Here is a 70,434-nt window from a genome sequence, read left to right as displayed (position 1 = left end):
GAGAATTTACATCCAAAAGTGGGAGGGAGGGAGGGAGGGAGAGAGGGAGGAAGGGAGGGAGGGAGGGAGAGAAGGAGAGAGGGAGGGAGGGAGGGAGGGAGAGAAGGAGAGAGGGAGGGAGGGAGAGAAGGAGAGAGGGAGGGAGGGAGGGAGGGAGGGAGGAGGGAAGGAAGGAGGGAGGGAGAGAGAGAGAGAGAGAGAGAGGAGAGAGAGAGAGAGAGAGAGAGAGAGAGAGAGAGAGAGAGAGAGAGAGAGAGAGAATACTGTGGGCTTTTGAAACCTCAAAGCCCATCACCCAGTGACATATTTCCTGCAACAAAACCACATCTTCTACTCATTCCCAAACAATTCCACCAACTGAGGACCAAGCATGAAAATCTATGAGGTCTTTCTTATTCAAACTACTACATATAGCATGGTGCTGTGAAGATGGTGAACGGTAATTAATCAGACCATGATCTTATGAATGTATCAATGCTGTCTTGGATGGGGAGGGGTCATGTGCTCTTTGGATGCGGCTCTTATTTTACACACACAGGAAAGTGTGAACCCCAAAGAGGTGATTGTGGTCCTCAACCTGGACCTGTGTGTGTCCACAGCCCAGCAGCTTCTGAATAGTAGAGTAGTGGAGAGCCACAGGTCTCTTGGAGCAGGGGGAACTGAATACAATGTCCACTCATGGAGCAGAAGAGGAGTCACAATGAGATGAGACTTGTTGGGGCAACCATGAAGTCATGAGAGCCTTATCTCTAGAAAAACACCCCCAACGTAGGCATTCAGTCAGAGTCCATACTGTGGAGGAAACAGAAGGATTGTCAGAAAGATGGCTCAGTTGAGTGCTGGCCTGACATGCACAAAGCCTGGATTCCCTCCCTGGTGTCACATTAAGTAGAACACAACTGTATTCCCAGCACTTGAGGTGGAGGCCAGAGGATCAGAGGTTCAAGGTTGTCCTCAGATTCATAATGAGTTTAAGGTCATCCAGGCATACATCCTCCAGAAAAAGAGGAGGAGGAGAGTGTAGGAGTTAGAGAAGCCAGAGAAAGGTGCTGCAGAATATTTGATCACACTGTGTGAAAATGTGTCAGTATGTTATCTTACCTGCCTAAGCCACCTGATTGGTTTGATAAAGAGCTGAATGGCCAATAGCTATGCAGGAATGATAGGCAGGACTTCTGGGAAGAGAGAGGAACTCTGGGAAGAAGAGAGGTGGGAATTCGCCAGCCAGACATGGAATGAGTTGGACATATAGAATGGAGGAGAGGTAAAGAACCACATGGCAGAACCTAGATGAATAAAAACACATTAAGTTATAAGAGCTAGTTGGGAACAAGCCTAAGATAAGGCCAAGCATTCATAATTAATAAGTCTTCATGTCATTATTAGGGGGCTGGGTGTCCAAAGAAAGTCCAACAAGAAAGTCTAGCTATAGGAGGATGCTTACAGAGATGGCACACTGAAGCTTCTATGCTATAGTCCTCTAGGTCTTAGTTGGAAAGCATAGATGTTCAACCTCAGTGACCCAGTTCCAGAAGACTTCTCTGAGAGCTGAGTTCAAAGCTACCAATCTTGAGGCATCCTGTAGCCTGCTACAAAACCCATGGCCCACTTCTCTGCACCAATTGCTGAAGCCCTTATCTAGGTGAGGGCAAAGTCTGGGAGACTCATGTGAGGTGTTCACACCTCAAGTCTGAGTAAGGCTAAGCAGTGAGGGAGGTCTCTGATGCTTGCAGGAACTTTCCAGGCCTCAGCTCCCTCCAAAGCTAACAAGCTGAGAGATTGTCACCCAGAACACGGGGACTGGCTTGTTAAGCAGTGAGAAAAAGAAAAAACAGTCTCTGCCCTGATGTACCCTTTAGGTCTCAGCCTATCAGGTTGACATCACCTCTCAGCCACCTTGAGATGATGTGTGCACCCAACCCAGGACTATCCTCCCTTTTACAGATACGTGTGTGTCTCCTCCCTAAAGGGGTAGCCCACACAGTGTGCCTTCATGAAGTTCAGAGTTTCTTCAGAACACTCAGACAGCTGTCACATGCTGGGTGTTCAGAAGATGGGAGAAGCCCTGAAACCAGACATAGTCATCAGTGTCTCCTCCAGGACCCCACGTGGGTAAGACACTGTCATGACACCGACATGGGTGAGGACAGTGGCCCATTGGCAGTTCTCATACCCACTTTGTAAAGAGTTGTTTCTCAGACTGGCCCTGGTGGTCCTCATCATTCTTTATGCCCTGGCAATGCTTAAGCATGCATGGGCAGCCCGTTGATGGCGGTTCTCCAGTTGTTCCTATCCTGGGCAGTCCTAGACGCTTGTGTTATTATCATACCCAAGGTTCCAGAGTCTTCTTTATGCTGTCTATCCAGTGTTTTTGGGGGGGCCTTCCTCTTTGCCTTATCCCTTGCACTCCTCCAAGCAGTGCTATCTTCGGGTATCTGCCGTCATTCATTCTCGTAACATGGTCGAAGTATCTCAAGCGCTGTTGCTGTATCCTGAAGTTTACTTCCTTCTGTAGCTGGAGATGTTTCTTAATGTCATCATTGCACAACCTAGAATCCTCCTGAGACATGCCATCTCAAACACACTCAGCCGCTGTTCTGAGGAGCATTTCATTTTTCAGGTTTCGGAGTTGTAAAGAAGGCAGCTCAAGACAAGTATTTCATACACTTGTGATTTTGTTGTTGTTATATCTCAGTATTCCATGCTGTGCCTGGAATGCAGCCCTAGCTTTCCCTATCTGCCTCTTGATGTCTGAGATAGTTTCCTCCTTTGAACTGAGGTTTCCCCCTAGATAGACAAAGCTGACTGTTGGCTTGAGGTTCTGATTCTTTATTGCAATGTTAACATCCTTGTGTGCCCTTCCCATGGGTTGTATCTCAGTCTTCTCCATGTTTATTTTCACACCATGGTTTTCACTGGCTTCCACCGCTTTATTTACCATGGCCTGCAGCTCATTTGGACATTCAGCAAGTAGTGAGGTATCATCGGTGAAACACAATACACAAAGAAGAAGGACAAGCTGACTGCTCAGATTACAGGGGCAGTAGTTTGTTGTGCCACAGCAGCGAGATCTCCTCCTCCATCATCCTGCAAAGGATCAAGTGCAGAACAGAGGAAATCCCAGTGTGGATTCAGAGCTAACAACAGCACAATTGATCAGATTTTCACTTTGAAGCACCTGGCAGAAAAATACGAAGAATTTGGAAAAGACTTATATGTCTGTTACATTGACTTCAGGAAGGCATTCAATAGCATTTGGAGGAAAGGACTTTGGGAAACAATGAGGTTCTACAGGTACCCAGAGAAAATCATAAAAATACTAGAAAATGCCTATAAAGATACCTTTGCATCAGTCAAAGTCTGTGGAGAGCTAAGTGATCAGTTTAAGACAATCGTAGGAGTGTTGCAGGGATGCGTCCTCTTACCACTACTCCTTAATATATTCCTGGAATTCATGATAGCAACAGCCCCCGAGAATGAGGAGACAGGCATGCAGACAGGTGGTGTGCCAGTCAATAATAACTGGGTGTACCTGGCCTTTCTCAAAACCATCACTACAAGCAGCATCAGTTACAAACAGCTCAAGAGGCCATGGTGCTAACACACAATGCTTATTAATAACTGCAGAGCCAGGACCATCTGTCCAGCAGAACGTGATTCGGATGCAGGTAACTACAGCTATGTCTAGCTGGGTCCTTTTAGTGACATGTCACTTTGTTGGCCAAAGACTTCAAGGTTTAAAGGAAACATCTGGGTTCTCTGATCCCATTAGTGCTTTATAAACATTTATTAATCAGAGGGACACCAGCCAGCCTATCCAAGGAAGTAACTGCCAGCAAGAGCCTTCTGGAAGTTGGCAATCTACTGCCAAGGCCTTCCTAGGGACACTGTGAGGAATTCACCTTCCCATGCACCTCTTGAATCATCTGGCATCCTCCCTCAGGAAGTGGCAATGACAGGCAAAGGTGAGAGCAGTCACAAACACAAAAAACTTATTCAATTCCACCAGGGTATCTCGGTTGGTGTCTAGTTCCTTAAATAATTTGTTCTGACTTTCTGAATCGTCTCCAGTCTAGAGGGGAGAGGGGCCAGAGTCAGCAACAGGAATGCAATGGGCTTCAGGCAGCCCCAGCCCCAGTGTCAGAAGGGAGGGGAAAGGCACCTATGAGTGGGTCTCATGCCAGTCCAGCTGTGGAGCCAACCACGCCTTGGCCACACAGGTATAGAGGCTGTGGGATGCTGGGCAGTGTGACAGGACATCTCCCAAGTCCTCACACCTAGCTTTTATTTTAGTGCTGGCGACCACAACTCAGATCCTCGTGCCTGGATGACTGAGGTGGGGCAATAGTGCAAACACAAGCAAACACATGCAAACTCACAATGAATAAACAAAATTAGCCAAGACAACCTGTCAGCAGACAAAAGCACAGTAACTAATGATGCGCGCTCCTAGCCAATCACAACATGCCAGCAGCAACCGCCAGTTTCAAAAGGACCAACCAAAAAACGTTCCTGAGGCAGCTTAATTTCCCTAACCCCATAAAAACCCCTCACCATTTTACAATAAAGAGCTTCTGCTTTGGAATCTCTTGGAGCCTGTGTCATTGCCTCCACATCTCCTCACCCCCTGTCTCCTGGGAAATGGGGAATCACAGAGCAAGCAGCAGCAACAAGCCTGCCACAACTACAGATGGCAAGCTCTTCACCTACTGGTCTCCCCAGCCCCTCCTGGGCTTTCCGCTGGACTATCTGCTTTACAAGAGCCTGCAGGCCTCACAACGATAAGGCAAGGGTTCTGTCTCACTTGTGTTAGTCACCAAGACTAACAGACCCAGAGGCCCCAAGGGATCTGTGCAGAGGCCCTGTTCTCTGTTCCAGCACCCTGCTCGGGTCCCAGGTCTTTGTGGAGAGGACAACACTGGTACAGTCTCTGAAAGCATGCTCACGTGACAGTTAGGGCAAAACACCATCCTCACTGAGAGATGAGCAGAGGCAGATCTGAGCAGCAGCATGGTGGGGCAGCGGCTAGTAACTCAGCTGAGGACTGGAACGTTTTATGTTCCTGTGGCCGTTTTAGAAAGTGTGAGTCCAGCCGGGCGGTGGTGGCGCACGCCTTTAATCCCAGCACTGGGGAGGCAGAGGCAGGCGGATCTCTGTGAGTTCGAGACCAGCCTGGTCTACAAGAGCTAGTTCCAGGACAGGCTCTAAAGCTGCAGAGAAACTCTGTCTCGAAAAACAAAACAAAAAAAAAAAAAAAAAGAAAGTGTGAGTCCAAACCAGGCGGTGGTGGCGCACGCCTTTAATACCAGCACTTGGGAGGCAGAGGCAGGCAGATCTCTGTGAGTTTGAGGCCAGTGTGGTCTACAAGAGCTAGTTTTCAGGACAGGCTCCAAAGCTACAGAGAAACCTTGTCTCGAAAAACTGAAAGAAAAAAAAAAGGAAGGAAAAGAAAAAAAGAAAAGAAAAGGAAGTGTGAGTCCAGACTACCCACTAAGCTGCAGCTGTGTGCCTGAAAGTAGGTGTTAATTATAGCGGGTCAGAATGGCTAAGTAAGGGGAGGCTGCAAATTCAACAGTCAAACATACTGGGACACACCCACCCACCTAGACACCCCACACACATCAGAATACCTGCACATGGTGGCTCAGTTCATAAAGCGCTTGCTGCAGGATCTGGGTTTGAGCCCCAGAACCCACATAAAAAAGTTGAAAAGGGTGGTATGTGCTTGTAATCCCAGCACCAGGGAGGTGGAGACCGATGAATCCTTGGGGATTGTGTGCTAGCCAGTCTGACGTAATTGGTGAGTTCCAGGTCAATGGCCTTGTCTAAAAAAGAAAGAAAGGAAGGGAGGGAGGGAGGTAAGGAGAGAGAGAGAGGTGAGAGAGAGGTGAAGAGGGGGAGAGAGGGGGAGGGGAGAGAGAGAGAGAGGGAGAAGAAAAATGAGGAAGGGAGTCCAGAGGAGCCAACCATCAGACTAAGGAGTGCTGCCCTTAGCCTCAGGCAGAGAAACTTCTTCAGCCTGCAGTGGCAAAGGTCAATGCAGAGGCAGTAACTGGCCCAAGCGCTGAGGGCCAGTGACTGTTGGGCGCTCAGCTCTAATGGGAATCTAAACCACTCCCCTCTAGAAAGTCAGCGCGCTGGATGATGGGAAAGGGTGCTGTTAAAAACATGGTTATTACACTTATGAACTTGCAGGGGCTGTGGTCACCTATCTAAGACCTGCACAAGATGGGGCCATCAGCATTCCACCATGGAGAGGAGAGGGGCTCATGAGGCCCTATCTGAGGAGCTCCTGGCGGTTAACAGTCCTGGGGGTGGGGAGGCTAGATCTTCAGCTCTGTAGCCACTGGTTAGTTGCCTATGTCCAGTAAATAACCTCCCTACGAATGTGCAAGTAATCTTAATTAATTAAGCTCATGGGGTCACACACACACACACTGAAAAGTCATGGAAGCAGGAATTGTTGGAGAGGGGCTCAGCAGGAGGGAGAAAGGAATAATGGAGGATAATGTGGGCATGAAAATGACCAAAATACATATATATGAAATTGTCAAAAAATAACAATATTGAACATAAAAAAAAAACTTAAGGTAAAAAACCGCTGAGGAAGTATGTCTGCGATTGACCTCTGACCTCCACAAGCATGTACACCTATGTATACATATGCACACACGTGCTGTATACCACACAAACAGATAGGTAGAGACAGACAGACAGACAGACACACACACACAAACACACACAGTCTCTAATAATTCTTCATACTTTGATAATCCCCAGAATATCCCATGCCCCATGCACACACAAGTCAATGATGTGGCGGCTGCCCTCAACTCCCAATTTAGAGAATTTGCACTATTATGGTAACCCACAAGCAATAATAACTTTCATATTAATCAGAATTTTGTTCACAGCAATGCTAGTTTGGGGAAAGGAAAAGGAAAAAAGTTTGTATCCAAGATGGCTCATTTCTTCTCTCCACACTTCTTTATTTTTTCTGTCACTTACAAACACATTTCTAATAAAAACAAAACAGATGGTTGTTATTGTAAAAATATGTCATTGGACAGACACACAATGTTCCGGGATACTGAGTGTCTCTGAGTGACACTTGGGGCTGAACATTCTGAGTTTCGTCTTCAGCTGCCAGCATCCCTGTGGACCCTTAGACAGCAGGAGGACAGAGCGGTGGGGAATAAGGGAGTGAGGACAGAAAAAGGGGAATAGGGAAGTCAAAGAGAATATGGGAGACTGGAGGGAGGGAGAATGTTTAGATTCACCATGGGCCGCCCAGAGCAGGAGCAGGCTGGCTCCTGGCCTCTTGGGAGGCTCTTGCCTGAGCACTGAACTCAAGGAAGGCTTCTGCCTAGGGGTAGTTGGAGCAGCCAGGAACAGACCTTACTAGTCTTTATTAATCTTGGGCCCTGGAATGGGAGGAAGACCATTCTAGAAGACTGAAGTCCTGGAGGGATTATCCTGGGTCGCTCTCTCTGTCGTAGCCTGGAGTCCTACCTTCCTGTCCTTACAGGGAAAGACTCTGGTCACAGATGCCTTGGGCTGTACTGTATGTTCCTAGGCTCCCTCTGAGCATGCCCACTGGACTCAGGTGCTCCAGTGCCTCCTCTGTGGGGTCATAGGGCCATCCCTTGACTGTGCGTACATCTTTCAGGGTCTGCTGCCTCTCCTTCTGGCACTATGGGTCACAACTGATGGTTATGATCCTTGTTCTTTCTGCTTCCCAGATTGCCTGCAAAGCCTTACCTTCAAGGAGACCTGGGAGCTCCTCCCCATCAGCATCTTCAGCTCCCCCCTTCCTCAGCCTCCAGTTACTGTCATTGCTGTTTCCAGCTCCGTCTTGATGCTGGAGTGGGTCAGCCTTGCCCTCAGGGCTGGTGCAGCCAAAGACAAACACTCTTGGCCGGGATTCCATGGACCCCTTATAAGGCCAGCCTCACACCGACAGAGGGTGGGATGCTTAACAGCTCTGTTCCTCCCCATTTGGTCAACCAGATCCTATGGAAGGAATGGTTGTGACCCTTTCTGCAGCCTGCCCTGGAGTCATCACTGAATCATAACAGGGCTGCCCACTATGTCAGGAGGTCAACCGGAGAAGTGTCTGAGAAGGAACAGTGGCTGGGTGAAGAACACCCAGTTCTTATGATTCGGATGAACAGTTTACCTTCAACCCCATTTACCCAGCAGCCCCTGCCCTGCTTGATGTTGCAGTGACTCTCAGAAGCACATTGGCATGGGAAAGCTGGCTCGGAGGGCTCACTGGACAGGGGTGTGGGTTGTGGAGATTTTCAGTGCCAGAGAAGGGGGTCGAGCCCCCATAAGGGCCATTTTTCTTGGAGCCTTGGGTAATTGGGGCAGAGCTGGAAGCAGTAAAGATGAAGGGCCAGCGTCTGGTCACTCAGCTACCTTGACAGGCTGGAGGAATTCTCTGCAGTGAGATAAGAAGGAATGTGGCCTCTGTGCAGAGGAAAGCCCCGCATCAGCCCTCCAGCCTCATTGGCTCTTAGGTGGAGTAAAGGTCACTAAATTTGACAGTCTTGCAGCTGGACAGCACATTGAGGCCCTGCCCCCAGCTCTGTGACAGATGGCGCTCATCCAGTACAAGGTACAAAGATAACTGTTGCCTAGGTTACTCCTGCTTCTGCTTCCTGCTGACTCTTCACTCAGCAACAAGCATCTACCATGACTGGGATGGAGAGGGGTCAGCGGCTCAACCTTTGGATCAGATCATGGTCAGTTCTGCATGTAGACACATTGGTCATTGAGAAATGCTTTGTCCAGAACTGTAACAGGAGACTAACTTGCCCTCGACACCTCTTCCCCACTTCAATGTTAAAGAACTCTGCTGAAAAAGCCAGGCCAGGAGAGAAATGAAAATAGGAAGCACTGAGATCCTGCTAGTTCTCCACTCGTTCCAGACAGGACGTAAACACCTCACACGTCCAATAGCCTACTTCTCTGTCTCTCATTCCCGTCCTGTATCTATGACCCACAACCACGCTGGAGCCAAGATGTTGGTTTGGGAGCACCCAAAGAAAGAGGCCTTTCTTTCTCCCCAGCTCACAGAGAGAGATCTCAAATGCTGGCTTCTCCATAAGACCAGCTTTCAGATCGGGGTGTGATGAGCTCATCATAGCCTAGATTGCTCTCTCAGATCCCCGGGAGCCAACATTTAAAGCCTACCTCTGCGGTATCCATTATCTCACCGTTCCTGCCACGTCCACTCTAGGTTGCCTCCATGCATGCCCAGGTGGTGGGAATATTGACTAGGTGGAGACTCCTACCCTCCTAGTGCAGGTGTGTCTTTACACACACCACTACCACCACCACCACCGCCACCACCACTATCACCACCACTACCACTGCCACCACCTCCGCCACCACCGCCACAACCACCACTGCCACCACCACTGCCACAACCACCACTGCCACCACCACCACCACCACCACCACCACTGGGCTAGATTGCCTGTGTGTTTTCTTTTCCACTCCTTCAAGTAAGGGGGAGCTTCAGGAATGCATTTCCCAAGGCTGCAAAGCTGGTACAGAGCCCATAAAACATCTGCTATCCAGTTCCTTACAGGAATTTTTTTTTCCTTAACTGATAGCAGTTTTCCCACCAGCCTGGAGAAACAGGCAGGGACTGGCAGGCCATGTTATTGATACAACGAGGTGTATCACAAGCTAGAGTTATCTAAGAAGCGGGAACCCCAATTGAAAAAAATATGCCTCAATAAGATTGGCCTGTTGGCAAGCCTGTGGGTCATCTTCTTTATTAGTGATTGATTATGGGAGGGTCCAACCCACTGTAGATGGTGCTGCCCTTAGGCAGGTGGTTCTGTTTTAGGCAGGCTAATCAAGACACAGGGAGCAGAGCGAGCCAGTGAGCATTGTTCTGCTTCAGTTCCGGTCCTGACTTCCCTCAGTGACCGACTGTGGCCTGAGGGTTGTGAACTGAAACAGGCGCTTTTCTCCTTAAATTGCTTTTGATCATGGTGTTTTATCACAGCAATAGAAACCCTGACTAAAACACAGGGAGAATCCCGAAGGTCAGGTCCTCGCTCACTGTGGCACAGCCCACAGATGCAGAAGCCAGGGCTGTAATTTAATCTGCCCTTTACTTCCTCCCACCTATGCCAGGGCCAGAGGCAGACTGTGGAAAGAGAAGCCTGGGGCTGCTGCCCTCCCTCAGCCTGGCTGACAGCCAGCATGCATTCAGCGCTCAGCTCTTTGAGATGTCGGGAGGTGGGCTGGCAGCATCCCAAGAGAGAACACAATCCCTGCCCATGGACCACTGTCTGGGTAAAGAGAGAAGAGAGAGGAGTGGTTACTTCTGTATCCATTCCAGCACACAGAGTGCTGAGGGAGACGGACAACACTGCCCATCTTGAGAGACCACTGCCCCCACGATCTGAGCATTGGGTTGGAGAAGGGGTGCTGTCACCACCAAGGCTGCATTTGGGCAGGAAAAAGCAAGATGTGACAGACTCAGTCCAAGAAGCAAAGCAGTGAGCTGCCCCAACAGTGAGATCTTCCTTACATTGTCAACTGTGTCCGCCAGCGTGGAGCTGGGGCTGACAGTGAGCTATCAACTGTCCACAGAGAGCTGTGTGGGGCCAGGTAGGCAGGCAGCCAGCCTACTTGGGATCCTGCCTCAGTTTTTTTTAGCACACTTGCCTAGCCATACTCTAGAGAAAGGGTACATAGTACATGATTCACAAGCCCACTATTGACCAACAAAGAACCAGGGTACACAGATTGCACCAGAGGGGCTAGAAAGAGGCCGTAGTGGTTAAGAATGTTCATTGTGATGATGAGAACCAGAGTTGAGATCCATCTCACAAGCTGAGCATCCTGCACATGACTGTAACCCCAGCTCTGGGAACAGGAGAATCTCTGGGGCTTGCTGAACTCTAGTCTGGCCCAGAAAAATCTGAGTCCCAGGTTCATGGAGACACACTGGCTCAAATAGATGAAGAGTCCGACACCCCACACCTTCTTCTGCTGTCTGTGTGTGCTCACAGCTGCATCACCACACACATGTTGATATAGTCAGACATGGAAATAAACACATATGAATAAATAAATAGTTTTTAAAAAGACGACACCAGGGAAAGGAAGACTGACGGGCAGGGGAATGTTTGTGGGACAGGCTTGGTCCAAAAGAAGAAGGCTGAGCTGTGGGAAAAGGCTGTGTCTGGGGATCCCAAGTAGGGCTGGGAACACCTTGGCCCTCAGAGCTCAGGACTCTTGTTAAAAGAAAGTGGGGAGTGGTGAGGGACTCATGGGCTTTGTTAGAATGTTCTGGAGGGATATGCAGAACTGAGGATTCCTGCAGCTGTACTCTGGCTGCAGCTTCAGAGAAAGTAAGGAAGCCTCAGGTCTACTGATCCAAGGAAAACTAGCTAAGCCACTTAGAACTTCATGGAATTCAGATGGAGGCCTGGGCCTGGCATGGACTGGGTATGGTTTGAATCTGTATAATTTCTCATAAGCTTATTTTTCATAATTAAAATTTTAAGTTTATTTTATGTATATGGGTATTTTGATTACCATATGTGTGCCTGGTGCCTGCAGAGGCCAGAAGATCCCCTGGAGTTACAGAGAGTTGTAAATCCCCATGTGGGTGCTGGGAATCAGACCCTGGTCCTCTGGAGGAGCAGCCCATGTCCTCAGCCGCTTAGCCTCCTCTCCAGCCCCAACAGACTGATGCTTTGGATGTTTGCTCCCAGTTTGCTCCTCAGTGGGTGGTGCTGTTTTATGAGGCTGTGGACCTTTAAGAGGTGAGACCTACCTGGTAGAGATGAGTCACTAGTGAGGGGCCTTGAAGGTTGAAGCCTGGCCCCACTGTCTCCTGCTCTGCTCCAGAACACAGGTGGCTTCAGCACACACTCTGCCTCCACAAACCCTGCCACAATGAACTAAGGACCTATGGATTGGTGAATCCAAATACATAGCTATTTTAAGTTTTGCCAAAAATAAAATTTGTAAAAAATAAATAAATTCTTAAGATGGTCAGTGGTGGTACATGTCTTTAATGTCAGTATTTGGGAGGCAGAGGAAGGGGGCACCCTGACTTCATGTAGACAGCCAAGGCTACACAGAGAAACCCTGTCTCTAAAATAAATGCTTCCTCATGTTATTTCTGCCATGTTTTGTGGCCACACAGAGAGAGGCAAAAGCAGAAAATTGGTGCCAAGAATGGCGTCATTGCCTGACCATTTGACTCTGAGGAAATGTGGAAGCGCTCAAAACTGCAGAAACCTTAGGAGGCCGCCAGAAAGGTCAGTGGGCCTTTTTGGTGGCAGTGTGGAAGAACAGAATGCTAATAGAGATTCAGAGACTGAAGGCCACATTCACGAGGATTTCTGTGGAAAAAAGGACTCTGTTTGGAAGTGGACTAGAGACCTTCCAGCATGGAATCATCTATATTTAGTCTGTGTCTTAGCATTTTGAGTGAGCCTGAACTCAAAAGTAACAGGGTATTTGATTTGAAAGGGGACATTTCTAAACAGCTCAGCATCCAAGCTGATGGTTGGTGACAATTTTCACCCAGGTTTACAGGGAGAGATGAGAGCAAGAGAGTAGAGGAAGATAAAAAGCATTCCGTAGAAAGATTTAAGGGGGGGAAAAAAGCACACAGTATTGGTCACTTCCCAGAAACCTGGATATGGACCTGGCCAGAGCCCATCCACCTGGCCAGTATTTAATTAAAGCTTGCTTCAAATTTGGCTTTAAAAAAAAGCAGGGAAGGGGGGGGAAATGGTAGGAGGGGAGGAGGTGGAAATTTTTAATTAAAAAAAAGCAGACAGTGTAGCCAACAAAGGTGTGCAAAGGAGAGGAAAGCTACTGAGAAGGGTTCTTAACTGTGACGAGATCAACAGCCCCAGAAAGAAACCGCTGGAGGAATTTGCACGGGAGCCTCAGAAAAGGCAGCCTTGCCCCTGATGACACGAAGTCCACCACACGCTCCCCTCCCCACAAACACGGCCACCACCACGCTTCTCAGTTACTTTTCTGTTGCCATGAGAAACCAACACAGCCAAAGTAACTTATAAAAGAAAGCATTTAATCTGGGGTTCACGGTTCCAAAGGGTTAGAGTCCGTGACCCTCATGGCAAGGTACACGGCAGCAGGCAGGCAAGCAGGCAGGCAGGCAGGCAGGCACAGTACTGAAGCCATAGCTGAGAGCACACATCTGAGCCACAACCATGAGAAGAGAGAGAAGGCTTACTGGGGATGGCGTGGGCCCACCCCCAGCGACATGCCTCCTTTAAGGCCGTGTTCTTCCTCCTTTACGTTGCATCCATCCATACTGTGGTCACAGGGAAGCAGAGGCATGTCCCAGGCCTGCTTACCTCTGACCGCTCATAGCAATGACCCCTCGGCATCACTCCCCCCACCCCTACAAACACAAATGCTGCTGAGTTCTTGGTCATCTAGGTCTGCTTCTCACTCTGATGCCTGGAGGTTTTCAGATCATCTTTTACTTCAGAGGGTTGAGACCTTGTGCATCCAGAAAGGCAGAGTGGCAGCCCCTAAACTCAAGAACCAGAAACTACACTTAAATCTGTCCAGGCCTTGGCTGTGCTTTAGCTTCTAAGGGTGCTTCTTTAGAGACTGGGCGGAGCCAGCTGCATCCCTCAACAGGGCAAGACTTCCTTGGCCCTTGGTACTCATTTTATAAACTAAAAATTATCTTTCTATTAAATGTGCAGATAAATCCATCAAGAGCATGCCAATACATCCCTGGGCTCCAGGGACGCTCTTGTACCTCCAGGTGTACTTCAGGGTACATGGAGTCAAGCGGAGGAGCAGAGGTCCACAAGGCGACATTCAGATTCCTGCCAAGTCGTGGGGAGACTTTTGCCACCACCACCTGTCCTTGCTCTCCCTCCACACACCTTCTTTATCACTCATTGTGACTAATTTATTTGTCTAACTCATTGTCCAGCTTCTGGGGCCATCTGGACTTTGGTCTGTCCTTCACCATCCCCTCTGCCGGGCAATTTGATAGGAGCTCTGTTCCTGCTCTAGCCTAGAGCTGGGGTCAGCTGGACCGAAAGCTTCCCCCCCCCCCGCTGCCTCGCCCTCAGTGCCTCTCCAAACACCCCCAAACACTGAAAAGGAACAGGGTCTCCACAGCCTTGCTCTTTGGAAGTCAGTCCCAGAGTGATCAATTACCAACAAGACGGCTTTTCATTTTCTAAAGTGGCCCCGTGTGAGGGATGGGAGGGCCACCCTAAACATGTGCTCCAGCCTCCTAGGTGCCTGGAGCCTCAGCAACACCTCCCCCGTGCAGTCTGTGACCTCCTATGTGCATCACAGCTGTCCCTGTTCCCTCCTAGAGTGTCCCCACCTGCTGTCTAGGTCACTCAGCTTCCAGAGACTGCCCCCTATGACCTTAATATTCCAAGCTGACCCAGGTCTCATTCTACCTCAGGTTGGTCCACCTTCCCGGAACACGTTCTACCCTGGCATGTTCTCTACACATCTACCTTCGCTCAAATGTCACTGCATTGGACATGTTACCTGACCATTCTACACAAACCGCAGCCCCTGCCCCTTCCCTTCCTCCCTCAGGGCCCCTCATGCTCTTTCCTCAGAACTTCCTGTACTGGCTGGCACAATCTTTTCCTGCTTCCTTAACCCAGGAGATGTCTGTTTTGAGACTGGGCTATCTCAGGTAGCCCAGGTTGGCCTTGAAGTTGCTATATTAGTGGAGGACAACCCTGAACTCCTCTTGTTCCCACCTCCCAAGTGATGGAGTTACAGGTGTACACCTCCACACCCATTTCATGTGTCTAGGGATCAAACCCAAGGCTTCATGCTCAAGAGGTGCAGCGCTGACAGTGACCAAGCACCACCCAAGTGTCCATCCAGCTATTCCAGCATCTAGTCCATGACAAAGTGTCTATATCCATGGATCTGCACCGTGACCATGGGCTTACAGACCTTCGCACCATGATCAAGGGCTCATAGACCCATCAACCCACTGGGTCACCTCGGAGAACTCTCTGGAAAAGCTTTCTCGCTCTTGAAATTCTCTGGTCACAGTATGATTGGTGGCGAATGATCTTTGGATGCCGAAAGCTTTCAGGAGGGCTGTCCCACTCTGAGGTCTGTGTTTCCCCTCCACACTCCTGCAATCAAAGCTCTGTCCTATTTTAGGCCTGTAACCACTTCCTAAACCAACAAAGATCACGGACAAGGAGACCTTTGGTTTTTGGAGAAAAAATATGTACCTCACTTTCCTGACAATGGCTTTGATTATTTGTATTGGGATTCTAAAAGCTGCTTGCCATTCGCTCCTGAAGGAAAAACATCATCACAACTTCCATCCTCAGTCCTGGTAAAGCTTGTCCTGAAAACCTAGTCTGGAAAAATGCCTCCTGACCGACCATGCCCACCGAGCCAAGCTCCACCCTTCCTTTCCCAGTCCTCCAGGGCCCGAGGCAGCCGTGTGTTCTATCCGGGAAGGTTAGCTTCAGCTTTGCACCTATGATGTGGGTCTCTCACAGTTCTTGTCCACTCAAAGGGAAGAATTCAGTCGAAAGACACAGGTCATTTATATAGCAAAACAAGCCAAGCAGGGTAGCAGCTCAGCGGGTTCTGCATTTTTATTTTTTCTTTGTGTTTTTTGAGACAGGGTTTCCCTGTATAACCATCCTAGCTGTCCTGGAGCTATGGAACTTACAAGGATTCGCCTGCCTCTGCCTCCCAAGTGCTGGGATTAAAGGCGTGTGCCACCACTGCCTGGTCTGCATTTTGAATTTTAAAGAAGGTTTTATGAATGTTTTTTAGGTGGGTGGCATATTGATAAAGTAAGGTGATCTTTCTGTCCCTCCCAAACAATAGTGCACTGTATTTTCCCTTTAGGGTATTTTTCCCCCCATGATCCTCTAGAAAAGCTCACAAAGGGGTAAAAACCACACAACAAACAATATTACAATGAAGCTGAGTTCATCTGGGGTTGCAGTGCCTGCGTTGCTGTCTGTGTGAGAATATACCCCCAAAGCCTTGACTTCTGATTCAGAGGGACAAACAGGTCTGTGCCCTCAAGGATGATTAAGCACAAAGGGACATTCTGACCATTGGGAGGCACAGTGACCATTGACACAGCTTCAGTTTCTTGCTTATCTCATCTCTAACTCCCTGGAGACAATTCCGGTCCTGGACTGAGCTCCTGGCTGACAGTTAAAACCTTTTGCCCTAGGGTTAAGACATTCTGTTACTTTTTAAACAGAGGCCTCCTGTGAAAGCTGGAGCTGAGGTTTTACAATAGATTGCCTGGCTGTTCAAACAGGACCAGGCTGGAGCTGTATTTTCCAACTCCTTTCTCCCAGTCCCAGCCCTCCAACCATTTCTATATAATTCCTACACCTCTCCATGGCAGGTGACTCACCAGGTAGGTCACATGTGTGCACTACGTAACACGCTAAGAAAAATTTTATTTGTGGAAAACAGCAAAGCAGAACAAAATCCTGCCCTCTGCCTTTGAGCTGATGCAGTCTCCCAACTCCCACCCCACCCTTCTCCATGCCCAGGAATCTCCTGGACCCTCTCAGTCTTCTCTGAAGTAGCTGCATCTCCATCTGTAACAAGGTCCTTCCCCTCACCTGCAGAAATCTGCCCTCAAATTCCAGCAGGCAGCATTGAAAAGCCACATCAGAGGCCAGTGAGACCGTAGCTGGTGAAGGTACCTGCAGCCAAGCCAAGCCTGCTTGCAGATCTGGGAAAAAAAATCCTTGGAAGCCAGCTGGTGAAAAGCAAGAACTGACTCCTGAATGTTGACCTCTGACCTCTCCACAGATGCCGTGGTACTCTCACACCCCTACACAAAATAAATAAATGCAAAATGAAAAAAAAAAACAATAAAGATCAAAACACAAAGTTGGATTTTCAGAATTCAAAACCACAATGAAAGGGGGGCTGGGGAAGTGGCTCAGTTGACAAAGTGCTTCTCGTACAAGCGGGAGGCCCCAAGTTCGGATCCCCAGGGTCAGGTCCAAAGAAAACTCCAAAGGGCAGTCCAAACATCTAGAAATGAGCTCAACCTGGACTATAGGATTTCTGGAGATTGGTTAAAAGCCAGCATTGCTCAGGAACTCGTGAAACTGGTTCCCATCTGCCAAAAGGAATCATTTCTTTTACCTCTGGCAGAAGGGGCCGTAGGACCACCTGCGGCGCCTCTGAGTGTGTCAAAGTGCGTGCTCCCTCCACTTCTCCAGTATCACAAGCACCTGTCAGGCATTTCAAAGTCCATGCCTAGCAGCTAGTCCTTTCCACCTCCTCTTCTACCATAATCCCCTCCCCACCCCTGCAGCTCAGGGGCTTCCCTCCCCGCAGCTGCTCATTCTCCTATGCGCTGTCTCTCTCTCTGCTCTGCCACACACCCCCCCTCTCCCCCGCTTCTCTCACTATGCTCTCTCTATTCTCTGTCCCTTGCTATTCTCCCTTCTCTCACAGAGAGCCCTGGCCAGGTCCAGTCTGCTGGCTCTGGTCAGTCTACTTCTTTCTCCCTCTGCTCTGGACTCTGCCAGCCACCTCTGGCTGTTCTCTCCCTCGTATATACAGTAAGCCTTCTCCTCCCCATATCTAGGAGCAGTCATGCCCTTCCTTTTTTATTTCTTTTTTCTTTCAGTAAGGGGGATGACAACTGAGCATTTGAGAATGCTCTATGCTAACCTCTGGCCTCCACAGGCGCACACTCTCACAGGTGCAACCTTAGCAGGCCCCCAGCCCCAACACAGATGACTTCCTGATGGAAGTGCCACTCAGTCTATAAAATTCAGCACACAGACAGAACCACCTGCCAAACATGAAAACAAAGACCTAATCAAAGTCCACAGTTATGGAAAAGTCTAAATGTAGTAACCTTGCTTTTGGCTTCTGTCATTCTGCTTCTAGCTAACTGTTCTTTTTTTTGTTGTTTTGTTTTGTTTGTTTGTTTGTTTGTTTGTTTCGAGACAGGGTTTCTCTGTAGTTTCTAGAGCCTGTCCTGGAACTAGCTCTTGTAGACCAGGCTGGCCTCGAACTCAGAGATCCACCTGCCTCTGCCTCCCGAGTGCTGGGATTAAAGGCGTGCGCCACCGCCGCCTGGCTCTAGCTAACTGTTCTTGTTAACTGAAGTGTGTCAACCTAGGACATAAGTTTTTTTTTTTAATATAAAGATTTATTTATTTATTTATTACGTACACAGTGTTCAGCCTCCATGTATGCCTGCAGGCCAGAAGAGGGCATCGGATCTCATTACAGATGGTTGTGAGCCACCATGTGGTTGCTGGGAATTGAACTCAGGACCTCCAGAAGAACGGTCAATGCTCTTAACCTCTGAGCCATCTCTCCAGCCCATAGGACATAGTTTTTATGCTTATCCAAACAAATAAAACAAAACCCTGAGAAAGGCCCAGGGCTGCCCTGGGATTCTGAGTGCTCAGTGTGGTCACAGGCTGGCTAATCAAGACTTTCTATTGGCTTAAACCCAAGCTCAAGCAGTCTTCTCTGGTGAATACCCCACAACATAAGCACATGTACATACCCAAAAGAAACAAACAAACAAAAACAAAGCAAAAGCCAAACCCCAAAAGAAAACCACAAAACAAGACCACAAAGCAGCCTGTGTTCAGGACCACATTGTTTGTGTAAGGGCCCTTAGTCAAATGGCTGGTGGTACAAGCCTGTATTAGGATAGGAGCTGTTTGGGAGGCTAAAGCAAGTGGAATATAAGTTCAAGGCCAGCATGGGAAATTTCAGCAATACCCTGTCTTCAAAATTAAAAACACAAGAAAGGCTGAGCATTCAGCTGAGCAGCAGGGCACTTACAGAGCTGGACATAAGCGCATGCACTCGTAATGTCATCATCAGAGCTGCCTTTCCCAAGCCTAATGCACTGACGGTCTCAGATTAAAGTCATGCATCTAGGAGGTTTCTGGAAACCGAGTGTTTATTGTGGATCGTGAAATGGAGAAAGACAGAAAGAATGGCCGCTGCCTCTGTCTAAATAACCAGAGTCTGCCTGTGGGCAACTTGGAATCCTGTACAAGTCCAGAACAAATCCTGTTCATTATGTTTCCTTCTCTCCTTCCTCCCTCCCCTTTTAGCCCAGGCTGTCTTTGTATAGTCTGTAGCTGGAGATTAAACCCAGAGGACATGCTAGCCAGGTTTACTGAGTGACAGCCCAGCCTGATGGCCATCGTTATAAAACCTCACCTGCTGGACTCCTCACTTTGGTGTCCCTGACCCTTCCTTTGGTGCTCAGCAAGTCCCCCTCAACCCGTGGTCCCTCACACTCTCGTGCTCCATGGATACGTACACACCCCCACTCAACCACAACCCCACAGCTATCTCCTCACAGTCCTGCCCCTGTGGGTCCTGAATGTTGAGTGTATGTTATCAGGTGTGGGAGCAGGGGCCTCTACCTGCTGAGCTGTCTTATTGGCCCTTATTTACTTTTATATGTATATGGTGTCTCGTGTGTGTGTGTGTGTGTGTGTGTGTGTGTGTGTGACAGATGTCATCAATTTTCTTAAAAGATTTATTTAGTCCGGTGGTGGCACATGCTTTTAATCCCAGCACTCAGGAGGCAGAGGCAGAGGCAGGTGGATCTCTGTGAGTTCAAAGCCAGCCTGGTCTACAGAGCTAGTTCCAGGACAGGCTCCAAAGCTACAGAGAAACCCTATCTCAAAAAACAAACAAAAAAATATTTTATGTGTATAAATGTTTTGCCTTCATGTATGCATGTGTACCACATGTGTGTCTGCAGAAGTCAGGAGAGGGTGCTGGATTCCCTAGAACTAGAGCTACAGGTGGTTGTGAACTTCTGGATTCTGGGATCTGAACCCCAGTCCTCTGCAAGATCAGTACATGCTCTTAACCACTGAGCCATTGTGCGAGCCCCTCAATTTTTTTTTTGTAAGACAAGATCTCTTATCCCAGTCTTTACCTTCCCAGTGCTGGGATTTCAAGTGTGCACTTGTTGGGAATAATATCTGCAGGCTCATTTTTAAAAGAGCCAGGAGTCAGCTAGATAGTGGTGGCGCACACCTTTAATCCCAGCACTTGGGAGGCAGAGGCAGATGAATCTCTTGAGTTCCAGGTCAGCCTGGTCTATAAAGTGAGTTCCAGGATAACCAGGAAGGTTACACAGAGAAATTCATCTTGAAAAAACAAAAACAAACAAAAAATGCTAGGAAACATCTTTGGTCCAGCTCCAGATGAACAGAAAACACTAGACCCTTGCTAATGCCTGCTGCTCTAACTATCCCCCACTTCCTAAGGCCTGGGGCATAACTATCCCCCTATTTCCTGATGCCTGGTGCTCTAACTATCCTCCACTTCCTAATGCCTGCTGCTCTAACTACCAGCACCATGCCTGCTGATTTAATTATCCTCCCACCCCTGCTGATGCCTGTTGGTCTAACTGTCCCTCACCCAATGCCTACTGTCTAACCCCTCCCCCGACTCTACTAAGCTCCCCCTCCCTGCTAAACTATAAGTTTAGAGTAGAAAATTATGGTCAAGATTACCTGCATGGTCATGTGTGTGCTAAGCTTTAAAAATGAACAGGATGTAAAATGTCGAGAGGAAGGAACCCTGTGAACAAAACTTCTGGGAAGAAGCTGCATCTGGCTGTGAAGGAAAACTGTCTGCAGAGAGCAGCTCTCTGATTATAATTTCCACCATGGAGAGACCGGAATGCTCCAGGCCCAGAGGCTAATGACCTTATCTTGGAGGGAGTTCCAGTAGCTGGAGCAGTCATTCCTTGCCCACCTGTGTCAAAGCCAAAATCTTGTGACAATAGATAAAAACCCCTTTAGAAATGATTAACTTACCGGCAACTAGCATCTACCAAACCAAAAGCTAAGGATGCCACCAGATAGCATCTTGAGACAATAGAGCAGCTTTCCTTGTCTGGATGCAGCTGCCTCTCTGATGGAGCCACCAGTGTATTGTAAACTTGCTTTGATTTACGGTTTCCTCTGCTCTGTAAAATTATAAAAACTTTAGGGAACTGCTTCCATGTTGCAACATGGAATTAGAAGTAACCTAAATGTGTGTTTCCTGGCCATGGTCATTCAAGATGGTTCCAGAACAAGCTATCTCTTATTCCCTTTGAGGTGAGTGCTCTGGTTTTTGTTTCAACAAGCCATACAAGATTCTTGTTGAAAAATGAACCAAAAAGTGATAGAAGGAAAATAAGACCCAGGTGATCTGTAAGATTGTTCCTTCCCAATTATCAAAAAAGAGAGGAAGGGTCATGCATTAGAATTTTATTATTATTTTATGTGTATGGAGGTTTATGTAGTCTGGATACCACGTGTGTACCTGGTAACCATAGAGGCCAGAGAAGGCATAGGATCAGCAGGAATTGAAGTCACAGAGAACCGTGAGTCACGATGTGGGTGCAGGGAACTAAACCTGGAGAACTGGACCCAGGTCCTCGGGAAGACCACCCAGTGCTCTTAACCTCTGAGCCATCTCTCTAGTTCACGTTGGCATTTATAAGGTTCGTTCTCCGCTCACCCAGACTACCTGCTATCCTAGCCTGACTGGGACTTTGCAAGTCATGAAATAAACTGCCCTACTACTCCGAGTGTCCAGTGCTCTTATTATGAAATGAACATGCTCTTAATATGAAGTAGGGACAGTGGTCCAGTGTAGGGCTAGCCACAAATGCCTGTCTCAGTCTCCCGAGTGCCAGGATTACCAGCGTGTGCTACCACACCTTGTCCATAAAAAAGGATAACGGCTTAATTGATAAGCACATTACTGTAAATTCTTCTGGACAAATGTGTACAATCTACACTCGCCCATCCATGCCCAGAACACTCATCTTCCCCAAACTGGAACTGTTCCCATTCAACACTAACTACTCAGCATGGCTCCTGGCTCTGGAACACTCCATTCCCCTCACTGTCTCTGTGAACTGACTGCTCCTGCTTCTGAGAAACCTGAGGTGAAACTCACGTCGTCCACATGGCACTGTGGACTTGTAAACTGTAGTCGTGAGTGCGCGGACAGACGCTAGCTCTCTCTGGCTTCAGAACCTTTGAGTCATCCAGGAATGGAGCCAGCATCCACTCTCTTCACATCCCAGCTCTTCTCTGGCCACCACAGACTCACTGCCTGTCTCTAAGGTGACCAGGCACTGTCACAGAGTATCACAGCTTGGGCGCTTTAAACAACTGGCCTATTCCAGTCTTCTCACGGCAAGTCAATAGCAGGCTGGTTTCTCCTGATGCCTCCCTTCTTAGAGAGTCGCGAGTTTTTCCCCATGTTCATCCTCTCAGAAGGTGCCATTCCTACGGGATTAGGGGCCTACTTTCACCTTCTTCAACCTCAATTTCATCTTTAGAGCATATTTTAATGTTTAGTCAGTGTTTCCATGTATGAATTGGGGAGAGAAACACGGTACAGGCCACCACTTTAGAGAAGGAACCAAGGGGCCCGGGGGTTGAGCTTTGTGGCAGAGCGCTTGGCTAGCATGGACCAGGCCCTGGCTTGGTCGCAGCACCCACTCAGCGTGGCCTTCTGCTTTAACCCTGTTCACTGTTCTGTGAAGGTTCATTGGGTTGTGTGAGTGTGAGCTCCTTCATTCCTTTCCGTAGCTGGGTGCTGTCTTGTTCAGAGACGTGTGGATCCGCTCACCCGCTGACAGCCATCTGGGCCGTTTCCACCCTAGGCTTGTTATGAAAACTGTTGCTATAAACACGTATGTGTACGGTCTTAGTCTTGAAGAAAGCAACATCAAGCTTTCCTTTTATGCGTTTTCCTTTCTGTTTGAAGACACCATTTCCTGCCCTGAGACGACAAAAATGTTCCTTTATATTTGCAAAAGTATTTACTGCTTCCCTCTCCCTAGCCATCTGGAAGTGGCTTCAGTGTGTCTGAGGCAGGAATGTAGCTGCAGCTTCCCCTGGGTATGTGGCCAGCTCTCCTGGCTCTGCACCCTGGACTTTTACCCACACCTCTGGTCGGTGGGGTCCCTCTGCACAGTCACCTCCACGACTGCCCTTTAGACTCCCACTCTGCTCTGCTGGCCCCATCACTGGGTCAACACGACACTGGCCGTTACTACAAATTGCCATACCCAGGAAACCCCCTCTGAGGCCACAAGAAGACAGAGACTGATGAGGAAGGCAGACAGGACTGATGGGTCAACAGAAGGAAGCCAAGGCCTGTCCGAGCTGGGGTGGGGCAAGGGACAGGAGACTTCTCTGCATCCTGCAGCATAAGGAGGCAGCCCTGCCCACACTCGATTTTAGCCCTTCCTCCAGAACTGAGAACTTGTGCTGTTTCAGGCAAGTAAGTTTGTGGCAGCTTGTTATTGTATTTCGAGGAGACAAATGCCATTAATTTATCGGTTCCTATTATTCTTTGTAACTCTCTCCCCTTTGTTTCTGGTTAGAAGTGCTTCACATTTTAATGTGCTGATTTGACCTCTTGAACCCAGAAACTATTGTTAATATTGGTAACTCAGATTATTTGTATCTACAGTATTTTAGATATCCTGTTGCAGGCATGCCATAGGGCTGGCTGTGGTTGTTTTAATGGTTTGGTTTTTTTTTTTTTGATTAATTTATTTTATGTCTATGGATACTTCGCTTGTGTGTATGTTTGTGTACCATGTGTGCCTCCTGAGGGAGAATATCAGAGGAGAGCACTGGATTCCCTGGAGCTGGAGTTACAGGCGGATGTGAACCCGGGTCCTCTGCAAGAACAACAACCGTTCCTAATGGCTGAGCCATCTCTCCAGCCCCGGCTGTGGTAGTTTTCAACTTGTGTCCATGGGTCTCTGCCATTCCTTTCCCTGCCTCTGCTGGAGTGTTGGCTGTACTTGTCTCTAACAAACAGAGCACAGAGAAGGGACGTGTCCCCTGGAGCGCCAGCGTCTCTGGGTCTTACAAATCATGCCCTGGGGAAGGTGTTGCACAGTGAGCTCTCTGAGCAGAGGGCTGTGTGCTGAGATAAAACACAGCAGCAGGCCAACCACACTCTTCCACTCGGACAGCTCGAAAGAGGAAGCCCATGGTATCCGCAGTCCACAGTCATCACCAAAGGCTCCGCAGAAAGAGGTGACCCCAAGTGGGTTCATGGCTCCCGGTTCTGCTCTGCTACTGTCTAGTTCTCATATAAACCCCTCTGGAAACTGCTTCCATGAAGTTCTGCTATTTCTGAAGCTTGCTTCCTGCTGGTGCATGGGCCGTGCCTCAGAACTGCCTTCAGGGTACAACAACCCCAGGCTTCAGTGGCCTGGCTTGCAGACGCCTCCTGTCTGCTCTGTGTGACCCCAGCTGACTGCCTGCTCCACCCTTCACTATCCCTCCAGTCAATGGTGTCCACATGGAAGGAAGGTGACAATGTAGCCTGCACTTTGGGGAGGAAGTCCCTGGCAAATCTCTCCATGTCCCCAGACGGCTTCTAGTTTCCTATCATTTACCTGCAAGAGTTTGGGAGGAAGAGTCCTGTGCCCCTGAAATGTGAGGCCTGAGCCAGTGTGCTATCTTCTTGGGTGGTTTTGCAGAAGCAACTGCAGAAAGCTTGGTTGAGTGACAATTTTGGCTGCTACATCTTTGGTTCTTCCATAGTGGTCGCCACCTGACGAGCTAAGTTCAGAACTACATTTACTATAGCCGTCACCACTGCAGAGCTGAGCTCAGCCTAGGATGCTATTCTTACATCAAGCCGCTGCTGACACTCCGCACTCTTTCCAATGGGGCTGAGTGAGCCATGGCTAGCACAGGCTGACTTGGAGAAGTCCTGCCTTCCACCTCACCTCACTTTGCTGGTTGGTTCCAAAAGCATAGTGCCATTTGGTCCCAAGGTCCCAGGCTGATGGAAGGACCACACTACCTCCATATCCTTCCAGCAAACATCAGACAGGAGTTCGGCTGAAGTACACCCATTCCTTGCCCTCCCTCCCATCCACATGGTGTTACCTTGGAGCACATGTTGGCCCTTTTCTGCCTTTCACCCCAGCTACAACATTCCTAATGCCACTGCAGACATTGGCACCTGATTTATGACCACCCCTCACTCTCAGTCCCGAAGTCACTCTGGGTGAATAACATGTTCACGTGGCTACCTGTTCAAAACCTGGCCTCTGTATAGCCAGGAACTTCTACCCTCCTCTGGGCTACTCATCCCCAGTGACCTGGGGCTGGTGACTGCCACAATCCTGCCCACCTTTCCCGCCCAATTCATGTCAACAGCTACTTTCTCCGCTCATTTCCTTATGCATCTGTTTGTACTCCACAGTCCAGTGTTGCAGTTATGTCCCTGTCCCTACCCCTAACTTCTGTTTTGTTTGTCTTCATAACTCCTTCTGGCTAAAGGTAGCCCCGATGAATCCAGCAGAGTCACTGTCTGTCTGCACAGGCCATGATTGGGTGCTGCTAGGGCCCATCACCAGCCTGGGCCGTCTGTCGCTGTTAGAGAAAACTACTTTGAAGAGACAAAGAATTAGTTTGACAAGAGGAAGGAACAGTAGCCAACAAGACACTATGGGGGTCTTGGTAAAGCCACACCTAGCTGGAGAGGAGGCTGAAGCAAGCCCTGCATGGTTTTCACACAGCTACAGTAGGAATGGGATGACAAACCCTATTGATCTTTAGATGGCGGAATCCACACTGCTCCAGATTTATCTGCTCTCTAGATAGGGAGGCCAGGCTCTCAGCTTGAATCTGGACTTTGTGTTGCCTTGGAGTCCTTAAGAAGGTAGCGCAAAGGGAACCAGTGGGAAGTTATGTACCTAGCAAGGCCTCCAGGCAGGGCAGGACTGTGCTCCCAGATGAAAGCACTGTCTCTGACATGATGAACCAGCAGGAGAGGAAGCATTCACACTGGTTACCTTAGTGAAGGTTACGCCACCATCGCATACAGTCCCATTTCAGGGCCATAGCAATTGCCCTCATTTGTGTTATGTGTTGACCATAGAGTGTCAAGAAAACAAGCTGACTACCAACCACCGCCTCAAATGCTGCTGTCTCCATGCCAGACTCTGGCTGGACTGACAGGTGTCACCTTCCCTCATAGCTCACAGGTAGAACCATTCACATGGCCCCACCTAAACAGAGTCCAGAAAGTGCAACCCTACTGTGTGCCCAGATTCCATGTGTGAGCAGCACTAATGACCACAGCACCCCACCCCAGGGAAGTGTAGCTCTGGCAGAACCTGAACAGACCAGTGCCTGCCCAAGACCCCGGACGCAGGGAGCAGAACAAATGAGTAGGTGCCTTCTGTTCCCCTGCTCTGCTGCTCCTGAACCCCCATCTTCAGCAGGATTCAGAGTTCTTCATGGAAGCCTCTCCTGGAAGCAGACATCTGTTAATGTGTCCCTCATTCCAGTGCTGTACCACGGGCTGCAATGTCCACCATTAAACCTGCTTTCTTCCAAGTCCTCTCTACTTGGAGTGCACAGAAGCCCAAGAGCTGCTCACATAAGCTCTTTTCTCATCAGTCTGTGTCACACGCTCCATCACCCTGGGTCTTTTCTGATCTCAGAGTAGGTGACACCACATTCTGCAAAGCAAGTTTGTTGATACACCCATAACACCTTATTATGGAACACACTGGTCTCAGCATCTGCACCCTGGCCAAGAACCCCAGTAAGCCTTTCTGCACAGCCCTTCATGATGGAGCCAGATCAATTCAGTGCTGCACAGCTACAAAGAATGCCTTATGGAACCACTCCCTCCTTGCTGTGCTCACAAAGTCAACATTCGATTGATTCTCCAGCTGCTAGCAAACCAGGATGGAAGGCGTGAAATGTAGCAAATGAGGCTTGGGAGTCAGTTGCAATTGACTAGAATAATATGAAAAAGAAACTAAGGAGTACTGGAAAGAATCTGGAAACTCTTCAAACTTAGATGTAAAAACCACCAGTACAATGACTACTGTTTGGTCCTTATAGCCGGAGGGAGGAAGCTGGGGATGCGGCTGGAGGCCCTGGGCTCCAAATCTGGTGTAACAAGAAAGGCTTCCGAGCCAGTGTTAGATGGGGATGAAGGAGGGTATTAAGGTTCACGGTGCACCACCATTTTTTTTAAAATGGTGCACACCTACAATCCCAGCACTGCTGGAGGTTAAGGTAGAATCCAGAGTGAGGCAAGCCTAGGCTATACAATGAAAGCATATCTAAAAACAAAACCTGGAAGGAGTCATGTTAAATATATGTACTGTTGGCAGGGCTAGATGATTAAATGGCTGTTAAATGCTTAGGAGAGTAAGGAGAGCACTTCTGCCTTGAATTGTGTAACCGCAACACGTTTGGTTTTCATGTGTATGTTTGTATGCATGCATGTGCACCATGAATGTGCCAATGTCTTGGAAGTTCAGTAGTGTCAAATCTCCTAAAGCCAGGGTTTCAGACAGTTGTGAGCTGCCATGTGGGTGCTGGGGACTGAACTTGGGTCCTCTACAAGAGCAGCAAGTGCCCTTAACTATTGAATCATCTCTTGCTTTAAAACTTAAAAAAAAAATCTATAAGGATGCACATATGACACAGTGGGTATGTGGAGGTCAGAGGACCCCTGGTAGGAGTCAGTTTCTGCCTCCTACCATGTGGGTCCCTGTGACCAAACTCTGTTGGCTGCAGGCTTGCCTTTACCCTTTGAGCCATCTCCAACACTGACTATCCATTTTAAAAATCAGCAACCCAATGCAATATGCTATCCTGGGACAGTAAAGGGGTTTGTGGAAAAGAAAATGTGACATCTGTAGTCATATGCCAATCACAGCTTGTTTTGATAGTTGCCTCCTGAGTCATATTCCTACTGGACCCTTCTCACCAGTACTGGAACTCATACTTCAGTGCCGGCCCAGCTTCCACCTTCCTGACCCTGGAAGTGGTCCTCAGCCTCCAAGGCCAAGTTTATCCACCCAGCCATGGTCTGAGGCAATTGTATCTGTTAAGAGCTTGCAAACTAAACTGGGCAGTGGCACACACCTTTAATCCCAGCACTCGGGAGGCAGAGGCAGGCAGATAGATCTCTATGAGTTCGAGGTCAGCCTGGTCTACAAGAGCTAGTTCCAGGACAGGCTCCAAAAGCTACAGAGAAACCCTGTCTCAAAAAATCATAATAAATAAAAAGAGCTTGCAAGCTGGTACCCCAGGATGCAGTACTAAGGGAACTATGCAGGTTGAGTTCTTCAGAGATTAACACCCCTGGAAGGAACACATCATGCAGTCAGAAATTGGGCTGGACTACAGTTCATTCAGCAGTCGCACGAAATTTCTAAGATGTTTGGGATGTCCTTACAAGGCAGGGCCTGAGTCACCCAGAGGGTGATAGGCAAGGCCATTGCTTGGTAGGGGCACTTCCCATAGAGGGTCAATCCCAGGAGCTGGCAACCCAGCCCTTCTTTTCTGAAGGGAGCTGCTGTCATCTAGATGTGCTACAGTATGTCGATTCTTAGTCTCCAGGACAGTGGAGGACAGAAGGCAGACACGGAGACTGTGGACTTGAGAAAGGTTCCTTCCTATAGGAACCAACCATCTCTTGTGCTCACTCAGGTCCCAGAGAAGCCAGAGCAGAAACTCCCCTCTGTCTGCTTACCCAGAGCTCCCAAAGCTGTAAGATTCATGTTCATCACAACTAAGCACAGAACACTGAAGAAAGACTTCACTTAAATGTTTCTTAATAAATTTCTGGGTTTATATCTTTTCAAGCAAACGAATACTTTTATTAACATGTAAGATTTTTTCAAACATGGTAGGGGTTTTGACCTCAAATGCTTCTCAGGTCTGCTACTCAATACACTTATAGCTTGACTACATATGAACCTTGAAGACGCCTCTTCCTCGAAGTTTAGGGTCCACTGCAGACAGTTCCAAGATTTCCTTCTCAGCCCACAACAGGCACTGCAAATGTCTTTCATTTTATGCCCAGATCTCCTCAAATATATGGGGATAAAATATCAACTTGTACAGACTGTCAAGACTTCGTGTCCCATTCTGGGTTCCATTTCATTTAGAAATGAGTTAGGCTGTCCAAACAAACTCACCAAACAGGTTACAATAGATAGTGGAGCACATAAAATTTAAATTTTGCACAAAATACATCTCTCCTCCTTTGGTCTCACACAGAAATTAAAGCCCCCCTGATAGAAACAATACTATCCTATGACCCTTCTCCCAGGTCATCAGTCCTAGCCATATCGGGCCCATCCGCAGTCCCAGTCTGGTCCCTTCTTCTGCCATCGCTGCATGGACTGGTCTTCTAGAACGCTGCTCCTTCAGAACTTCCAGAGCCAGTGAGCTCCAACCCGAGTCACAAGTGTCACAGGGACCCAAAGTTCCAGGGAGCTATCAGGTCACCCAAGAAGGAGCAAAGCACCTCAAAATGCATAAACAACCAAAGCCCAGGAACGAACGTCATCCAACTGCCACAAGGGCTTACAATCTAGGCCCCAATTCCCGTATGTGAGCGCACTTTCCAAATCAAAGTTATTTCCGAACCCAAACAACAAAAAAAGAACCGCTGAATAATCAAAACTCATATCGAGGTCGTCAACCGCAGACCGTAGCAGAAACGTAGTGTCAGTGAGAACAGAGTCAAGACAGAGGGGGGGAAAGAAAGAAGAAAAGAAAAAAAAAAAAAAAGGGAAAACAAAAGGCTCTCTGGTTTCAGCTTCTCCAGGGTGTCATGTCAGCCAATCGCCATCACTCGACCAGAATCCATTGGCTGGAGACCTAAAGCACGGGCGGGAGAGATTCATCATCAAGATGTTAATCCCGCTGGACAGCACGGCAAACACCGGGCCTCTCCTGGAGGCTGCCCCGAGCCTCCCAGCACAGTCTGGAATCTTCCACGGCCTCCCCACTGACAATCTGCTGGAGCCCTTCCCCAGAGGGGCCTAGTTCACTCCCGAGGCGACCAGCCAGCCTCCTCCCACAGTCGCCCACGCCCCGCCGGGATCCCTCCCTTACCGCGGCCCGCTCACGACGACTCGCTCTTCTCTATCCGCCGCACCAGCTGCACCAGCATCTCGGCCATCTTCGCCATCTCCTGCGCCTTCTCCTCGGCCTTCTCCGCCCGGGGGCCGCGGGGCTCGGCGCCGCCCGCCTGGAGGTGGTTGAGCGCGCTCTCCTCCGAGGCCTCCACCTGCGTCTTGATCTGGATCAGCATATTGTCCATCTCCCACAGCTTGCCCCGGTTGCGCACGGGCGCGCGCCCGCGCTCGCGCGTCAGCGACGCGATGTCCTCGCGCATCTCGTGGATGACGGGCAGCAGAAACTGCTCGAAGTCCTCCTCCGGCTCCAGCACCTCCACCTCCTCGGGCTCCGCCAGCTCCACCGCATCCAGGGGCCGCATCTCCGCCGCTGTGCTCGTCTGCGGGACACTCAGTGACCGAGCTCCGGCCGAGTCCTCAAAACTTCGGCCGCTGTTCAACTTTCCGCCGCGGAGAGGCCACGGAGACGAGCGACCGCCGAGCTGACGAGCGGCGAACAAAATGGAGTCCCAACCGTCAACCAGAGCTCTGCGCCTTGCGACCCCTTTCACGACACTGCCGCGCCCCTCTTTACGGTCGCGCTGCGGGCGCGCGCACGTCCGTGAAGGGGCGGGGCGAGCGCTTTCGCGGCCGCGCGCAAACATCTGCTACCCATCCCTCCAAGGTCCTTGGAGCGGTTCTGAAAGTTGCCAAGATCACATTTTACTGTATCTTATTCTCATTTTATTTATTTATTTATTTTTTTGAGACAGGATCTCACGCTGTAGTCAAAGCTGACCTGGAACTCAATTATGTGGCTTAAAATGGTCTTGAATTTTTCAGCAGTCCTCTTGCCTCAACTTCCCAGGTGAAAGTAATTTGGAAAACCAAAAGAGAGCCGGGTGCGGTGACTCTCACCTTTAATCCCAGCACCTGGGAGGTGGAGGGAAGTGGATCTCTGGGTTCGAGGTCAGCCTGGTCTACATAGTGAGGTCCAATATAGTTATATAATTACATAGTGAGACCCTGTCTCAAAACGAAACACATCAAAAAAACCAACCAAACAACCAACAACAAAACCAGAACAGGACAAAAACCAAACAAACCAGCTTTTCTAAACTGTACCAAGGGCAGCCATCTTGCTCATAGTCCCACCTCTTCTGCCAGGCACTCATGCTGGATGTGCCTTACCAGATCTCCTTCTGTCTGATGGGTCCTGAGACCCCAACCGACCAAGTTCAGTTGGTGTTTATTTGGTGTGAATGGGACAGAACTTGGCTCACATAGTTTGCTTTAGCAGTCACTCAGGATTGAACTTTAAGAAACAGATTTTTTTTTTTTTTTTGGTTTTTCGAGACAGGGTTTCTCTGCAGCTTTAGAGTCTGTCCTGGAGCTAGCTCTTGTAGACCAGGCTGGTCTCGAACTCACAGAGATCCACCTGCTTCTGCCTCCCGAGTGCTGGGATTAAAGGCGTGCGCCACCACCACCTGGCAAGAAACAGAATTCTTAATCTACTGATCAGACAGCACCCTCTCAAGAATCTAAACTGTGTATTTGGATGGCTTTCCAGCCAGGAGTCATGACACTACTTTGTAAATACTAATTGTAGGCATATATAAAGTGCATGTTTTGGGTAACACATGTCTTTTATGTATTTGTTTATTCCTTTATTTGTTTACTTTGGCTTTGGTTTTTCAAGACAGGGTTTCTCTGTGAATAGTCTTGGCCATCCTGGAACTTGCTCTGTAGACCAGGCTAACCTCCAACTCACAGAGATCCTCCCGCCTCAGCCTCCTGAGTGCTGGGATTAAAGGTGTGCACCACCACTCCCTGGTTTAAAGTGCATGTTTTTAATTAGTTTCTTAGATACTTTACATTCAGTGTCTTTTAATACAAATAATCCAGCCTTTAGGGTTTTTTTTGACATCAGAGGAAGTGATGCCATTAAAAAAGTAAGAGTAAAACCAGGTGGTGGTGGTGGTGGCGCACGCCTTTAATCCCAGCACTCGGGAGGCAGAGGCGGCGGATCTCTGTGAGTTCAAGGCCAGCCTGGTCTACGAGAACCCTGTCTCAAAAAAAAAGAAAAGTAAGAGTAAATGCTCAAAGGACAATGAATAGTGTTGCACGCGACACTAGGATAGTTAGATTGCAGAACCCTGACATGGGGAAAGGCTGTCAAACATGGACCTGGGAAGTCCTGTGTGTGTGTGTGTGTGTGTACACAATCTCTATTGCCAAGACAGCTTCTACTGTATAACCCAACAAATGAGTTGAACCCATATATCCACATAAAACCTGGTGCACAGATTACACACACTAGTGATTATGAGTTACCAATGTCATCAGTGTCACATTAAGGAAAGTACTAGAAGCCCTTCCTCTTGGAGTTGTTTAACTAGGAGAGTCCATATTGAACTGTCTACTTCCTGTTCCCTGTGTATTCTGTTCTCTGTCTCTCTGTTGCATGAGTCTGAATCCGTGCCTGCCTGAAGGCTGTCTTGTGACTCTGTTTGTCCCTGTGTCTGTTGTGTGAGCCGTCTCTTCTCTCTGTGAGTGGTATGTCTGTTCCTACAAAGGATTTCCCTCTATCTTTACTGACTGGCATTGAAAGCACCATGTGGGTAAGGAATGGGACACTTACTGAAGTCTTTAACAGAGCTGTACAAGAGATTAAGTCACTGGTTCCAACTGACCCAGCAAACAAGCATCATTCTTTACAAACCAATAACCATAAATGTTTGCTTTCAACCTTTACAGTAGATTTTAGGAAGTTACTTTCAATTTTTGTATTTGCTGCTTTATCTGGGTCAAGGGCATGGAAGAGTGCATAATTTAAGATTATAAATACACATTTTTATGTTGTAAAAGTTGATTACATAGGAAATCCAAGGCAAGTAAGGTTGGTTGTTACACTGTTCTCTCTCTCTCTCTCTCTCTCTCTCTCTCTCTCTCTCTCTCTCTCTCTCTCTCTCACACACACACACACACACACACACACACCACACAAAAGGGTTAGGACCAAATGACTCTCGCTGCAGGACACAAGGCATACCTGTGCAGTATTCATGCTGTGGAGCTCTGGGGCCACTTTGTTTTCTGTTTGTAGTTTTCTTCTTTGAGTTATTTGTTCTTTACATTTAGAGTAGGATGAGGAGGAGGTGCTGTTGCTCTTGAGGGCTTGTGGAAGGATGAGGGCAACTTTCTTCCCACATGTGGGTCTGAGGGATCAAACTCAGGTTTTAAGCTTGGTAGCAAATACCCTTACCGGTTGAGCCATCCTTCTGTCCCTCTGCCCCAACCCCACCGGTGTGTGTGCATGTGCACACGTGCATGTACAGTCTGTCTTTTTTGCTGTTGCTGTTTACATGAGCGAGCTGGTCTATAAACTTCAAGTAATTCTTCTGTCTCCACCCCCCATCTGGTCAGGGAGCACAGGAATTACACAAGTGCTACTGTGCTTGGCTTTATCGGGTTTAGGGATTCAAACACAGGTCTTTGGGCCTGCAGGGCAAATGCTTTACCTACTAAGTCATTTCCCAGCTCTGTTCTTTTTTCTGTTATAGTTCCTTAAGTAAAATTGATTTTAGCACTTTTCTTCATTTCTAATATAGCATTTAAGACCCTAAATTCCAATGTGTGACTTGAGATGCTTCACACAACTTTGAGTATATTTTATTATTGTAAGAGTATGTTTATTCCTGTTATGAATTTTTTATTATTGCAAGAGTATGTTTATTCCTGTTATGAATTATTTCTGTTTTTGATTTTCTTTTTGAGATAAGGCCCGATTTACATAGTGAGTTCCAGGACAGTCAGGATGAAATAGTGAGACCCTGTGTCGCAATAAAATAAAGAAATTGAAGGTACGGTTTTGCAATCAGCTTGATTGGGGCCACCTCAGGGCATGTTAGCTGCTGCTGGGAAATAAACAGGGGTGCAGGATTCTCAGCTGACCAACAGTGGTAAGCAACCTGCTGATGTGGAGCCTCGTCCCCCAGGCTGGAGACTGAAAAACAGTTTGTCTTAGAAGTGGCAAGAAAGGTCATGTGGGGAAGAATGGCAACTCTAAGTCCTGTGGTTCGGGTCCTGGCCTGCAGGGCCAGAGGTGGCAATTTCTGTCTCCTCTTGATGCCCTCAAGAGTGATCCTGAATGCACTGTGCTTAGAAACCTGGAACACAGAGCTGCCTTAAATGACTTCTAGAGTCAGCATGGTCCTGGACACCTGGGAGCGAGCTGTGACTGTGGTCCTCGCACTGCTGCTGGCCCTGAGAGCAGGCGCTCCAAGGACGACACGCTTCTCTGTCAAGGCTGGAAGGAGTTTGTGCCTTGTACTAAATGTGACCTGTCTTAGTTAGGGTTTCTATTGCTGTGAAGAGACACCATGACCATGGCAACTCTTATAAAGGAAAACATTTAATTGGGGTGGCTAGCTTACATTTCAGAGGTTAAGTCCATTATCATTATAGCGGGACATGGCAGCATGCGGACAGACATGGTGCTGGAGAAGGAGCTTAGAGTTCTACATCTTGATCCACAGGCATCAGGAAGTGAACTGTGTCACTCAGCATAGCTTTAGCATAGGAGAGCTCAAAGCCTACCCCCACAGTGACACACTTCCTCCAACAAAGCCAGATCTCCTAAAAGAACCACTCCCTTTGAGGGCCATTTTCTTTCAAACCACCACATGACCCTTTTCAAATTCTACTGACATCCTAACCATTAGTAGGAGATGGGTCCCTTCAGAGGAACTAAGGGCTAGATTTGGTCTTGAGTGTGGGACCCCCATGATAAGATTAATGTCCTTAATTGGGCAGTGATGCCTTTAGTCCCAGCACTCAGGAGACCGAGGTAGGCAATCTCTGAGTTCGAGGCTAGCCTGGTTTGCAGAGTAAGTTCCTGGACAGCCAGCATCCCAAGAGCTCAGTCCTGCCCTCTGATATGTATCATGTGAAGACATACTGTGAAGGCAGCCATCTGCAAAACAGGAGGGCAGCCCCCAACAGGTATCTGTTGACACCTTGGTCTTGAACTCAAAGCCTCTAGAAGCACAAGAAATAAGTGCCTAGCCTGCGGTAGTTTATTATGGTTGCTCCTGTTGACTGAGACAGCTGATGTCTGCCTCTAAGCATGATGGAAACTCACAGGCTCTACCCCTTTTCTCTCTGCAGTCTTCACACCAAATTATTGGGACCAGAACCAAACAAAGGAACCCAAGCAGCAATTCAAACACGCAGAGAATTATTACTAGAAAAACTGAGCAGAACAGATCTTTCAGACTTATAAGGGAGAAGCCAGGCATGGTGGTGCACATGTGTAATCTCAATGCTGAGGCGGAGCCAGGACTGCGAGCCTCAGAAATGCAGGTGTGTGTGGTCAGTGTGCACATGGGAAGTGAAGGCCTCACTGGAAGCCAGAACAGGGGTGAGGTTGGGACACAGTGTCCTGGAAATGTGTTATTAGCCACAAGGGTCACCTTGCAAGGACTTGTAGACTTCCTCCATTAGAAGAAATTACTCCTCCAAGAAGGAATATTTTATGAAAATGACCTCTTTTCTTCCTGCTACCTTCTTTATTCTTTCTTTCTGGTGTTGGGGAGGGAAGTTAAGACCTGGCACATACTACTCGAGTCTACCACCTCAGAGATACACGCCTGTCCTGGGAAGTGAAATGGAACGGCATCTGGTGTCTTAGTTAGGGTTTTTCTTCTTCTTCTTCTTCTTCTTCTTCTTCTTCTTCTTCTTCTTCTTCTTCTTCTTCTTCTTCTTTTCTTCTTCTTCTTCATTTTTTTGTCTATTTAGATTCATATCCTTTTTTAAAAAATATTTTTTGTGGTTTATTTAACCTTTTATTTTATGTGCATTGGTGTGAAGGTGAGCTGCCATGTGGGTGCTGGGAATTGAACCAGGTCCTCTGGAAGAGCAGTCAGTACTCTTAGCCACTGAGCCATCTCTCCAGCCCCTAGTTAGGGTTTCTATTGCTGTGAAGAGACACCATGACCACCACAACTCTTATAAGGAAAAATATTTAATTGGGGCTAGCTTAGAGTTTTAGAGTTTTAGTTCATTATCAATGGGGTGCAACATGGGGACATGTAGGCAGACATGATGCTGGAGAAGTTGAGAGTTCTACATCTTGATTCATAGGCAACAAGATGTGAATTGTGTACCGCATTGGGCGTACCTTGAGCATATGAGACACCAAAGTCTGCCCCCACAGTGACACACTTCCTCCATCACGGCCATCCATTCCAACAAGGCCACACCTCCTAATAGTGCCATTTCCTATGGGCCAAGAATCCACACACATATGTCTATGGGGGCCATACCTATTCAAATCACCACACCTGGAGTCTCATACAGTGGCAGAAGACCCGAGAGGAGAGGGTTATAGCACTCACTCTACTGGGTGTGGAGGTACTTTATTACATGAACTCTCCTGGCTGCTGTACTCGGTGATGACAGTGGCGGGTGCTTTTTGAAGCACTCAGTCTTTTGAGACATGAAGTGTCAGGTCTTTCTTAAGCAGATAACACATTTTGTAGATGTTACTTTGTTGAAGTTCCAGTGAAATGGTATTTGGTGGGAGGATGGTTAAACCCCATCTTATGAGACACACACACTGTGATCTGCACACCAGTTTTGGAAGGAGTATGTAGAGTGCTGGCTTGGGGTTTTCAGTGAGGCAAGAGCAGGAGTGGCTGAGCTGTGTTCCTGTGTCACTGACTGGTCCCTTACTGTTCCCTGTACATACTACATATAAGGGCCAGTCAGGTCTTAGTCCATAGAATCTCACGTCCCAGATGTTAGAGACTGCCATGGTCACCAGCGCATCCAGGGAGCACTTTGTTCATTTCCACAAGGGTCACTTTGCAAAATCATCAGTGGACGTAAGTTAAGACCCCATAAATAGCCAGGCAGCAGTGGTGCACACTTTAATCCCAGCACTCGGGAGGCAGAGACAGGCGGATCTCAATGAATTCGAGGTCAGCCTGGTCTACAAAGTGAGTGCTAGGACAGGCAGGGTGGTTATACTGAGAAATTCTGTCTCGGGGGGAAAAAAAAGGAGCCAGGCGATGGTGGCGCATGTCTTTAATCTCAGCACTTGGGAGGCAGAGGGAGGAGGATCTCTGTGAGTTCGAGGCCAACCTTGTCTACAAGAGCTAGTTCCAGGACAGGCTCCAAAAGCTACAGAGAAACCCTGTCTCGAAAAACAAAACAAAATAAAAAAGAAAAATCAAAAAAAGAAAAAGAAAAAATAATAAGATCCCATAAACATCACAGGTGTGAGCATGTCCCTGGGCTGGCAGGAGAGAGAGGGAATGACTCTAGCCGCCAGCCCACGTCTAGAAGTCTCTTGCAGTCTGCAGCCTTTGCTATCTGTGCACACAACAGGAAACCTGTCTTTCCTAGCATCAGGGTGCACAACAGAGCAGCAGGGGATACAGCAAGCTTGGTGACTTTGTGATCCCAAGACAGTTGCTCTTTGAGACCAGAGTTGTTAATGCTGGTCCTTTGGGGTATTGATTGTTCCCTGGGTAACAGGGGCAACATGAGGAACAGTGCTGGCCACAAAGGCACTGTGCCCAACTGCCCAGTCCCAGCTGTGTACTGAAGGGTAAACAGACCCTAATACCTGAATGAATGTACCTGATCCCTGGACATCCTTCTAGTCCTCAGGAAGGAGAGACCTCTGCTGAGAGCGGAGCTCATGGGGACCGTGATGGGAATGAAGGGAAACAGTGGAGGGGTGGGCAGGGTTCCTTGCCAGCTCTCTGCATGCACACCCTTCTAGAGCATAACCATGCATGGATACAGTGCCTATGTTCACTGTATCAGTTGGCACTACTTTGAAGCACTCGGACTTTATGGGGGTTCCAAGGTGACATGTGAGGGGGAGCTGGGGGCTAGCTGATATTCAAGTATCTGTTTCTGCTTAAGAGGAAAGAAGAACATGGAGCCTGGAACGGCAACAGCAGACAGCGTGTCAGGATTTGTTTAGTAGGTGGCAGAAGGTAGAACAGAGTACCCAGGAAAGACAGAACTGGATTGACTGTTCTGGAGGGGTGGACGGTGCTAGGGATCAGCATTGCTGAGCAACTCAAATCCAGTCTCATGAACCATTCTTGGCTGCACTATAGAGATGCATGAGACAATTTGGTGCAATATACTTTCTAATACTAATAACATGTGTGTGTGTGTGTGTGTGTGTGTGTGTGTGTGTATGTGTGTGTGTGTTTTGAGGAAGGGTCTCAAGAATTCCAGCCTGGAACTTGCTAGGTAACTCAGGATGACTTGTGCTCTTGATCCTCCTGCCTCCATCTCTCAAGTACTAGGATTACAAGTGTGGACAGCCACACCTAGTTTTTGCAGTACTGGGGATTGAACTCAGGGTCTGTGGATCCTATGCAAATACTCTACCAACTGTCATCCCCAGCCCCACCCTCCTTTTTAAAGACAAGAGTTTCACTATGTAGCTCAGGCCAGCCTGGGACTCACAGTCCTCTGTCAACCTCTCCGGTGCTAAGATTACAGGTGTGTGTGTACCCCTTCAGAGGCATTGCTAACAGTATGAACATGATACTGGTCACTCTGAATAACATCACTCCCTGTACCCTGTGTCTAAGAAGAGCATGAGGCTAATCCCACTCCTCCAGTACAACATCTGGAACTTTTGCTGCACGCAAGCTCCAAGGCCAGATTTTTTTTTTCTATAAAATAGTTTGAGTTAGTGAAGTGTATTCTTGGTCGTTAAAGTATTCACATAATGGGGTTTTGGATCAGCAGAGGTCTGGGAAGAGTGACAGGCACATACTGTGACATTGCCACGTTCGGACACAGGGCCTGAAGATCTGCTGGGAGCTGTGTGGTCGGCTCAGCTGTGCGGTCGGCTCAGCTGTGCGGTCGGCTCAGCTGTGCGGTCGGCTCATCCTGCTCTTGCTGTCTTTCAGTTTCCACAATTCGTTCACCTTAACTTTTCAAAAATAAAGGCTCTTTTCAAAAACTGAGGGAGAGAGAAAGGGGTAGGGAAGGAGGTAGGGAGGGGCAGAAGGAGGGAGAGAGGGAGGGAGGAGTCACTCATGTGAGAAGGGAGGGAAGGGCTGACTTGAACATGGGAAGGAAGAGCCCAGACCTTAATGTTTTATTAAAAAAATACAAGAGACCCCTGCCCCCCCACAGCTGCTTTCTGCCACACAGCTGTCAGGTGACCAGTTTTCTCTTCCCTCTGAGGTTCATCTGGGGCAGGGGCAGGTTCCATGGTCCTGGCCAGCTGTGTTGGTTACTGCTGGAAGTAAATGAAGAAGGTCCGGATTTCCTTGGGGTACACAGTGATGATGGTGTCTCCTGGTGACTCGCATAGGGAGGTGGGGTGGCCTGGGGAGGACAAGGAAGAGTCTGTCTGTTTGGCTCGTCCTCCTGGACTCCCCTTGTACCACAGCAGCTTTCTACAGTCTGCTATGGCTCCCTCGTGGCAATGGCTCTTGGCTCACCCCTCCTCCTAGGATTCCTATTAAAGTGGGTTTTACCATTTAGCTTTTCCTGGGGCTGCACTGAAGGGCAGTTTACTGCCCACCAGTCTGCTTTCCCTGTGGGGCTGCACTGAACATCTAAGGGCCGAGTGGGACCTTCTGAAAAATCTACCCTTACCTTACTGTTCTAGTCAAGGCTCCAGCCTTGGCAGGGAGCCTCTTTATGGGCATGCTCCCTCCCTGCATGACTGACATACCCCCAACTCTCCTACACAGACACAGACACAGACACACACACACACACACACACACACACACACGAACATATATATACACACACACACACGAACATATATACACGCACACACATGCACATACACGCACACACATTCACACGCACACACCCTGTGTGTAGCCTGGCAGGAGGGGACTGAGACAAAGCTATTGTTAACCTAATCTGAAAAGTAGCAAAGGCTATAGATTCAGAGAGGAAAGTAGCCACACAAGGCCACCCAGCACGTGGCAGGTCTGTGTGGTTCCCCAGCCCGGCAGGGGTCCCAAACCTCTTAGGTGGCCAGTCTTTGTCCTCCAGTGCCAGCGCTGCAGCATCTGCTTGTCCCAGGTCCCTGTGAGTGAGCGTTCCTCCACAGCTACTACGGACCCTAGTCCTTGAAGGGCTACCTGTAGGGTAGAATCAAAAGGAGGGGTGGAGACTGTTGATGTCCCAGATGATGAAGCTCATTTAACCCAAACAGAGGGGTGGCCACCAACAGTGACTCAGTGCCTTGTACAACTGCCTCATGCCAACCTGTTCACAGTTTAAGGAAACTAAGACTGGTGGTGTGTGCCTCCCTAGAAGGTCTGCCAGATGAACAAGCCCATGTGGGCACAGACACCTAGGTGGGCAGGTGCCTGGAAGCCTGCAGAGATAGCAGGCACTGTGCCCACACCATTGCCCCCAAGCTTCTGTGCACTCTTCAGAGCCAAGAACTGGTACCTCCCCAGCTTTGCAGGTAGGGAAACTGAGCCGCAAAAGATTGGAGGAGCTTGATCGACGTGTGCACATGGACACAGACCTTCAATTCTCTAATGCTAAGTTTCCTTTGCCAGAAAGTTCAGGGAGAACTGGTTGGTTTTCTGACGACACAAATGATTTCCACGTTATTTGAAAGGTTCTGCAATGGAGTGAGGAAGTGGCTGTGGGGGGTGGGGTGGGCAAAGTGCCTGTTCTGTCTGTAACTCTAGTGATGGGGATGAGGGCAGAGAGACAAGAGGTTCCCTAGAGCTCAGTGGATAGTTCAGCTACCCAGTGAGCTCCAGGATCAGTGGGAGACCCTGTCTAAAAAAATAAGATAGAGCGGTCAGGCGGTGGTGGCGCACACCTTTAATTCCAGCTCTTGGGAGACAGAGACAAGTGGGTTTCTGTGAGTTCAAGGCCAGCCTGGTCTACAGAGTGAGTTCCAGGACAGGCTCTAAAGCTACGGAGGAACCCTCTCTCAAAAGATAATAATAAAATAAGGAAGCGAAATGAAAGGATGGTTCCCTAACATTGAGCTCTGCTCCCTTATGCACAGAGCCACACATGTATGCCACATGTCCTACCCCTCAAAAGGTACAAAATTAAACATGGAAGAACCAGATGTGGCCTGTGGTGTTAACTGGGAAATCTCATCCTCCTTGAAGGAAAAGCATCTGTTGGGAGTCCAGCCTCATCTCTGAACATGCCCAGTAGTCCTCTGGCACAGGTGTAGCTTCCCCCAGAGTACACGGTTCTTGGAGGCCTGACTGGTCTGGGGTGGGGTAGCCATAGAGGTTTACCTTGAGATCCACTGTCGCAGGCTGAGACAGCGTTGGGTCCTCCCCTGCTTCATACAGGTGGTGCAGGCGAAGCAGCACACGCTGCAGGTTGACCTGGGGCTTCTTTTGGTGGCCTGTGGGGATGGATGGCAGTGAGGACCCCCAATCAAGCAAGCTCAAAGCTACAGTCTTGATCTGGCACTTCACAGTCTAGACTCCATTCCATATCTCAGCCTCCCTGCAGGGACAGCAGCTGCCGCTCGGACCAGCGGTCATTTGCCCATGGTCACCTGGCTCATGGGCAGCAGAGGCAGGATCCAAATGGGGCTGTGCCAGCCCTGGACCTCTAGCATATTCAGGGGCTGAAGCAAGCATCCTCATTCCTATAGTGGCCATCTTTGGGCCTGTCCACAAGTCCTCCAGTTCCTCACTGCCCTCTCTGGGGTGTGACCACGTGGCTCAAACAAAGTGAGCACAAGAGATGTGTTGCTTCCTAGTGGGTGTTACCCCTGATGCTTGCTTCCCTTCTCATTGTCACCACCACTCAGAAACTGGGGACCTGGCACCCTGAAGGGGCATCTTCTGAGTGAATCAATGAAACTCCTGATAATCAGTCAGGCTGTCTCAGTTCTGAGGGTAAGTGGAAGCAGAGGTACTTAGGGGCTGCAGGAGGACTGTCTGGAAGAAGTGCATGATGGTTGATCTTGATTGACAGCTTGACTGGATTAAGAGACACCTAGGAAATTGGCATAGCACATACTCGGTATCCTCTGAGCAAGAGGATCAACCTAGGTGGGAAGACCTACCTTGAATGTCACCATCTTCCCATTGAGGCCCATGTGGGATACAAGAGGAAAGGAAAAACGTGGGGAATACAGATCTCTCTCTCTCTCTCTCTCTCTCTCTCTCTCTCTCTCTCTCTCTCTCTCCCTCCCTCCCTCCCTCCCCCCCACATGCACTGGGCTGGTGCTCTACCACATGTTGCCTGCTGTGAGGGGCTGAAGTCTCCACAGCTGTGTGCTAGATCAGCTCTGTCTGCCTGAGTGGATCTTCTCAGGTGTTCTGTCATGAGATGAAAAGGTTGACTAACACAGACACCAGCATGAAGCAGCCCTGAGGGCTGGGCAGCACGCGGACCACTGTCTGGGGGCTACATGGCATCTATCTGCTGAGTGCTAGAGGCCAGAGTCCCAGACAGCTGATTGACTCCACCCCTCTGCAGGCCTTGGTCTCTATGTGCCGGACGAGGGGACAGGGGACCTGGCAGACTAGGGGAGGAATCACCCTGGTGGGCTGCCTCACCTCTCCGAAGGTTCTTCAGTTGCTGGGCATGGTTCCTGCTATAGTTCCAGCCAGGAATGCTGAGGATTTGCAAGTGCAGGTTGTGGGGTAATGCCACAGCCTGGCGGTTCTTGGGTCCTGCAAAGCAGACAGTGAGGAAGGGCTTCATAACCAACTCCCTTAGACACTCAGCTTTCCACGTGGGAGCCTCTGCCCCTTCCAGTCCTGTACCACCCGACCTTGTGCAACCCACAGCACAAGGAGCCTGACAATCTGGTCTCAGCCCCCTGTTCTACCCTTGCTCCACCCCCACAGGCATGTCCTACCCCCAGGCTGCTCTCTCCACATCCAGCTGCTGAGTTTACACAGCTTAAGACATGGAGGGACGTTAACTTGCCATCTGGCCACTTCAGACTCCAGAGGAGACTAAGCCCTAGAGAGGGACACATTTGCTCATACCCACACACAAGCCTACACAAGCCTGCTTTCTATTCTGAATCTAGAGTGCTCCCTTGCCCCTGTCTTCACCACCTACTGGTCCCTCACAGAGGCCCTCTGACCCGCTCCTTCCACACTGACTTTCAACAGGTGCTGACACCTTCTCATCATACCCAAGTCACAAGGACTGGCCTAGGCCTGGGTCACCTGACTCAGATGGAACCAATAGGATCAGTCCGGTCTAGAAAGCCAAAGTCTCAGCTCCCTTTGCATGCTGTGAGGTTTGGAGCTTTTGTTTCCCATGTGCTAAAAGCTTTGTGCCCAGACTGTGGACTACTGGGGTGGTAGAATGTTTGAAGGTGAGGCCTCTGGGAGGAAGTTAGGTCACTGGGACTCCAGGCCCTTCCTCTCCCTCTTTGCTTTAAAGCTGTCAGAGATGAACAGGTTTGTGCCCTGTATTCCCCACCACGACATACTGTGCAGCCAAAAAGCAACAGAGACAAGTGACCACAGAGTGAAGCCCATGAACCCGAGAGCTAAAAGAAAACCTCCTTGCTCTTAACTTGGTTATCTCAGGTATTCTTTGACAGAGACAGGCATCTGATTTACATGGTGGGAGACAGCTGTTCTCTGGGAGAAGCCAAGGAGTTGTCTAGCCCTGTCCTGGAGGTGAAGGTGAAGGTGAAGAGAAAAGGGGGGAGGAGGAGGAGGAGGCAGACAGCTCAGGTGAGAGGAGGGAGGGCCTGTGGGTCATGAGCTCAAGTACAGCTTTGCAGTAAATTCTCCTGTGGCCCTCAGGGATTGAGAGAGAGAGAGAGAGAGAGAGAGAGAGAGAGAGAGAGAGAGAGAGATCTCTCAGACACACTGAATCTTCACCTGCATCAAAGATCCTAGCCACCAGGGGGAGCCCATCCCTCACATGGCCATCTTCAGGGTGCAGTGTGAGGACAGAGAGTGGGAGAGTGGATGGGAACCCTGCCAGGAACACCTGCTCTCTGGATATCTACAACAGTTCTGCCCTCTTCCTCAGCTCCTCCTCCCTCGAGTTCCTTCCCCTTCCTTCCCTTTTCTTTCTCTCTTTTTATTTTTTTGAATATTTAAATATTTCTTTTTTTTTCTTTTCTTTTTCTTTCTTTTTGAGTCAGGGTTTCTTTGTGTAGCCCTGGCTGTCCTAGAACTCACTTTGTAGACCAGACTGGCCTTAAACTCGGAGATCTGCCTGGCTCTGCATCCCAAGTGCTGGGATTAATGGTGTGTGCCACCATCACCTGGCTTTCTCTCTTTGTGAGAGAAGGTCTTACAGTTTAGACCAAGATGGTCTTGAACACCAGCAATTCTGCCTTAGTTTTCCAAGATTTAAGAGAACAAGCATGGGTTGCCATGCCTGGCTTTAGCGTTTCCTTAATGAATTCCCTAGGCTCTGTGACTCTGTTTCTGCATCTGACTGACTCCTGGTAAGCCTGTGTGTGTGTGATAAAGTGTGTGTGTGTGTGTGTGTGTGTGTGTGTGTGTGTGTGAGAGAGAGAGAGAGAGAGAGAGAGAGAGAGAGAGAGAGAGAGAGAGAGAGAAAGAATCATGCTCTCTCAAACATAAGGCCCTTGGTAGCATGCTGCAAACAAATGTTCTCTGAGTAAGTGCTCCACAGCCATTCTCAGTCAGCCCAAGAACTCCCACAGGACAGATACTGAACCTTACACACTACAAAGAGGAGACATTTCTTGCATGAGTGACAGCCGCCTGCCTTCTTCCCGATGCCTGGAAGGATCAGGATTCTGCCTGAAAAACCAAGCACTCTCATACAAACCTCTGTGAGCAAGTAGGAAGAAAGCACACAGAGCCACCTCCTCTCTGGGCCTTTGAGTCTGCAGAAGCTGTGCCGCAGAGCCCTTTAAAAATGCAGTACCTCAGGGCCTGCTATCTTAGTATAGACACAGAGCCATGGGGCTGTCCCAGAAGCCCTAGAGGAGGCACAGCACAAAGGCTGCATTTGGATCATGGCTAGGTGGGTTCTGTTGGGTGTCCATCCTGTGGCCCAGGACAGCTATGGATGCAGCCATCATAAGATCATACACTTACTCAAGACACGGAGTTCGCTTAGTGATTTTGCTGTTGTTCACTTTGGAAGCTGACTGCAGTTCACAAGTGTGTACCACAGACGACAGCCACTTTGCAACAGCACACAAAATAAATACATGCACTCTCACAAGTCGTGGGCCATGGGCGGTATACTCCTGGATTTAATGGACGCGCCCATGACAATTCTTTGTCTAATGTTGCCAGGAGAAGCCAAAAGACTAGATAGCCTCTGCCTAGAGGCACTGTCCCATACTGGCAGCCCACCCTGATTCAGTCGGTCTTTAAATGGCATGCTTCCAACACTTAAAAACAGGGTGACGCTAAGAAAGAAAAAGGCAGCAGGGAAGGAGCTGCAGAAGGACTGAGGGAGGAGAGAAGGTGGAACAGGTGTGAGTCTCAGCTCTGCACGGACTAGCAGAGTGAGCTTAAGGGAGCCACTGTCAACACTCAGACGCTGAGGGCCCTTCCGAAGCTACCCAGCAACCTTAGAGGCCACCACCCCGGGTGGGCACATCCTAGGTAGCAGAAATGCTCACTGTGAATGAGGGCCTCTTCATCAGTTAGTTCTCTGAACAGCACGACAGGCCTGTGCTGCAGTGCCACCCCACTCCGCGGGCGCAGGGCAGTAGCGATGGGTTTAGACCCCAGCAGAAGCCAGAGCTCCGAGTGCACAACGGAGGTGTCATTCAGCGTGAGGTTGTAGTTCAGGTCCCAGGCCAGGTTGTTCCACAGCCGCCGATGGAGCATTACCTGCAGAAATCATCTGAGGTCCTTCCGTACCCCTGGCCACGCTGTTGGGCCCATGGGAGGGCAAGCAGGCCTCTCTTACCTCCACCTGACCGCTCTCTTGACTGGAGACACCATGTGCTCGCTCTGCCAGCAGCACCAGCCTGCTCTTGTCATCTTCGATGAAGGCTGACTGTACCATAGGGTAGTAATTCTGCAGACGCAAGTGCCACCCAGTGGCAGCTTCAGTACAGGGTCAGGCAGACACCAACTGTTCCCTAGACACAGTGGCACAGCATCCAGTCTGCTGCTTCCTAGCCATGTAGCCTGACTGATGGGACTCTAGGCCTCTGCTCAACACACAGGACATCAAGAACGACCCCTGACAAAGCCAAGAGGAAACAGGGAAACAGACAGGTCTCAGAACCGGCACTGTCAAGGTGTAGAGCCCACAGGGCAGGATGCTGGCCAGGGCCTTTGAAACAGCTTTCCCAAGAAGCCTCTATTGCTATGAATAAGTGCTTAACAGGACCAGGAAAAACACACTGGGGTGCAGCATGGAGCTGCTGCAGGCATACCCGGGCGATAGGGTTGCTCTTGAAAGCCTTGTAGGGCCTCTGCTGCATCTGGTAGCCATTGTTGTCAGAGTAGAGGATTTGCTGGCTGTTTAGGTCACTGCTGGTCCTCAGGATGGCCTCACGGTTCAGCTCCAGGGGGCCCACGTGGTACTGCTGTTCTATCCGTTGGCAGAGCAGTTCCCCAGAGGGGCTCGGACGCACATGGGCCAGACGAGAGTGGATTGCATAGATGTAATCCTGGTCTGTTATATTCCTAGGGACGGGGCACAGAAGAGAGTGCTGTAGGGACTGGCTGAGGCTCCTTCCTTCATACAGGAAGCCAGATGCCAGGAGGCAGCTATATGCAGGTGGACACTGGCATTACTGGACACAGTAACCCATAGGGAGGACTATGGACCCTGTGGAGATTTGTGCAAGCCCTGGATCATTCGTGGAGTAACAAAAGCCCCTCTCCCATGCTTTGACTCAGGTAGCAACAAAATGACTGCTCAGACATACCCAAGAAACACAGGCAGAAGAGAGCAGTTCTCTCATCTAGTTATCACTGATTAGCCACGGGCCAGAGTCATGTCCAAGAGCAAGGACAGGCAGATATCAGCTGTCCCCTAGGCACTGTGACCCACCCACTCCTGAACCTTGCCGGGGCTGTGGGCCCACCCAGGGGAAGCACCTGTAGAAGTACTGCCTTATGTCTGTTGCCAGCTGGCCCACCACCATCTCCATCCCCACTGCTTCCCAGGCAGGCTTAGCAGAATCATTTGGCGCAAACAGGTAATTGTCTGAAATGGGGCCCTGCTTCACATCTCCGTTGGCATGGTACTCCAGGAACTCTTGGCTCATGAGCACTGTGTGGTTGCTCTGTCTGCAGGGGTGAGGGGAGAACGGTTGGTGTTATCCTCAACAAGATCATTCATCTGCAGCAGGACTGTGGCTGGGGATCAGAAGTGAAGAAAATGCCCTGGAAGAGCCCGAGGAAGTTACCAGATGCTTCAGGGAAAATCTCTGGTCCTACACATAGCCAAGGACTGTCAGGTGAAGTCACAAGAGGGAGGTGACATGCAGGCTGCCATCAGGGAGCACTATTCCCAGGCTGCTATTCAGTCTGCTATTGGTGTAGGAGCCACACTAGCGCAAGAGTGGAGTTTTGTCATTGCCGACCCGAGCCATCCCCGTGTCACAGGCAAGAGATACTTCACGCCTTAAAGTCCCTTGATCCCCAGAGGTGTGGGTGAATGGGTGAACGAACATGGGTGGGTAGAATCCTAGTTATAAGTATACACAGATGCATGGTTAGTGGCTGGCTGGCTCAGCGGACAGAGACAAAAGAGGGGCAGTGAGTGGGAATAAAGGGTTTAAAGGCCCTTTGTGTTTAAACAGCAAAACTATTTTGGGAACAGCAACTCAGTTTCTATAGTTGAGAAGTGGACCCCATGAGCACCACTTAACACAAGAGCAGGAAGGTGAGCACACTTCAGAGGCAGTGTTGGCCTCAACTTACCTCTCCTGAATACTATGTAACATGTTGGTTTCCTGGTCGAACAGCAAAGTATAGCAGTCGTTGGTCACAGGCACCAGGAACCTGCCTCCCTGGCTAGTCTGGTTCCTCAGCTTGAGACTATATTTGAGGGTGCTGGCCATGGGGGCGGCGTGTTCCTCGGTATCTGCCTGGTCCCCACGGGTGTGCCTGACTTTGTAGTGCCGGTAGCTGAGGCCTGGGATGGTGGCCAGGATAAGCAGGTCATAGGCCGAAGGGTCCTTTGTAGAGTTCTGAATCTGCAAGCCAGCAACATGGAAAGGAAGTCTTCTCGGTCACCCCATAAGCCCTGCCTCACACTCCCGGAACGGGAGGTCACCATCCGCTGGGCAGTGGTGACCTTCCACCTCCTGGAAAGATTCCCATGACATCTTCACCAGCTTAGCTTTTGCTCTCTGGTAACCCCCAGGCCTGATAACTCTCTGGGGCCCTTCCTTCCACTCACTTTTCCTCCACATGTCTTGCCCTTCCCCGTCCTGGCAGAGGGAAGGGTGGAAAGCGGACTATGTGACCCATACTGAATGTCTCAGGAACGCAGCCTAGGTCCCACCCCAACATTGGCACCTCTGTTAAAGTTCCTTTTTCAGGGCTGGAGAGATGGCTCAGCAGTTAAGAGCACTGGCTGCTCTTGCAGAGGTCCTGAGTTCAATTCCCAGCACCCACATGGTGGCTCACAACCATCTGTAATGAGATTTGGCGCCCTCTTCTGGCCTGCAGGCATTCATGTAGACAGATATATATAATCTTTTTTAAAGTGCCTCTTTAAGATGCCCAGAGCCTTTGCACAGGTAGAATGCACAAGGTTACCAAGTGGCAGACAGCAAACTCCCTCCAGCAGGACTTCTCTCCCATACCTGTGCTGACACTGGGTGGCCCAACTCATCGGTGACGCTTACATTGGGGAAAGCAACAGTCAGGGTGACAATGGTGGTGATCTTCCAGGCCAGTGGGTTGTACACAGAAGCAAAGTATCCCATAGGCCCTTTCTCTACAGAGAGAACAGGTGTCACTTGAGAGTCTCTGATGCTTTTGGGAACTCCCGGATATGAGGGAAAATGAGGTAGGCAAGACCTGGCCTTCCAGAGTCCCTGGGGGGGGGGGGGATGTCAGGCAGGACTCCAAGGTTCGAGTGCCCAGTCAGCACAGGAGGCTGTTGTGATGTGGGTCTGGCTCGCTTTCTGTTCCATCTCTTAGGCGGTGACTCTTTTTTATTCCTTTCTTTTATTTATTTATTTTTTTGGTTTTTTCGAGACAGGGTTTCCCTGTAGTTTCTAGAGCCTGTCCTGGAACTAGCTCTTGTAGACCAGGCTGGCCTCGAACTCACAGAGATCCGCCTGCCTCTGCCTCCCGAGTGCTGGGATTAAAGGCGTGCACCACCACCGCCCGGCTTAGGCTGTGATTCTTGAACACACTGCTCAGTCTCCAAACTCCCTCCTGGGCCTTGTTGCCCCCTCTACCTATCCACTCTGGTTCTTTTCGACCTACTCCCTGCTCAGGGAAGCCTACCTATGTGCTCATGCCCACCTTAGTGCCCTACCTATCACTGATGCCACAACCCAGGTTCTTCTCTTTCTCCAGCTATCGCTCCTATCCGACTTGTGTCTCCTGTGCTAGCCCTGGGCAGAATCTACAGGCCGGATTGGGTCACACACAGAGAGATGGAGGGCAGGGCAAAGTGGGGTATGGGGACCTGGGGCCTTGTCCCTGGCTGCTCATCATGTCCCTAGTTTCAAACCTAAACATCCCAGTTGTATGATGGGTCACTCTACACATGTGACACTTGATGGACAAAGAGGCTGGGCTAGAGAGGGAAAGCTGGGACCAGGCAGGGCTGGGCCAGAGAATATAGGCGGAGCACAGTGTGGCGGGTTCGAACTCTGGCTCTTCCTCACCCTAGCTAGTGAGGCTAGTGAGCTGAGCCACGGCCTCTCTGAATCTCGGTTTCTTCAGTTCAAAAGTGAGCCTCCCTCTCATAGACTATGCAAGGCATTAAAGACCCACGGGGAACATTCTAGACTCAGAAAGCCCTCAGAACACATTAGTAGTTCTTGCTCAGTCCAGCTGAGCCAACGGTCCATCCTGGATTCCAGGATGAGGAAAGCGGTCCAAAGCGCTGAACCAGCTGGCAGGATCACTTCATGTACTGGGATTATAAGGCCTCAGGCTCGTGTGAGGGTCTGATACCCCTGTCCCAGGGCCTCTCTATTATATAGTTCTGGCTATCCTGGAACTTGGTATGAAGACCAGGCTAAACCTTCGAACTTACAGAGAGCCACCTGCCTCTGCCTCCCTAGTGCTGGGATTATAGGTATGTGCTACTATTCCTGGCCCCAAATTCTTTTCAAGACAAAGTCAGTGCATCCCTGCAGAGGCCTGGCTTACCTGTGTCAGACACTGGGGGCCTGTCCAGGGCAATGGAGGCCATCAGCTTGTGCACGCCCAGAATCCCCGTTCTGAGATGTTCCACGTACATGTTGCTCACCTTGGGGGACTCAGTGCCTGTGATGGCGTCATGGTGCTGGACCTGTTGCCATCAGAGTCAAGAAAGAAGGCTGTCAAACTTGGTCCTGGGAGGCACCTGCTCTCCAGAATACCAGGGGAGAAGGCAAGCATCCCTCCCATCCTACAGACGGGAAACTGAGGCAAGAGGCTAACGATCTGGTCCAGCTTTTCCTGACCTCACGGAAATACCCTGCCTGAGTCCTCCTGGCAGAGACCCAGCTTCCCCTCCATCCATCATTATTTCCCCATGTGTGCACTGTAGGGTGTGATGCTCCACTGCACCAGGGAGAACGGACCCTCCCCTTTTGCCGAGCAGGAGACTGCGATTCCCACGCGGAAACCACACATTCCACTGATCTGACGCACAGGAAAGCCTACCTGCTTCTTCCCAGCACAGCTCCCGGAGATTTGCCTCCAGGTGTCTGTAAAATGGCCTGCCTGATTTGTGGGTCCAAAGACTCATACAGCTGTTTGGCATCTGTAACCCCACAAAGAGTCTGGGCATCTGCCACCTCAGTCTCCTCTGTGTGTTATCATGTTTGGTTTAAATAAACTGTACAGTCAACGGTGAAAAAAAATGGCCTGCCTGACTCTGGAGGGGGTGACAAATGACAAGACTTCTTGTGTCTCCACTTCCCCATGAATACAGGGGAGGGAGGCAGGCGGAGATGGCTGCCATGTTATCCCACTGCCATGCCATCCTGTGGGGTAAGTGTACAGATAAGAACTGGGGCCCAGGGGGATAGTCCTGAGCCTGAGGCCATAGGCTGGGCTGAGATTTGGATCCGTGCAGGATGCCAATGCTATTCTACTCTCCATTCTTCATAAAGTCAGCACTGAAGCTTAAGAAAGCTACTCCCTTTGTGAGACCCTGGGTCCAGCTGTGGCCCAGTTGCACACTGTACCAGCCTTGAGACCAGAGGGGACAGCAGTTTTCTCTCCATACAGTGGAGCCTCTAGCCATGGGGAGACACATACCACACCTGAGAGGACCCAGTCTCGCTGAGGCCTTCCAGGGACTTTACCTCAGACACAGCCCAGCGAAGCTGTTGGAGCTGCTGCAGGGCCCACGTAGGGTCCACAGTCCCATGGGGCTCTGGCCACATGTAGCGTGTGAACATGGACTCCCCAGCGTACAGCATGCTACTGGCGTGCCTTGCTAACCCCTTCAGGGTGCTGCGGGATGTGTAGAAGCCGGTCCAGGCCTGCTGTGGTTCTGGGAGGTAAGTACATGCAGTGAGGCTGAGCATCCAGTCACGGTGCTGAGTGTGGACCTGGGAACAGCGAAGGGTGCTAGGGTTGCCTAGTCACCTAGGGAAGCATGCACCAAGATCTGTGGCTCACCCAGAGAGACCAGGACCTAGGGTTTCTAGGCAGGATCTGAGGCTTGATGGGAACATCAGGCTAGGCTGGGCAGACTGGGGTCAAGGTAGGCTCTGCAACCAGAGCAGAGGCAGCCACCTCTTTTAGAAGGTAGGTCTCAGGCAGACTCTTGTGATTTTCGTTTTCTTGCCTCTCCCAGGTCTAGCTTCCTCTATTTCCTAGTCTTTCCCTACAGGACCAGGACCAGACTCCAGCTGAGTGGTCACGTGGTCCCAAGGAAAGGCCACAGGTGGGTAGTCAAATAGCACCAGCAAAGAGAGTGGGCAGAAGGCTAGGGATTCACAGCAACTCTGTTGCCCAAGCTGTAAGCCTGGCACCACCCACACACTGACTTCTGTATGTACCAGGGCACCTCCACTCAGCCAGGCACACATGACATACCCACTCCCACGCTCCTAATGATGCCCAAGTGAGACCTCTCCCACTTGGACTCTAACTAGTCTCACAAAACACATACCATCCCGCTTTTGTTGTGGCCGTGCCCACAGTCCTGCCCCCATCCCCTCCATGTCTGCAAACTGCGTGGTATAAGGGGACTGAGAATTATAGCAGCAAAGTCAAGGGAGCAGGGTAACCCAGGCCCTGGACCCTGCACTGGGGCCTGTGTGTGCAGTGTCTTGGGAAGAGAGGGAATAGGGAGAAGGGAAGGAACCTTCATAGGGGTCTCCCATCCTATGGCATGGGCAGGGGAGGGGCAGGCCCTGCTTCAGGCGCCCTCATCATGTGTACTAAAAGGTCAGCCAGCAGATGCCATCCAAGCTTGTTTCCTCCGCAGGCCCTGAAACGATCAGCTGGTGCTTGTGTGTGTGTGCTGGGCAAAGCTCCCTGGCAGGCATGACTGTGCTCTGGTCTCTGAGTGGTCCTGCTCAAGTGTGCCAGTCAGCACCCTACTCATGTTGCCTGGGCTTCTCCATCTGGGCAAAGGCATAGCAGGGCCATAGGGCCCCTCACAGGCGGTGACATACGCAGCAAAAAGATTTGCGTTTTGTTTCTGGCATTAGGGATGGCGTTTACACCTTCTATGTTCTAGACAAGTGCTCTACCACTGAGTTGTACCCCAGCCCCACAACAAAGACACACAAAAACATTACTCTGCGATTGTTCTGAGGCAGGGCCCTGGCCATGGAGTGGGCAAGGTACTTTCTACATGCCCTGGTTCTGCTGGAAGCTAGACAGAGGAGATGGGCCTTGTTTGCGGTAGCTGCCAGCAGGAGGGGCGCACTGGCCTGGTGGTGTTGAAGCTGGGTGCCTTCACTATATATATCATGGAGCATCGAAAGCAGGGGTGGGATGGGTCATGGCCACTGATCTCGATGGTCACATGGACAAAATGGCACCAACATCGGTGTCCCTCCTGTGAGGCTAGATGGGTCCCAGACTTCATCCAGCCTGGGAACAGAGGCTGAGTGCTGAAGCCTACCCAGGCCAGGCCTGAGGACACAGGTAGGAAACAGATGACATCCCTCGCAATGACAATGACAGAATAGACAAGAAGAAAGTGTGGCTGCTGGGACACGGGAGTCACTGGACTGACTGCCATCAGTGCGAGCAGGGGATGCCCAAGGAGGAACATGTAGAAAAGGGGCAGAAGGACACTCCCAGGAGGGGGCCCTGCGACTGTACAGGCGTTGAGGTGGGAAGAACAGGTGGGAATCAGCCTGGCACCCCTCTGCCCCCAAGCCCACGCTGAGCTAGAAGGAAGAGATCTACTCTGGATACCAAGTTGCCCCTCAGCCTCCTGAGGCTCATACCTGAAGAATAGGGAAGGAAGTCATGGTGGTCACGGGTGTCCCAGGTCATGTTGAGGGCGTGCAGGGCTTGGAAGTAATCGCTCAGTGTGGCGTACCTCACGGAGACGCCGTACTGGGCTGTGCGATTGTTGATGTACTCCAGCAGGGGGTCCATGTTGTCAAACTGCACCGAGGCATTGAAGAACTGCTTGTCACATCCCTGCAGGACACAGAGCAGTGGTCGGAATCTCTAAGAGCCTTCGGAGGCCTTGCCTAGGCAAGAAGCCTTATCACTGCCGTTTCTGCAGGCCAGCCACCCTCCTTGGCCAACAAGGACACCAGAAAGACTCCCGGAGTGGTCAGGCCTTTCCTAAGTAACCATCTCTAGGACTAACTGCGATAATGTGATCGTTATTGCGTAGACCTGACTCACACATCCTGACCACAAGCAGCAGTGGATTAGGAAGGCAGGCTGTGGGTCACCAGGTCCATATAGAATGTCATTCCTTTCTATTTGCTCTGCTAAGTAGCTGTGCGGCCTCAGGACAATTCTTTAACCTCTCTGGGCCTCAGATCCTCACCCTGTTGCAAAATGAATTTCAGAAATGCCTTCCTCTTGGATCTACAGGTGCCAGTTAGGTGGATGAGACAAATACCCCACAGAGCAATTGGTGCCTTAATAAAGGTTAGTGAGGCTGTTCCCCAGGAATGCCCCTCTCCTGGGCCTCGTGGCAGGTAGCACTGTAAACCCATTGCACAGAGGAGCAACCGGAGGCATGTAGAGCTGAGGCATATAGATCAGTCTGGCTTTTGGTCCCAAACAATATGAGTGGTGGGAATAGAGGCCGCTATGGCTGGGAGGTTACCTATCAGCCTGGAGGGGCCACAGGGCAGGGTGGAATGGTGGGTGAGGCCAAGGGGTCTGCAGGGAAGGAGGGAGCTTTGAGAACCATGTGGAGGTAGGCTAGATTAGAGTCTGCCTTCATGTAGGCTGCTCCCGCCATAGGGCCACACCCAGGCTGCAATGAAGGACACCCAAGTGGAGCATGCCATACCCAGGGCCAGAGGACATGGGGAGTCCGGAACCATGCGGCCCTCTGTTTAACATTGGCCACCAGGGCTTCAGCGTAGAGGTGGATGTTGGTTGGGGTGACGGGCTCACTCATGTTGGGATACACGCCATCTGGGGGTGGCTCCGGGAAGACGGCTACACCATTCCAGTAAAATCCAGACCTGAGGGAGGATAGAGGCCCAGCAGGAGAGACTGAAGCAGAGGCTTCAGCTGAGTGTGGCTTGCCAGCAGGATCGTGTGAATATTGCTTCAGGGCCACACGTAGCCAGCTGCCTTGTCTTCCCCACCACGAACGGGGATTGAATGAGGGTCACCTGTGCCCTGTCTCCTGTAGGCCTTGGTTACCTGGGGCCAGGGTAAAGATTCATCTTGGGTACAAAACTGACCCAAATATCAGGAGTTAAGATAAAAAAAAAAAACATTGTAATACAGTTAAATAAAAATTAAAGCTGGGGTGATGGCTCATATCTGTGACCCTGGCACTCACCAGGTCAGAAGAGGAAGGCTTACACAAGTTCAAGGCTAGCCTGGGCTACAGAGGGAAACTGCATCAGGAAAACAAAAACCCGGGGCTTTTCAGTAGTACAAAACATGGTTTAGTAGTCCCGAGCCATCTCCTGCAGAGGACCTGAGTTCAGTTCCCAGCACCTACATGGAGAGTCACAAACACCTGTGCCTCCAATTTCAGGGATCCAGTGTCCTCTTTTTGGCCTCTGCAGGCACTAGTGCATATACATAGATGCAGGGAAAACATCCCAGACACATAAAATGAAAATAATGAATCTGAAACACACATAACACACACACACACACACACACACACACACACACACACACTCACACACACTCACACACCAAACCAGAACCACCCAAGCAAATCAAACAATAAAAAAAATCCTCTCTCAAGACCAACCCCTAAATCTGTGACGAGAACAAACATCAGAGATTTCTATAGCAACAGGGTTCTCTCTAACAGGTTCTCCTGGTCTCCAGGCTCTGGAGAAGTTCAGGAAGTGCCACCTCTGGTCATGCCATGCAGTACTAGGTGGCAGTCATGAGATCCCGGGCCTCCTGCTTACAGGGCCAGGCCACCTTTGCCAAGCCCTGTCTCTCCTTGGTAAGCGATGAGGCAATGGGAGGAGTAACAGAAACAATTTGTGGCATAAAAGCTAGGCACCGTGCCTGGCAGAGCAGCCTGGTGAGTGGTAAGCTCCCCTCTCCTCTCTGCTTACTTTCCACTCTCAGGCGGTAAGCACCTCACACGAGGACTTCCAGGTGCACGGGACGGAACTAGGGTCTGAACCTGGGCCTGCAAGACTTCAGAGCCCAGGCTGTCTGTTGTCAGGGCAGGGACTTCAGCACAGGGCACCTGACAGTTGATTCCGTGAGACAGTGTGGTGATTCTGTGCTGTGGTCCTGCCCCTTTCCGTTCCTGACACCTGTACACCAAGGTAAACTTTGGGCTACAGGTTTAGCTAACAAATGACTTTCCAGCTGACCCCACAAAGCCAGGCCAGCCATAATGTCCCCACATCTGAGAAGTCCCTGATCACCCCTGGCTCAGTGCCTTTCCTTGGAACTCAGCTCATTCTTCGGGCCAGACAGACAGAGGCAGGGAGCCGGCTGGTCACTGTGGCAAGGGACAATCACAAGGAAGCAGGAAGGAGAGCTGGAGGGTGAAGAGGCGCTGCAGCACTGTGAAGGGAACTGTGAGAAAGGAAGCTTGGTGCTGGGGTTCCTGGATATCGGCTGGCTCAATTTTCTCACCTTGCAGATGAGGACAGCTACGGCCTGGAGCAGGCAGGGTCCCACCAAGACCAAGTGCAATGTCCCTGGAGTGTTATATCAACCTCATCCTTGGGGCAGGAGAGGGGGCTCAGTAGCTGAGAGCTGCTCTGTCAGAGAACCCAGGTTTGGCTTTCAGCACCCACACTGGGAAGCTCACAACTGCCTGTTAACTCCAGTTCTGGGATAGGCGGTGGGGGTGAGATCCAACACCATCTTCTGGCCTCTGTGGGCACTGCACACACATGCTGCACATAAACTCATGCATAAAAATAAATAAAAAATATTTTAAAAAACCTTCATCCTGTATATGTGTGTCTGTCCAGATGTGCACGCACCTGTGTGTGCATGCACGTGGAAGCCAGGGGACAATGTTAGGTATGGCACTTTGGGAGCCATCTCTACTTACTGAGATGTTAACCCCCTTGGCTTTTGGAGTAGTAAAGTGGGGTTCTATCAGCACCCTCATGCTTGTGAGGCTTGGGAAACCTCGTGAGGGGACACTGCTAAAATGCTGCTTCTGATCCACAGGGTTCAGGGCCTGCACAGTTGTTCCCAGGAGCAGACATCACAGACAGGCAGGGCAGCTGCAGACAGGGGCACCTACCTGTTAGAGAAGGAGATGTGTGAGGGGGTGCAGTAGCTATAGCGGTCCATGGTGTGAGTGAAGATCTCCTGCTGCTCCAACAGGGATGGGGACCCACGCCACACGAACTGTAGACCCTGCGAGCCAGGGAGAACCGTGGAGGGGCAAGAGTCAAGCTTACTGCTTCCCTCCACCCCCTTGTACCTCCATGGCATGCCCACACCTTCAGTCTGTCTCAGAGGCCCAGGGACAAGGCTGCCTTCTGTTACCCCCTCTGTAAGGTTCTCTCAGGCAGGCACTACCTGGGTCGCCTGTAGCTGTGAGATCAGCCTTCTGGAGCTGAATGTGTCCCTCCAACACCTGCTCCTCAGTGCCAGCTTCACCAGGCCAGGCCTCAGAGGAGCTCACTCTGTTCTGCTTGAATACCCACAGCCATGGAGAGGTCACTACTGTGCAGTCCAGTCTCGGGTGGCATACGGCAGGCTTGGGGTTCCACTCAGAACTGCTTGGGGACCCTGGACAAGCTCTCAGACCCATCTATTGTAGTGATGAGCTGTGGGCCGCTTCCCGCCACCTGGCTCCCAGCCGCCTGGCTAGCTTATGCCCCAAAATAACAATACACAAACTGTATTCATTTAAACACTGCCTGGCCCATTAGTTTCATCCTCTTACTCACATCTTGACTAACCCATATCTAATAATCTGTGTAACACCACGAGTGGTGTCTTACCGGGAAAGATTCAGCACGTCTGACCTGGTGGCTGGCTTCATGGCATCTGACCCAGAGAGCAGAGGCATGTGTCTGCCTGAAGCGTCTGACTAACTTCCCTTCCCAGCATTCTGTTCTGTCTACTCCACCTATCTAAATCCTACCCTAACAAAAAGCCAAGGCAGTTTCTTTATTAACCAATGAGAATCCTCCATCAATTTATGACCTTGTTTCTGAGTGAAAAACAGGGGGAAGCTACACTCAGGACTCTAGAGCCACCCACAACATCTGTGAGCTCAGGTTCAGTGCCTGTGCTTTGTGGGTGACAACCAAGTGTTCCTGCATCCCACTGCTACCTATGTGTAACTCTTGTGTCCAGCTCTCCCACTGCTCCCTGGGTAATCCTGTATGGGACACCTTTCCCTCCTTTTCCATCTGGAGCCTTGCTCTCCCCAGCCGCAAGGCAGGGTAACTCTGCCCATGCCCTGCACAAAGACGCACTCTCTGTTAGCACAATGGCACTCCGTATGGAGTGGCTGGGTCAACACGAGGCCATCAGAAGGCTCCTAACTGGGGCTGGAGAGATGACTCTATGATTACAAGTAGATGCTGCTCTTTCAGGGACTGGAATTAGATTCCCAGCAGCCATGTCAGGCAGTCACAACTGCCTGTAACTCCAGTTCCAGGGCACTTGACCCTTTGACCTTTCTACACATTAATCCACACACAGGTACACTCACGTGTAATTAAAAATAAAATAGATCTTAAAAGGAAGAAGGATCTTAACACAGACGGACTGGTATCCAGATGGAAAGGGGGTGGGCGGTGCCCAATGGCTGAGCATTTGCTGAGCATTGCAAGGTAGTCCCAGCTGTTATCTTCTAGCGCCAGTAGAACAGACCAGACCAGGGGAAAGAAAAGGGAGGGGAGAGAAAAGGAAGAGAAGTGAGGAGGGGAAGGCAGTGGGGAAGAGGAGAAAGAGGGGGAAGGAGAGGAGATAAAGGGAGAAGAAAGGCTGTTTAAAGAAAAGTATGGGATGGGGGCATAGACAGAGCATTACCACAGCGGGGATGTGAGGAGAAAATGGCCACCTGTATGCCGAGGAGAGAGGCCAAGGTAGACCCCAAGCCCAGCATTAGGACAGCAGCCTGCCCTTCCCATCACTCCACATGGACATTGACCCAGCACCCACAGCCTCTAGTGTTTGAGGGTACAGGGCTGCTGTGAAGGCTGCTCAAGACTCAGGTGCAACTGACACCCCACCTCCTAAACAGGTCCAGGGTTGAAGGGGGTGCTCGTTGAATGCAGCTGACACCAGGCCTGGTCCTTCCCAGCCCCGAGTCAACCCACTGTAACTGCTTGTGTGTGATGTTGCCAGCTGAACTCTCTGCCTGTCCCTCTAGTCCTTCATCCACATTTCTAGAATGCAGCTCAGCTCCAACCTGTGAAGGAGCCAACCCCGGGCCCAGCTAGAGCGGGGGAAGGCCCAGAGGCAGGAGGTTACCCTTGGAGGCAGCTACAGGAGTCAGGCTGGAGTCAGATAGTTGCTGCAAAGCCCAGTCAAGAGCAGGAAGGCGGGAGGAGGGACAGCAGGTATGGCATGGGACGCACCTGGGCTTCCTGCATGGCATCCTTGAGGTTGTAATCAATCCGGGAGATGAGATGGGCGTTGAAGCCTGCCAGGGCAAACAGGGTCGGGGTCGTCGCCGATGCACCGAAGGGGTCCACGTGCCAGGAGAACTGTGGCCGGATCCCAAATGTCTCATAGAGAAAGCCATGTCCTTCTGCAAAGACAGTGGTCACGGAGCTGGGCTGGCCAGGGTGGCCTTTCCCACCACACTCACCCTGGCTCTCTGGGTACCATGTCAGTTCTGAGGCTGAGCAGGTCAGGAGGGCAGCAGAGCAGGGTTTTGATCTTAACTCTTAATGGAACACACTGAATTCAATTCACCACCAACTCCAGATGGACAGATCCTGGGCTTCAGCACCTTCATACATACCACCATTCAGTTCCAGAACCTTCAGTCTTGCAAAGCTGAAACATAACTTCCCAGCCCCCAGCAACAGTATCCTAGATGTCGCTATTGATCTGCTGGCATTAGGGATCTCCTGTAAGAGGAACCTCATGTGTCTGACTCATTTCCCTCAGGATTAGATAAATGAACTTCCTGTCTCCAGTGATGTAGCTGGGCCTGACACCCTGAGGGCAACTCCAAGGGACCTGGAGCTCCTCATCCAGAAAGTGGGATACTAAATGCTTGCTGTTGGATGTTGCTAAGTTTGGGGGTAGTTTTGTCATAGAGCAAAGCACTTTGGGTCAGACTCATCCAGCCATTTGTCTTCTCAGACATGACCCAGAAGCCACCACAATGGAACGGTCACTAGGTTCAGAGTTATAGGAGAAGAAACTCAACGTGTTGAATGAACCACTGACTATCTCTCCCAAACCTTGTCCCAAGTGCTATCTTCCTGCTACCTAATGGGTTTGTAGTCTGCAAGGCAAGAGTGTTGTTATACAAGGACTCAGTGACCCTCTAGGCCTGGGACTCTGACTGAGACCCAGGTGGTGCCAGGAGTTGGAAGTGGAGTGGTAAGCCATAAGCAAGGTTGAGGCACAGAGAACAAGGATGGTCAGGAAGGGCAAAAGGCATGGAGGATGCTTGTGGTCTGGTGGGTCAGCTGTGCAGAGCAGGTAAGGGTCAGGCAGATGGCATGGACTAGCACTGTTCTCCCAGCGGGGCAGGCTGGCATGTGCAGGAAACAGGGTGGATGGAGCCCCTGGCTGCATGGTCAACAGCAGCATGCTGGGGCCAGGTAACCTCCCTAGGCCACTCCCATGCTGGCAGAGCCCTCACTGCTCAGGGCACAGTGCCAGCCTGTGGTGAAGGGCGCTGTGAGTCTGAGTCAGAGGCGTGCTAACTGCCTTCCATGAGACATTTCATCTTCTAGCTGACAGGACTACAGAGCCAGCTCAACTAATGATGGCTAAGTCATGAGGCCGTGACTTTTCCACGGCCCAGGGAATACGCATGTGCAACCCAAAGCCCAGCTCTGTGCAAACAAGAGGAAGCGCACTCAGTCAAGAGCCACCAAGGAGTCGTCCCATGTCTCCCTTCAATCCCATCAGTGTTGCCCTGGATTGCCAGGTACGGCTTGTTCAAATCAACCCTACCGCTCTAATGTGCTGAAGTTTATCTCCCAGCAGCATGGATTTTGAAGACAGTTGATAACATGTGGGTAATAAGCTTGGTGTGCCTCAGGTGAAGATCTCCTCCCTTATTTCAAAAGGGAGACAAGAAATGTGCTAAGACCTTTACAGTACCTTGTGGTATCCTTCTGTGCTTCCCCAGGGCGGCTGGACCCATGCCAGAGGGTAGAGATCACGGGATTTGCTGCTCTCTCGGGGGCCCTGAGTCTAGTAATGGCTATCGGCCCTTGGCGGAGTCATTTCATTTACTGGGTCTCAGTTTTTATGACTCTATTTTTAAGGTTTATTTTAGAAAAAAAAAATACGTGTATCTAGGTGGATAAGTGTATGTGAGTGCAGGTGTCCACAGAGACCAGAAGAGGCACTGGACGCCCTGGAGCTGGAGACAGCTCTGAGCTTCCTGGTGTGGAGTCTAGGAACTGAGCCCAATCCTCTGCAAGAACAGCAACTGTTCTGAACCACTGAGCATCTCTCCAGTCCCTTGGGTCTCCGTTTTCACATGTGCAGAATGAGACTAAGAGTCCCAGGGTAGCTCAGTCTCCGTGAGGACTGTGTGAGCCAAGTACATCACCGCACCTGGAGGAGACGGCAAGGAGACGGGACACAGTGGTGCGGTTATAACTAGGGGTAGTGATGGCCTGCCAGTGGGAACGGTGGCGAGATGGTGGTGGTGGTGGTGGTGGTGGTGGTGACAAGGGTGACGGTGGTGGTGATGGTGGTGACGGTGGTGGTGATGGTGGTGATGGTGGTGATGGTGGTGGTGGTGATGGTGGTGACGGTGGTGATGATGATGGTGGTGATGGTGATGATGATGGTGGTGGTGGTGGTGGTGCTGGTGGTGGTGCTGGTGGTAGCGATGGTGACAAGGGTGACAGTGGTGGTGATGGTGGTGACGGTGGTGGTGATGGTGGTGGAGGTGGTGATGATGATGGTGGTGATGGTGATGATGATGGTGGTAGTGGTGATGATGGTGGTGGTGGTGGTGGTGGTGGTGCTGGTGGTGGTGGTGCTGGTGGTAGCGATGGTGACAAGGGTGACGGTGGTGGTGGTGGTGGTGGGAGTGATGAAGGTGACAGCGGTAGTGGTGGAGACAGTGGAGGTAGGGACGGTGCTATGATAATGCTGGAGGAAGAACGGTAGTGATGGTGGCGGTCATATTGGTGATAGCAGTAAAAGCAGATAACATTCCCTGGGCATTCATTAGGGAACTATATATTCTGCTTAAAGTACTTCATATGAATTATCCCAACTGAATTCTCTCAAGAGGCAGGTATTAACATCCTATCAAACTAATCTCTCAAGGAAGAAACTTGGGTTTGATGATATATCTTTTCCTGAAGCCAAAGTCCATGGGGCCATGATGGTCCTAGGTCACCTGACTCTGGACCCTTGACTCTTTAACCCCCCCCTGCTCAGGTCTACCCCTCACTGTTTCCCTTTGCCCAAGCACCCTGTTCAGAGAAGCAGGCAGAACTCAGGACATGGAGACCAGACAAACACTTCTACCTACTCCAGGCCTCTGCGTGACAGGGAGAGTGGCAGTTACGGCTTGAGTAGGAAATATCCCCTGCAGCAGTGGTTTTCAACCTTTCTAATGCTTTCCTACAGTTCCTCATGCTGTGGGGACCCCCAACCATAAGATATTTCATTGCTACTTCATTATTGTAACTTTGCTACTATTACGAGTCATAGTGGACACATCTGATGTGTGACCCACAGGTTGAGAACCACTGCCCTTTAGACTCATCTCCTGGGGACTTGAGCCCCATGTGGGAGGGATTGGAAATTTCAGGATGCAGGACCTGACTGGAGAATGTAGGTCACTAGGGCAGGTCCCCTTTGTCTCTAGTTCCTTCCTGTCCACCATGAAATCAACACTGTCCTCGTCAACATGGTCCTGTTGTCTGCAGGCCCACAGTCAACAGAGTCAGGGGCTGTCGGCTGAACTCAAAAAGTGTAGGCCAAGCAAATGGCTTAACTGCTTTTCTCAGCTACTTATCAGCAATGATAAAAGAAGACAGGACAGCAGCCAAACCTGTGAGCTGGAGGATCTGGTCATCCAAGTGGGTCACAGCCTCGTCATGCATGACCTGGCCTCCGAGCACAAACTCCAGGCGTCCTTCGTCCAGGAGCTGGCGGACCTGGGCACAGGCAGGCAGAAGACAGTCAGGTCATGGGTACCAAGCATTTTTCAGGGGCTTTCATGAAACGCCCACCCTGGCTCACTCCACAAAATCAGAACACTGTCCCTGTCCTCAGCACCCAGAAGCACATAGCCCACGGTAGCTATCTGAGACCCAGATCCATGTCTGTAACCATAAATGTGTTTTTAAGTTTCAATAACTTGAGACTTTAAAAAAAACCCGCAAGAGCAGAGCAAAATGCTTCCTCATACTCCTCCCCAGAACTCCTCGGTGGCAACAGCTTTGGACCCGTCTACCGAAATATTTCTGTGTCTGTACCCTTTCTTTATTTTGTCTGACGCACTTATGGTGAATCAGCGGCAGCCTGCTTTACTCTGAGTACTTTCGTGTGCGCCTCAGAGGAATGGGGGGGATGCTAACCCCAGTCTTATCATTCCAATCAGGAAGCAGAATGCTCAGACTGTATTGTGCACGTGAATCTCCAAGTGTCCCACCAGTTTCCTCTCCTGGCACACCCATTCAACCAGGGGCCATCTGTCACTGTAAGTGGTCACTTTTTATTCAGATTCTTTCATTCAGGGAAAGGCTCCTCAGCCTGTCTTCTTTGGGGTCTGACAACTTAGAGGGAGACAGGCCCGTTGTCCTGGTTTCAGTGTTGTCTTGCTGATGAATGTATTTCAGATAAATGAATGCAGGGATAAGTAGAGAAAAATCATGGGCATGAGGGTGGGCGGTGGGCTGCCAAGCTATTTGTATGGTGTTTTTGGCTTGTGCGCAGAGGCGACTTACCCAAAACCACCCATTACATATGGGGAGCTGTTCAGCTATTGGGGATTCTGCACTGAACACAGCAGATAAAATCCTGGCTTCCAGGGAACCGCACTAGTAGATTCCTACAGAGGGCTTTACCCCAAAGCCACGCCCCTCACAGAGAGTTGAAGACAGACCCCATTGGAAGAGGAAGGCTCTAAAGTCCAAGACCCCTGTTTCAACACCACACCTGCTTATTTATAAACTGTAAATCCTAGAGGCTGGTGCCAGACCACCTCCGTAAGTCTACATGACAATCTCCACACCTGGTATATGCAAGGAACCTCAAACATGAGGTTATGCACCATGCATGATTTGACAGACTTGATGAGACCCCCCAGTCTAGCCCCAGTAAGACCTAGAAGACTCCTGCTAAGCCTGCTTGGTCTTCTAAGCTCACGTGCAGTGGTTGTTCAGAAAGGGGAATGCAGTCGGGCAGTGGTGATGCACGCCTTTAATCCCAGCACTTGGGAGGCAGAAGCAGGAGGATCTCTGTGAGTTCGAGGTCAGTCTGGGCTACAGAGAGAGTTCTAGGACAGTCAATGCTATACAGAGAAACCCTGCCTCAAAGAAAAGAAAAGAAAAGAAAAGAAAAGAAAAGAAAAGAAAAGAAGAGAGGTAAGAACGAAAAGAAAAAGGAAGGTGAATGTTGGGAAGAAAATGAAGAGTTCCTAAGTATTGTTCCAGGTGTTTCCTCAGACTCATTCTTGGCATGAGCTGTCTGGTGGCGGGGGGTAGCGGGGGAGAGGCAGCTATCTCACTTTATAGAAGAAGAAGCCATGGCTTACAGATGCCAGTGGCAGGACCAGGTACAAACCTGCCCAGGATTTTCGGTATTGTGTGACACTAACTGCCCCTGAGCCACAAGGATCCCAAACACAGCCAGGAGGGGCAGGAGAGAGTCAGTGTGTGCTAATAGGGGAGGCGGCAAGGTTCACCTGGGAGTTGATTCAACACCAACCCCCATGACTCTTGGGAAGGAGTGCTGGCTTGTGGGAAATTTTTTTCCTCCCCAAGAACAGACAGAAAAAGAAAATATTACATTAACCTCTCTCTGGGCAGTGGCCCTGACCACAAGCCATCTCCCCCCTCCTTTTTTCACTATCTAGTCTCCTGCTGGGACTTTCACATGACACCTGGGATACCTGGGAACCCATAGCCTGCCACCCTCTGTCATTACCTTACCTGGTGTTTCTGCTTCTCGGAGGCCACACCATCCCACCACAGCCGGAAGAATTCTTGCTCCACAGCGATGAAGCGCCGGTGCTGCCTGCGGGTCAATTCTGCCACCACAGTAGTGTAGACATTGGCTGCATAGGCCCGCATGCTTTCCTGAGGAGGCCATCACAACAGCACCAGAGAGGCTGAGGGTGGTGGTGAGCCCAAAGGACCAAAGAGAAGACCCAGAGACCAAGTGTCCTGGTACCTAATAGCCCCCAGTACATCCAGGATAGGAGTAACCACTCTCTTTTTACAGATGGGGAAACTGAGGCAAAGGACTGAAAACGCCACCCTGTCCAAGGTTCTGAACAGAAGGAACCACGAGGTTACAGGCCCAGCACCACGTTTAGCTGGCTGGGTGATGGTGTGCAGAGGAAGCTGAACTGGCTAGCCCCTGTGTCAGCACCACAGAGGGCCAGCCCACTTCACAGTAGTCAGCTGACACTCACCTGCTTGGAAGTCGGCCCCACCTTACGCTACCCCAGGTCTACTCCCGAGATTGGTTACCTGTCAACCCACACTTTGGGGACACACTCCCCTGCCCTGACTTTTGCAGGGACCATCCAATAAGATGTGATACCAGGACTCCGAGGCAGGAAGTGGCCAGCCAGATCGAGGCTGCGGCTCAGACAGCAGGGACCCAGGGTGGAGGCTGGAGCCCAGGCCGCCCCGCTTCCCGGCTGAGCCGTGCGTCCCCTGAAGGAGGCAGCGACTGTGCAAGGGGCTCAGGAACGCCCGCCACTTACCTGGACCGTGTAGACCCAGCCCACGTCCATGTGACTGTGGGGCACCACGAACGCCTGGATGGGGCCAGCCGAGTGGGCCGCTAGCGGCCGCAGCAGCAGCAGCTGGCCGAGCAGCGGCAGCCAGTGCAGCGGCCCCATGGCTGGGCAGGCGGGACACTGCCCCGGGCGGCTGTCCCGGGCGGAACGGCCCACTTCCGGGTCCGTGGACTGCGGCGCCCCCTGTCGGCGGGAGTGCGCGAGCGCAGCGAGCCGAAAGTTAGAGTACGAGCTTGGCGCGGTGCGGCGTCCCCTGTCGGCTGGAGTGCACGGTGCAGCTCTCGTCCCTAGCCGGTGGCCTTGCAGTCCAAGTTTGGTGCCCCAAGCCTTGGAGACTGCTGTTGTCGCCACACCTGGAAGCCTTCCAGGACAACAATCATCAGCATGCAGACTCCCAGTGTCAGTGTGGCTTGACTTGGAACTTTTGAGTCCATTTCAGTGGAGTAAAACTGGCTTTTACAGACATAGCTATAAAGGGGTCGAGGTTGGTAGATTCTGAACCAAATCTGGTGTCCTGGATGGTGAGCTGGGGCAGGTGTTTAATCTCTTTGCTCTCCATAAGGTGGAATGTGATAATAGGGGAGACATGGGCTGTGAGGGAAATAAGATCTAAATGAGTGAAGTGCCTGTCTACCTGCCCATTAGGACTGATGGTCTCACAGCTAGTAGGAGATCAGTACTCTGAGCCACCTCTGTCGTCCCTCCCTGGTGAGCAGGGGGCCTGTAGCTTGGGGTTCCTGGGCAGTGTGGGGCCAGAGCTGTGACTCTGGCCTGTTCGACTTGTTCACTTACCCCTCAGCAAATATGACCTGAAAACAGCTTGTTCTCTGAGTAAGCACTGATCCCTCTCCATCCTGTCCACAGACCCAAGACTTCTAGATCTCACAGTAGGTTAGACCCTCCCTAGCAGTGTGGGTAGCCATTTACCAACTTGTGTGGCCACATCGCCTTCAGAGCTCAGAGCTGGACTACATTTCCCAGCCTCCTTTGCATGACAAGTGTTGGCCAATGGGATGTGAGTCACCATGTGGACTCTAGGAATGGGACCTGGGTCCTTAGGAAGGGCAGCCTGTGCTGTCAACTGCTGTGACATCTCTTCAGCCCGATGTCTTAAAATTGTGTGTCATGACCACGCGTGTGAGGCTGCAAAGTTGTTGGCTACAGTAAAAGGTTTCTGTATGTGTAACACCACACTCAAACCTGTGAAGAACCTGAGGTATTTCTGGTGGTGATCACTCGTGTTGCTTCAGGTGATGTCACTGCAGCCTTGCATCTTCACACACAGCACAAGCGCTTTGCACCACGCACAGGCCACGCTGCAAACACCACCTGAAATGTCTCGGTTCAGGTATGCTACGAACTGTATTGCTTCCACTAAACAGGCAACAACATCACCTGTTCTCACAGAAATATAATGGCTTAATCTGAAAAAAACAATTATTTAATATTTCCCTTCCATCATTTCTCAGCATTTAAGTGTCAAATTAGTGTTCGTTTGAATTGTAGTAGGTTAGAACTCTGGACTGTACCTCATCGGTATGTGTGGTGTACGTGCATGTCTGTGTGTGCAAGTGGGTATACATGCATGTGGAGGCCCCAGGTTGGCGCTGGGTATCCTCCTGTACCGCTCTCCACCTTATGTTTTGAGATGGCATCTCTCACTGAACCTGGAGCTCACTGATTGGCTAAGATGGATGGTCAGTAGCTGCAGGGAGCCTCCTGTCTCTGCCTTCCAGTGTTGGGGTTACAGAGCCTCACCACTGTACCCCGCATTTACATGGATGCTTGGGATCTGAAATCAGATCCTCATTATTCTGGGAATCCCAACATGCTTCACTGGTCTCCTAAGCCACTGTCTTCTCTGTAGGTAAAAGCATCCATGAACCAAAGAGTGGGGTGAATTGTTGGAGGAGGCTGCTAGTTAGATCCCAGCAACTTAGCCCTGAAATAATCACACAGAAACCATATTAATTAAATCACTGCTTTGCTCATTAGCTCTAACTTCATGGTCTATCAACAAAGTTTCAGCGTGTTTGTCTCCAGCAGCAGCTTCATGGCTTCTCCCTGACTCCGTCTTCCCTCTCCCAGCATTCAATCTAGTTTTCCCTGCCTAGCTCCGTTCTACCCTATCAGGCCAAGCCACCTTCTTTATTAACCAAAGGTGTGCACAGAATACAGAGGGGAATCCCACATCACCTCCTCTTTTCTATTTAACTAAAAAAGGAAGGTTTTAGCTTTAACATAGTAAAATTACATTTAAAAACAGGTATCAAGCAAGACATTACAATATTTATATCTACTTTATCATTTATCACAACTAAGGAAAACTATAACTATATATTCTTCAATTCCATCAAAGATTCCAGAAGGATATAATATTACCTAAGTAAACAGGAAGTGCATTGTAAGTAACTTCCAAAACTCTAGAATTGACAGAGACATCCCACTGCCTGGACAGTCACCCAAAGTTCTTCAGTAACGTTGGGGCATCCATCTTCAGCCTATAGGCCCATAGTATCTGGCAGACTTTTCCATGAAGCAGGAAATTTTAAAGACAGTTCCACCTCTATTAGCAGTTTGTCAGTCACTTTCTTATGAGTCCTGCAGAATGTCTGGCAGACTCTTTCATGAAGCAGGAAACCCTTAAGGATGGTCTTACCTTTAGGCATATTCAGCAGTCATTTCTCTGCGGGTCCTGCACATCCAGTTTATGCAGCATACCATAAAGCAGTCTAGGCAAGAGCAGTTTCTTGCCCAAATGGCTAGCAAACTCCATAAAGAGCCTCTTTGATGCCCATCATCCTCTTGAAGTAGCTTGGTGCTGCCAGGAGCAGATATGTCTCATTGTCATGAAAAGTCCTAAGTTCTTAAAACATTTTAAATGCCATATTCTGAAGGTCTCTGAAAGATTTGAAGAATGCCTATCCATCTGAAATACATCTCTGTAATCTAGAAAATCTAACTAACATGACTACAAGCTTGATTATTATAGATGACTCTCTATGAACCTATATTTCTTAATTATGTTTTATATTTTTAAATCAGCTGTACAAGCACAATACCTTAATCAAGAGCAGAAATATATATACAAAGTATAACAAGATTGACCTTAAATTTGAGTGTCTGCTGTAGGCTGAATGAGAAATGTCCCCCCCAAAGACTCATGTATTTGAACACTTGGACCCATTGGTGGCACTGTTTAGAGAGATTGTGGAATCTTTAGGATTGGGAGCCTGCTAGAGAAAGTGCACCACTGGGGGAGGTTTATAGCCTGATCCCACCTCTCTCTCTCTCTCTCTCTCTCTCTCTCTCTCTCTCTCTCTCTCTCTCTCCTCTCTTCTCCTCTCCTCTTCCTCCCTCCCCCTCTCCCTCTTTCTCCTTTCTCCCCCCACCCCTTTCCTCTCTCTTCCTCTCTCTGCTTTCTGAGTAGGGATGAAATGTGACCACTGTTTCCTGCCAGGTCCTCCTCAAGCCCCTGCTACCATGCCTTCCCAGCTATGATGAACTCTCCCCTGGAACTGGAAGCAAAACAAAGCCTTTCTTCCTTAATTGGGTTTGTCAGGGCATTTTATTTAGGCAACAGTGAAGCAACTGATGTGAGAAAGAGGAAGGAAGAGTCCCCAGAAGTCTCAACAGGCCATTGCTGGCTTCAGGTGGGGAGGGAGGAGCCAAGGCCAGGATGGATGGGCAGCCTCAAGGAGAACCAGTTCCACAAGACCCCCATGGGGATGGCCTGCATGTACCCACACCAGGACCTGGGACTAGTACATGGACTTCAGATTTCTGACTCCCAGAACTATCAAGTGAGTTGTTTTCTGCTGCCTAGAGCCATTGAATATGTGCAGATTTGTTACAGTGGCCCCATGAAATGCACACAGCGAGAGTTAGAGAAAAGCACAGGTGGGCGGGCCCCTGAACCTTGCACTGTGAGCCAGTGTCATTTGCTCCTCCTTCCTCCCTTCAGGCACCCTGCTTTTGTCAGAGTGTCTATCTTACCACAGCAACAAGGGGAAGAAACTCAGGCAGGGCCCTGGACAAACAGTCATGCATGCCAGGCTCCCCAAATGCTTCCAGGCACCAACCAAGTACCTACTTCCCTGTGAACCCTGTGTTTCCTTTTTCCTTCTTATCTTCTTTCTTTTCTTTTGATGTTTTTGTTTTTCATGACTGGGTTTATTTGTGTAGTCCTGGCTCTCCTGGAACTCACTCTGTTGACCAGGCCAGCTTTGAACTCACAGAGATCCATCTGCCTAATGAGTGCTGGGATTAAAGGTGTGTGCCACCACTGCCTGGCCCTCCATGTTTCTTGTTCCTGCCTGGGTCAGGGGTAAACAGGTAAAGGGCTACAAAGCTTACTTGAGGTACTCACGTGTGGAGTGGCTGGGGTTTGAGATGTAGAGCTTCCTGCCTAACCACTAGAGATGAGGAGAGTTGGGAGAATGGGAAGGGGTAGAGGAAGGCCCTGGAGAAATCCTGGTCCCTGGCAGCCCAGAGCCTGCTGCATGGAGTGAGGATTGCCAGGTCTATCCAGGGCAGGGGGCCCTTCCAGAGGAGATCCATGAAGCTGGGCGGTGAGGATGGAGGAGGGGGTCATGGTGGAGGAGATTCCTGACAGATGGGTCAGTAACAGTGTAGACTCAAACCCTGGGAGTGCT

At 50.1% G+C, this 70,434-nt stretch overlaps 2 protein-coding genes across 3 annotated transcripts; both read right to left on the bottom strand.

Moving 5' to 3' along the window:
* Window positions 1-28,678: 28,678 nt before the first annotated feature.
* Window positions 28,679-30,519, bottom strand: Mrfap1 (Morf4 family associated protein 1). Its single transcript, XM_038339243.1, has 2 exons — window positions 29,949-30,519; window positions 28,679-29,711 (listed from the first exon to the last, which is right to left on the bottom strand). Exon 1 carries the CDS (start codon window positions 30,331-30,333, stop codon window positions 29,959-29,961), a length of 375 nt encoding a protein of 124 aa, XP_038195171.1. The 5' UTR covers window positions 30,334-30,519; the 3' UTR covers window positions 28,679-29,711; window positions 29,949-29,958.
* Window positions 30,520-39,073: 8,554 nt separating this feature from the next.
* Window positions 39,074-65,913, bottom strand: Man2b2 (mannosidase alpha class 2B member 2). Of its 2 annotated transcripts, XM_038344990.1 has the most exons (20): window positions 65,744-65,913; window positions 64,962-65,108; window positions 62,858-62,963; window positions 59,226-59,398; window positions 56,927-57,042; window positions 54,518-54,695; window positions 53,484-53,682; window positions 51,375-51,565; window positions 50,230-50,371; window positions 48,702-48,835; window positions 47,812-48,086; window positions 46,984-47,175; window positions 46,314-46,566; window positions 45,839-45,949; window positions 45,546-45,759; window positions 42,517-42,633; window positions 42,190-42,276; window positions 41,236-41,348; window positions 39,981-40,098; window positions 39,074-39,322 (listed from the first exon to the last, which is right to left on the bottom strand). In XM_038344990.1, exons 1-20 carry the CDS (start codon window positions 65,879-65,881, stop codon window positions 39,228-39,230), a joined length of 3,099 nt encoding a protein of 1,032 aa, XP_038200918.1. In that variant the 5' UTR covers window positions 65,882-65,913; the 3' UTR covers window positions 39,074-39,227. The 2 variants fall into 2 exon arrangements, with proteins under 2 accessions (XP_038200918.1, XP_038200927.1); XM_038344999.1 differs by lacking the exon at window positions 42,190-42,276.
* Between the last annotated feature and the right edge of the window lie 4,521 nt (window positions 65,914-70,434).

This window comes from Arvicola amphibius, chromosome 1 (assembly GCF_903992535.2).
Source record: "Arvicola amphibius chromosome 1, mArvAmp1.2, whole genome shotgun sequence".
In the NCBI taxonomy this organism is placed as follows: Eukaryota; Metazoa; Chordata; class Mammalia; order Rodentia; family Cricetidae; genus Arvicola; species Arvicola amphibius.
The sequence above is the reverse complement of the archived record's forward strand: the minus strand, read 5'-3'. Positions and strand labels throughout refer to the sequence as shown.

What these genes read in the sequence shown, in the direction of transcription:
- Mrfap1 (XM_038339243.1), bottom strand. Translation starts at nt 30,333, where the DNA reads ATGCGGCCCCTGGATGCGGTGGAGCTGGCGGAGCCCGAGGAGGTGGAG.
- Man2b2 (XM_038344990.1), bottom strand. Translation starts at nt 65,881, where the DNA reads ATGGGGCCGCTGCACTGGCTGCCGCTGCTCGGCCAGCTGCTGCTGCTG. An exon ending in CCAGATCCTCCAGCTCACAG is followed by an intron (nt 59,399 to 62,857) that starts GTTTGGCTGCTG and finishes CTGTCTTTGCAG; the next exon opens with AAGGACATGGCTTTCTCTAT. An exon ending in CACATCTCCTTCTCTAACAG is followed by an intron (nt 54,696 to 56,926) that starts GTAGGTGCCCCT and finishes ATCCTCCCTCAG; the next exon opens with GTCTGGATTTTACTGGAATG.